This window comes from Ciconia boyciana, chromosome 8 (assembly GCF_034638445.1).
Source record: "Ciconia boyciana chromosome 8, ASM3463844v1, whole genome shotgun sequence".
Lineage (NCBI taxonomy): Eukaryota > Metazoa > Chordata > Aves > Ciconiiformes > Ciconiidae > Ciconia > Ciconia boyciana.
In genome coordinates this window covers 1352214-1421272 of record NC_132941.1, presented here as the reverse complement: position 1 = coordinate 1421272, position 69059 = coordinate 1352214, and the positions used below count along the sequence as shown (strand labels likewise).

Below are 69059 nucleotides of genomic sequence, written 5' to 3'. Positions count from 1 at the left end.
GTCCCCCCCTCTTTTTACCCCCCACCCAGGTCAGCCCCGGCCCCCCAAGGACCTGCACCCCGAGAGGGAGGGGGCGGCCGGCGGGGCAAAGTGGAAAGCGGGGTTTGGGGTTTTATTTTTCGCGGCGTTTCTTTTGGAAGCTGTGTTTATCCCCCTTGTTAAACGCCAGATGAAAAGTTTCAGGCCTAAATTAGTTTTGTCCTCTTCCCTTCGTTTATCTACATTATAATAATCCCGCGCCTGCGAATTGTGTCAATTATTCTTTCCTCTGGGCGAGCCAAGAATTCTTTGTTCCTCGCTAGTTTACAAAAGTGAAATATAGGTGAGGTTTAGGACCTTTTAATCCTCCTATGTAATTACTGTTCCCTGCAGACACCGCAGCATTTTACAATCGCTGCGTGTAGCTGCTGGGCTCAGATTAGACACACAAAGTCCCTTCACTTCATCAAAGGTTTCCTTATCTGCCCAAGACAGCGAAACAACAAACGATCCACAAATCTCGCTGGACCCGGTGTTTATTTGACCACCGCCGAAATAAATAAATTTGCTGTAGCCAAACACGCCGGGGCCGGCGGTTTCCCTGAGAACGGGGGCTCGGCAGGCGCCTGGGTGGGAATTTTCAAGAGCGTGAAGGGCCGGGGACTACAGTGGGGCTTTTGAAGTGCTTTTTCCACGTTTTATGAGCCCAAATGAGGATGAAACTAAAATGACACGAAGAAATAATCCCCCATTCAGCCCTGAAAGGATTATTCTAATTACTTTGATTATTAAAGATCAGACAGATTTTTTTTTTTTTTTTTTTTTTTTGTCTTTTTTTCCAGCCTACGAGCTGAAGTAAACCAACCTCGAAATACAAATCCTCGCTGGGAATTGAGGAACGTCTTAAGTAAACAGCGGGAACAAACGGGCTGTGTGACGGATACCCAGGGTCCGGCCGCCGGGCTGGGGGCCCCCTTTGTGCCGGCCTCAATAGGGGCTAAACGCCCCCCGAGACCCCGCTCCGGCTCCCCAGCGAGGGGCCGCGTCTCGCCCCTTTCAGATGCAAATACGAGTGGGTTTCTCCTTTATCTCGGCGGTAAGATGGTGGTGTCAAGCTGGGCCCGGATGAATAAAACGCAGAATTATGCTTTATTGAGATCTGGGGTGTTTTTTTTTCCCGGAGCCCGGCTCCCGCCCGCTGCCTGTGCCGGGGAGGGGTGGGCAGATGGTCCCTCCCGACCCCCTATTTATCACCCCGCAAAGGCTCGCTGGGCGCGATTCGTTTAAGGACTCTGTTTGTTTCTGCTGATGAGGACGGTTAATTTGCACAGCGGTCTCATTAGGCCTAAACCACCAATTAATTTCTTTTGTTCTCATTAAACGGCTGATTCCTAAACATTTCTGCAGCCACAATGGATGGCTCAAAGCCGCAGCCCCAGCATCCTCCCCGGCTGCAGCGGGTACCGCTCCGCAGCACCCACGCCACGGATGCACTTGATGCTCCCGAACCCAGCCCGCAAATCCGGGCGTTCAATGCATCCATCCTGCCGGCGGCCGCATCGCCGAGCTGGGAAATGAGCGTGCATGAGTCCTGGGGCACGGGGGACAGGCCTGCCCGGCGGGCAAGCCAAAACACAGAGCTTTTCCCGTCGTTTCAACATGTCGAAAATGAAGTTTTTTGGGTTTTTTCGCTCTGCGCTCCATTATGGTTTTATCTGATTACGGGTGCGTTCAGGCCAAGAGGAGCTTGCGGCTTGTTTTCCAGCTTGGCCACACAATTTGCAGCTGCATTGAAGAGTCCTTGACTGTCTCTTAGCGATTTAATGCCAGAAAGTGTCAGCTTTTGTCTGGTAGTGACGCTAGGGCAAGTACTTAGCCTTGCTTGACATTCCTGCAGTTCAAGCTTGCTTCGGAGAATTAAATACCCAAGGTGAGGTTACAAAACGGCTCGTCTTTTACCAAAAAATTCAAAAATAAAAATCCCGCATGGTCGAGATAGATAGATAACCATTTTGCCATGGCCTTACACCAAAACCTGCTGCAATCAAAGCACTTTCCGGACCGCTGGGCTCACTCGCTCGCTCTCAGAGCGTGGCTGGGATTTGTTTTCCTGCGCCGTGGCCGTGCGGTCAGGCACAATTGCTCCTTTAAAGCCGCTGCCGGGGGTGGGAGCGCGGGGGGGCTGCGTGTCCCCTCCCGGCAGCGGCCGCAGCGCGGTCGGTGCTGGAGCCCACGGCACGGCGCGGTGCTCAGCCGTGCGCCCACACGGATCCTTCCCTTCTTTTGCTTGGTAGCGGTGACTCTGTGCTTCCCTGCGTCAATATTTCCTTTCCTCTGCTGTGCACACTTTGTTCTTTTCCCAGCAGTTCGAAGAGCTGCTGCAGGGAGATAAAATAAAAGAGGAGCAAACGCAACCCTTCTCGGTCAACTCCTGAGCCTGACACGTCGCCCTTTGCCTTGCCTTGGGTGCAAAGACCGATTTTGTTCGTCAGTCTTGCAGTCACCTCTGCTTTTTTAGATGCTTTTTTGTTAGTTACTCAGCGGGAGTGGACAAGGGCTTGCTGTGCTCCCGCCCGCAGCTCGGCTAACATCAGGGTCACTCGGGCTGTTGCCCTTTGGAGACCTCCGTGCCGGGGAAAACATGCTGCCACGGCAGCGCCGGAGGCTGCGAGGTCCCTCTCGAAGCATCCTCGGCAGCTGGCCAGAAGCTGGGGATCCCTCACGCTAATGGGGCGCTGGGGCAGCCCAGGGATGGTCCAGGGGACACTCTGCACCCCGCCGTGACGTCCCCAGCCTGCTGCCATCTGGGGTGCAACCAGTGTGCGTCTCCATTTCGAGCTCTCCCCGCGGCTGCTGGGGTTGCAGACGGGCAGAAAGAGCCACGTGGGCTCCCGCTCGGTGCAGCAGGGGCTGTGCCGCTCCTCCATCGGCTGCTGAAGGGAAGAGGGGCCAGAAGCCGTCCCTGCTCCCTGCAAAACCTCCAGCCTGCCTGTCTGGCCGGAGCAGACACCGGCGGCGGCATCGGTGGAGAGCTGTGGGTGACTGCTGCACCCTGGGGACACCAATGCCATCGCTCAGCAGCCGGAGGAACCTCTTTGGCACGTACTCCATCGGGCTGATGGAAACAGGCATGTGTTTCTTTTTAAAAACATATTTGGGGAAGGGCAGGTGGGGAAGAAGCCTGTAGAAACAGAAAGTGAGCAGAGCCCCGATGATTCGGGTGGCGGCAGCGGGTGGGCTTGATGCAAGACAGACCCACAGCCGGGACCCCCGCCGGCGCCGTGCCAAGATGCTACGCTCTCCGGGTGCTGGGGCAGCCTCAAAAGGGATTGCCATCCAAACACATGCGCGGCCCAAACCAATTAACCTTTTTAATATAACCGTATCCTCATGTGGCTATCCATTACAGTCAATTAAGAAGAGCTGTGGCTAGGTATAATTACCACCGGGCCATAAACCGAGCTGCGAGCAGGCGGTCTCCCCGGAAGGGGACAGGGACGAGGGGTGGCTGGCGGGGACGCAGGGGAGGTTACAGCCCCGGCTTCCCACTGTGGAAGATTGCGTGACGGTTCAAAAGCAGCCAACGCTGTCAAACAACAATTGCTTATTGTGTTCGCTGGGTTTGCCCGGATCTATGCTGTCGTCGTGGCCCAACGGCATAAGCAAACATCTGCTGGGGAGCACGGTGGCCGCCCGGCAGCGTGGGGAGAGGTTTGCAGCTCCCTGGGTGGGAGCAGGAACCCTGTCCTCGTCCTGCCGGGGACCGAGCCAGGGCCGGGGACCCTGGCACGGTGATGCCGTCTCCGCACCGGGGACGATTCTCAGTGCAAAGCGCCCGATGGCTCCTGGGCACGTCCTCTCCTGCTGTTACTGATGTCAATAAAACCCTGTTGTGGAAACAGCCCCCTCCCAAGCGGCTCGCCCCGGTGCCCCCACTGCTGCCTGCAGGTTTTCTCCCAGCGAGCTGCAGAGCCTGCGCCCGGGATGACTTACACACCTTCCGAGCAATTTCCATTTGTCTCTGTTACCTGGAAGAAAGGCACAATGATCCTTGACAAGGGCCCCTTGTTGGGCCGCACCACCGCTCCTTCCTGCATTTCCTGCACCTAATGAAGACAAATGAACATTATCTTAATCTGTTCCAGCAATTCCCGGTTCCAGCCAGCACCGGGAGAACGGGCAGTCACCCCTTGCTTGCTGCGCTGGTGCGTCAGAAGCAAGCTGGATGTCCCCGCGAGGGTTCCCAGAGGAGACCTGGCTCGCTGCTGTTTGCGCCATGAATGGGGCTTTGCTTTATTGCTTATGAGCTGATATCTCTTGTTCCCCTTGCTGGCTTTGCTGTAAGGCCAGAGCTTCAGCTCAGTTCAGGCCCCTGCTGCAAATGGTGCTTTGTGGCATAGAAGAACAATTTGGTCCTTGCCAGGAGGACAGCAGTCAAAGACCGCTCCACATAACGTCAGGACAGATGGGAAAGGTACTGCGCCCAAAACTGCAAATTGTTTAAAAGAAAAATTCATGCCAGCAGATATATGGCTGAGAAGAAGACTTTTCGGAGCAGGGCATCTTGACGATGTATTCCTGGTCTGCAGGAGGAGGATGCAGAAAGGGCAGAGGTGTTCAATAGCTGTTGGTCGGGTGGCTGGGAGGAAGCCAAGGGTTGGGATCGGTGGTTGGTGATGAAAGACTTCCCGGCCCCGCAGTAACTCGCACGAACGTTAAGCAGTTGCTAAACCCGGGCGTGTGGAAATCGGCAGGTCCGGTTCAGTTGCAGCCAAGGAGCTTTAAAAACAGTTGGCCAAGGGGAACAGTTGGGCCATTAATGTTGATTTTCAATAAGTCTTTGAACACCGGGGTGGTTCCAGAGGGCTGGGAGAAAGCTAATGTTGTGCCGGTATTTTAAAAGGGCAAACAAGATGACCCAGGTAATTACAGGCCTGTCAGGCTGACATCGATCCCGGGAAAAATAATGGAACAGCTGATACGGGACTCAATTAATAGAGAGTCAGAGGAGGACAGTGCAATTAATGCCAATCAGCGTGGATTTATGGGAAACAGCCCTTGTCAAGCTCTTGCGATAGCTCCTTGATGAGATTACAAGTTTGGTGAATAATCATAAATGTCGAAGCGATGGGTTTCGTACCGTCCCCAAGTTCCTGTTTCGTACCGTTCCCAGTTTGTACTGGGAACCCGAATAACATGAAGGCACAGAGCGCACGGAGGGTGGCCGGGGGTCCCCGGAGGTGCTGGCGCTGGGGACCACTGGACGTGCCCACCAGTGACCTGGAGGAAGAACAGACGTTGTTCCCTGGGGGGTTACACCCTGGGAGGAGGACGGGGTGGGAGCTGGCTGAGTGGGGCGCGAGTGGACCGTGTCTATTTTAACCCAGCCAAAAGCCAAGCCCCTCATGTAGGAACGGGGACCGGCGGGTGGAAGAGGGACCGCTGTGGGTCAAACCACCCTAGAGCAGGTTGGACTGCTTCAAAAGCACGTCTAGGGGCACCTAAACCTTGTTGCCCAACCTAGGAGGAGACGTGGTGTTTTCAGGTTATTTAAACCTTCTTTCAACCTTGAGAATCTCAGCCAATTTTAAATTTAAAAAATTGAAAAAACCACCGTTTGTAATTGCAAAGGCTAAATTCCATTTGGGAAATGTCAGAAACAACATGTTTTAGCATCTTCAAAAGGAAAAGCCCGATTCAGGCTTTTATTTTCAGGCAAAAGCTCCCAGCAGGTTTGGTACCGAATCCCTGGGGTTGCTGATGGCCTTCCCACCCCAGACCCGTGGATGCGGCCGGACTGTTCCTGGCACGCACGATGCAGGCAGGGGTATGGGAAATGCGGACTGGGGGGGTCTTTGGGGCTGGGGACGGGCAGGGGCCGGCTCGCTCCTGGCTCTGCTGGAGGGCTGGGGCTTGCAGGAAGGGCAGAGCCGCTCTGCCAGCCCCGGCACGCGTGTCCCTGCGTGTGTGTCCCCAGATTGGTCTCTTTGTGGGGCATGGCTGCAGATGGGCTCCTGCACAACCGTAGATATTCCTGCCCCGGCTGACCAGCCCGATTAGCAATCGAGATGCTGCTGCGCCCAGCTCCCGACACGCACTTCTGGGGAACCTTTTATTTAAAGTATTAGGCGGGTTATAAAAATGTCAGTGATGATTTGCTCATGTTTTCTAAACTATCATTAAAAATTTACAGTCAGGACAAAATGCAAAAGGGGGAGGGAGGAAAAAACCCCGCATGTTTTAAGCTGAGCCTCTCCATAAATAAAAGAGATTTGCTTTTGAGGGTGGTCCGCAGAGCTGCGTGCCAAAATTGTGTGTGTTCAAAGAGTGAGGATCATGAGGTTAAGTGTTAGGAAAGGGGAGGGGAAAAGCAACTTATTTAAGAAAGCGGTGCATAAAGCAGGCAGAGGTCCTTGCATCTGCCAGGGTGTCTGGGCAGTTTCTGGGCCAGGGAGCTGCTCGGGGGGTGGGACGCTGGCTAATCCCCGCTGCCCGCCCATTAGCATGCAAAGCCGTGGTCTTGCTTTGAGGAATTTTTGAGCTGCTTTTGGGGATTACGAGGACGTCAGCCGGTGGGGGCCGCGGCATCGAGCCGCAGAGGGACACACGGCGCAGAGCACCGGGGCCATTCCCACCCCCGTCCTCCGCACCGGGATGGGGTCTTGGGACTCAGCAGGCAGCGCACAAGACCTTTCTAGAGAAAACTGTCCCTATTTCTGCTGTCAGAAGCCAGCCGGCTGTAAGGGAGCGTGGGTCCCATTTATAGACGGGGTCAGACCGCCGCTGCCTCTCCGAGGACTGGCTATCATGGGTTTGCACAGCTCTTGTGCAGCCTTGGACCAGCCCTTGCATGGGCTCCCTGCCCCGGAGAGCAGCAGGGGTGCTTTGGTGGCTCAGGAGAGCTCCTGGGCTGTGTATTAGCTGGGAGGTTTGCTTTGCCGTTCATATGGCTGCTGTTCCTTGGAAGGTATTTATCGGAACAGAGATAAATCTCCTGCAAGCTGGGCCGGGGGGGTGTAGGCACTGCGTCCGAGTGCCGGCTGGTTTCAAAGGAGCACCGGTGCTTTCGGGAGGAGCAGTGACCTCCAGCACGGCCAAACCAAAGCTCGCCGGGAACCCTGTGGCCAGCGGCACGGCCTGTGCCACATTAGAGATGTCTCCCCTTCGTTCTTGCAATGTTACTAGGAAAAAAAACTAAAAAGGAGCCCAAAACCACCCAAGAGCCCCAAGTTTGCCCTGACAGAGAAGTGGGGGCTCACCCGCTGTGCTGAGGTTATCTTGGGGGGGCCGGCTGGGCTGGGTGGGAGCTCCCCGGCCGGGACAGCAGCATGGGGGAGCCTGCGAGGGAGCACGCAGCAGGGACTGCCCCAGATGTTGCTTCCACAGATGTTTTCAGCTCTCGGATACTGCGCAGAGCAAAGCGGCTGTGGGTGGGATTGAGTCAGCCCCAACCAGGGCTTTGATGCCTGCGAACCCGCAGCGCTGCCTGGCCCCGCAGCGGCGTCCCCGGGCAGGGTGCCCGCTGTGCGTGCACAGCCCGGGCAGCACCGCTGCCGCCCCCGGCCCCGGGCCCCCCACCCAGCCCCCCGCAGCAGCCGTGGGACGGCCACCCGCCACGGCACGAGCCACCCCGGGAGCCGGAGCCGCTGGCCGGCCCCGTGCGGCCGGCCGGGCTGTGATGCTGCAGCTTGACCTTGCTAGTTTAGATCTCTATCTTTCTTTGAAACTGGGTGTTTTCAGAAACATACTGACTTTTACAATTTTGCTTCCTACAGAAGAGCAAGCTGAAGGCAGCCAGTGGCTTCACGGTTTGTCCAGCGGTGATCAGGAGGGCACAACTGACGCCAGTGTGCCGTGCCGTGCCGTGCCGTGCCGTGCCGTGCCTGCTGGCTTTGCAAGGGCCAGGCAGGAGCTCCCAGACCCGCTCTCGGTGCCTCTGGTAGAGCACCATCCCGCTCGCACGCTCCCCTCTCCTTGTGAAGAAGATGGACTCATCCCTGCTTTGAAATTGTGCACCTTTGCATTCATTTCTAATATCCAAACTCTCAGGGAAGCGTTACGTGTGTGGATCGAGCAGCATCGGTGGCAGACTGCCCCGGCCCCCCTCCACCCCGCTTGGCAGGAGGGCTGAGGGCTTAAAGCTGTTGTTTCACAAAAATGAGTGGCTGAGCAAAGGGGAGAGACCCATCGCGTGTGCCGGCTGCCGGACCAGCGACCTCGCGGGGAGGACAGTGCCATGGGGAGCAGCTCTGGCCAGTCCCGTTGTGCCCGTGCCCGGCTCCCCATGGTGCCCGAGACCGAGTGACCCACCACCGCGGGCGGCTGGGACACCAAGATGTGTCCCCGGCACGCTGGGATCAGAGTAACGAGCGTTCATAAATACCGCATCTCTCAGCATGTTGTGGGCTCGCTGGCTCCCCCAGATAGGCTGTACCAGGGGATAATATATTTATCTGCAAGTAAGGTATAAGGCCACAAGTCCAAAGCTACAAATCCTCACAAGTGAGTATTAATGGATTATGCCTCTGCAATCCATTGCATGTTCTAGTTATACAACAAAAATTGGGATAATAAAACAGCTCTTAGTGTCAAAATGTAATTAAACTGCTTCAATACGCCTTGAGAACAGCACAGCTGCTTTGTGCTGCCATAAAGCATTTTCAAACTGCTGGGCCATTTGCTTGGGTGCCTAAATGAGAGCTCCCAGATTCAGCCGTGGCTCCCGCACCGCAGCGTCCGCAGAGAGGTGAACCTCTCCTCCAATAAATCAGCCCTGACATGCCTGCCTGTGTCAACGTGGGTCCCAACGTCCCGCTGATGGGTGCCCTCCCCTGCACCGTGCCGGCGTGCTGCCGCAGAGAGCAGAGCCCGAGCCCCGCTGCCACGTCCTGCCAGCAGCAAAGCTTTGGTGGCTGCCGTGGGGCAGGTGGGGTGTGTGCTGGAGGGGGATCCCCCGCGCCCCGAAATGTGCACGGGAGGGACTGCTGCCATTTATCCCTCTGCTGCTGGTGCCGGTCGGAAGGTGAATGCCGAGTGAACAAGACCTGTCAATAGACTCGTTTAGTACTTCTGGGGGATGAATGAACCATCAATTAACCTCCCAGCAGAAGCTATCAAACCTGCACGCATGAGATACCAGTTCTCAGTCCGTCACCGCGTTTATTCTCATCAGCCTTGCTAGCGTCCCAGGTATGGCCGGGGCCCACGGTGCAGCTCCCATGGGTAGCACGAGGTGCTGCCCACGCTGCCGCACGCCCCTGGGGTCCCACGGTGTCCCCATCCCCAGTCCCATCACGGTCACTCATGGGAACAGCCCTGCCGAGCAAAAGGAGCCTGCTCTGCAGGCGAGGGCGGGTATTCCAGCAAGCGTGGAAGTCATGCTTGTGTCGCAGAGCCATGCCAGACATTGCGCATGATGGATGGTTCTGCCCGTGGGGGCTGGAGGAGAAGGGGTAGGGCACATCCAGCTACCAAAAATCCCCCTGGTTCCCTGAAGACCTCTCCCTGGCAGGCACACGCTGACCCTGTGGGTCCCCGAGGCTGCCCCGCACCAGGCACCGACGCTGCGGGGTCCGGCCCCGCTGCCAAACCTGCTCTGGGGTCTGTATTTGTTTTCAGTCTCGAACTCTGTAACGCACAAACCCCCATCCCCAGTGCCCCAGCCGCCGCGTGCGGGATGCCCGGGCTGAACCCCCCGCTGGTCCTGCATCCTGCTGAGACCCCTGCCCAGGAAAAAGGGCTTCTCCCCATGGCACAGCCCATCCAGGGCTCAGGAGTGACCGGGCTGTGGGGGGACAGCCCAGTCCGGGGGGGACAGCCCTGTCCCAGGGGCTGCCGAGGAGCGTGCGTGCGTGTGTGTGTGCGTGTGTGCGCACACGTGCGCCCGTGCACGCAGTTCCCTTTATCATCTCACCCATCTTCTCCCCAGGGGTGCTGGGGGTTTTGACTTTTATGTCTAACAATAAAAAAAACTTTCATTGTAGCAAAACATCGGCTGGTCAAAATTAGGCTAGTTAATTCCAGAGAATTGTTTCATCTCAGCTCAACAGTAATAATGAATCTTTTTTACAAGATGAATTGGTGAACAGCCAACTTCCTCCGGGGCAATTCCTGTGTAGTGTTGATCCCGCTGGAATTTACCTTGGGAAAAAAAAAAGGAACAAAAAAAAAAAAGAAAAAAGAAAAAAGAAAAGGTTTAAAACTATCAAATGCTACTATTCATAACAACATGTTATTTAGCTCAGCCATTTACTGACAGCGTACAGATGGAGCCAAGTCTTACACAAAAAATGCTCACACAACACTTTTCTCCTAAGCCAGCCACAGCCTAAAAGAAATATTAGGTGCACACAAGCACGTTATTATCCTCGCAGAAGCCAAGAAGCACGATGGGCGCTCCCCGAATGCTGAGCTGCCTCTAAAAATTAATACAATCTTGGCCTCTACCTCAAAAATAAAAAGGGTACCCCTCGAAGGCCACGTTTTCAGCGGGCTTGGTGCTCGCACGTCTCCCTGCGGAGCTGTGCCCCTTGGTCACGGCTTGAGACCCCCAAATCTGCAGGCTTGGTCCCTGGGGGCACAGGGCTGGGCTTGTCCGAGTGGCTGAGCGCTTGGAAGGTGTTTATCAGAAAAGAGATAAATCTCATTAACCACTGCTGCAGCAGTGCTTTAATGAGATTTTTTGAGACTTTTCATGCTTTAATAAAACTTTTCATGCATTTCTGGGCCAGGAGAGCATGCAGCGGCCGCCTCCCTCAAGGTGTTTGCAGCAGAGGTGGTGGCACGTCGGCTGGCACCGTGTCCCCTTTCCTTTCCTCCTGGCTTGCTTTGCAGGGGACAGGCACGGTACGTGCCAGCACCTGCAGCAAACGGCCGTGACTGAGGCTGGCAGCTCGCCTCCGCCGGTCTGCACCGCGCTGCCGACAGGCCAGTGGGTCCGGAGGCGGTTTGGGGAGGCTGCAGACGGAGCGGCTGGGCGATCAGAAGAGCAGAGCTTCCTCCTTGGGTGCTGGCACCAGCACCTCACCGGCGCCCGTGCACCCTCGGCGGGGCCGGAATGGAGCAGAGCATCTCACCCCAGCCCGCTGTCGCATCCCAGCCCACGGGAACACTGGCTGGGAAGTCATATCCCTTTCCGAGAGCAGCAAGAGACCCTTGAAGGTACGGCGAGTCTCCAGGTCGAAGCTGGCCCTTCAGGTGCTGCGTAAGCACCAGCACGGAGGAGTCTGGCTGGTTGCGGCGGGGTTTAGCCGTATCAGGGGCTTTGCAAATGTCCCGGGTCAGCGTTGAGATGTCACCATCAGAAACAGCCCCACGGGCTGGGCTTGGGCTGTCCCCAGGCTGGGGCCCTGACGCGTCCTCGAGCCGCTGTCCCCCAGCCCCGCGCCGGGAGCAGCCTCTCGGCCGGCAGCGAAGGCGAGGGCGGCTGCGAGCACTGTGCACAGGCCAAACGATGGGCATGGGCAGAGCAGGGCCAGGCCCCTTTCCGTGTCCCCCGTGTCACCCGCAGAAGGGACAGGCTGGCAGCCACAAGCTGCCCGGTGCAGCGAGCGGCGGCTGGCGGGGGCGAGCCCCCTCCAGGAGAGGCTCTCGGCAATCCCTCCTGCCGTGTGTCAACCCGTGCTAATGATTTTTTCAGTGGGCAAAAGCTCTGCAGGGTTTTTTTGCTGTTGTGCTGTTTTGTTTTTTTGTGTTGGGTTTGCTTTTTTTTTTTTTTTCAAGAGGGATTAAGCCAAATTAGTTTTTATCTGTTTCTGCAGTTTTCCGCTGGGATTCAGTGAAGCACCAGTGCCTGAGAACAGAAAAACGATAAACATCTAAACGCAGACACTCTGAGTACTGTTTTATCTCTGCCATTTGAAGTGATGACACCCTTCAACCAGATAAACAAAGCAACGAGGAGGGGCATGTTGTTAGATGGAGTGTGTAACGAACAGAATACTCCCTGCCACATTACAGACAATGGTAATGCACAATCATTCATTATAACTCAATTACAGTAATTAAAACTGGTGGGATGCAGAGGCAGAACAGACGAAGGGAGTAGTGCCAACAGAATTTACACTCCGTGTCATCAGCTAGCGATAACAACAGCTGATGGTGTCCCAGAGCCTCCTCCCGCCATCTGCTCGGAGAGCCGCTGCCGAGGGATGGCATTAGGTGCCGCAGCAACCGAGCGGCTCCTGGATGAAAAGGGGGTAGGAAAGGGCTCTCGGCCTCCCCGGCACGGCACCCGGCCCAGGCGCTGCCGTGGGTGCCGTGCTGCGGGGAGGTGCCGCCCCTTGCACCCCGAAGGGTGAGCCGCCCCGCCGAACCGGGCACAGAGCCCGGGAAAATGAAGGGGGAAGGGGGCACCCCGTTATCCCTGCTCCCCGCGCTGCGAACTGCACGGCTGCCTGCCTGGGAGCACAGCCCGCAGCCGGCTGCTTCGCTCCCGGGGCGGGCACGGCATGGCACGGCATGGCACGGCACGGCACGGCGTGGCACGGCACGGCACGGCTCTGCTACGCCTGCAGCATTGCCCGCTGCTGCAGCTTAGGGACCAGAGACATAATGTGGGAAAAGCTGCTTGGCCAGGTCGGCTCCTGGGGCCAGGCGTTCCCAGGGGGCCACCGTCCTCCTTCTCCTCGGGGCTGGGGACACACGTGCACCCACCGACCGCACAGGAGCCCCGAGGCAGCTCTGCCAAAGCCCTCATACGGGGGGTGCGTCGGGGCGACCAGCACCGCAGCAGCCTGAGCAGCCACCCTGCACCCCATCAGTTCAGCCAGTCATTCCACGGCAAGCTCACAACCTCTGCCGGGCCCTACACGCTGTAATTCGATAATTACGGGTTACTCAAAGAGCAATTTGGGCTGACTGCTGCCCCAGAGAGCCGGGCTGGGAAGGGGGAGCAGCGCCCAGCCGCCGGAGGGGTGACCTGCACCCAGCTGCCGCACCCTCCCGCACAACCTCTCTCCTCACCTGCAAGGGCTCCAGGACGGGCGCTGCTGCGGGAAACCAGCTGGGAGCAATGCTGGGGTGCACGCGAAAGGGTGATGGCTACAGGGTGCGCCCAAAAGGGTAACGACTCATTTTGAGCATCGCGAGAGTTGATGCTCAGCAACTGCCGGGATCAAATATCTCGCACGCCTCCGTGGGAGCCCTTCCTTGCAGGAGCGCGATGCTCGTGGAAGGAAATCGCTAATGAAAAGTGGGTAATGCAACCCAAAAGGTGCCGTTTGCCGGGTGTGCCGGGCCACGGCCCACCTGCAGCGCGGCGCAGCCTCGGGATGGGCGAACACCGGCACGGGGGAATCCTGGTGCCCCGCTCCCACCCGATTCACCAGCTGATGTGCGAGGTCTCCGCCTTCACGCCCCGGTGTGTCACAGCAGCATCGGCCGAGTCTGAACTAAAAGCATGTAAAAAAAAAAAAAAAAGAAAAGCCCTTATGAATATATAATAATAAAAAATTAGTGCGTGGGGCTTGGAATACTTTAATTATAAAGTACGGGCGTTCAGCGCCGGGCTGATAGCGTAAGTGGGAATCGGAGAGACTGCGCACGGCTTTAACACCTCCTCCGTCAGCACTTTCGGAAAGGTTGTAGTCAAACCAAATTAACTGCAAAGGGCAACAGTTTGCTGGGAACTGTTGAAAGCAGAAGCCGCAGCGGATCAGGTGCCCAAAGAGGCAGCACCAGGGGATGCCGGGGGGGATGCCGGGCCCCACCGAACCCTTCCGCTCCCCTGCGCCGGGCTCTCCGAAATCTTACAACAAAGGATTTCTTGCAATTTTTATCTTTTAATGGTCCCCTGTGTAAGCCCCTCATTCCATCCAGCTTAAAATCAGATTTAAATGCACTCATAACCATTTACCGCTATACATTATCGGGAAACCAAGCAGTTAGAGTGCTGCTCCTGCTTTTTATTTCTCCCTCGCAGCAGGCTCTGTCATGTTCAATACATCACGGGGAAGCCCCCGTAGGACGGTACATATGTCCTAGTTCAAGGAAAGTGCTTTGTCTCTGTCAGGGGCACCCAGGCTGAGAGCGCAGGAACGCGGGCGCTCGCATCCCATGGTTTCGGAGCCGCCCGACCCCGTCCCTGAGCCACGGCGAGCATCCACGAGGGCTGGCACCCCGCCTCGACATCCCCCCGGGGCGCGGGGTCCCCTGCTCCCAGCCGTCTCTGCATCCCCAGGTCCTCGCTGCAGGCTTGCAGCAGCAGGAACAAAGCAGCTGGGGGATGCCTTTGGGAAGAAAAAAGAAACGATGGGGTCCGGGGTGCCCGCGGGCTCGCTCCGAGATGGGGGGACGTCCAAGGAGGAAGGCGCACGGCCCTTGGCAACGCACCCCGGGCGGGAGGGCACGGCCAGGCCCACGGCAGCACGGTGGGAAGGGGCAAAGCCAAGGGCTGCCGGCGGCTGCTCCCGTCAGTTCTTCCTTCCCCTCGGCTCTTCCTCCAGCCGAGCCCTGCCGCCATTCCCATCGGTAAGGGGGTCCCCGGGCGAGGGGTGTCCTGTGCCCCCCGGCCCCGCCGCACAGGAACAACAGCCCCTCGCTTTCTTTGCTTGCTTTTATTAACAACTCAGTGCAGGTTTTCAGAGATCAAATGGTTTATAGACACTTTGCTTTCATTTGAGCTTCATTACATTTACTTTTTATTCTTTTTTCCTTTTTTTTCTTTTTTTTTTCTCCCTTTTTTACAAAAACCAGTTGTAGTTATTAACAGCTGTACATATTCTGCTACATACTTTGGTGTAAAGTTGAGAAGTCTGACTCGGCAACCCTCTGCCAGCTCCGGTACATGCAGTTCCTTTATTTATTTTCCTTTTTCTTGGAGGAAAACGAAGCACCCACTTGCAACCCAGTGAGGACGCAAGCTGGTGGTGGCCTTACCGGGGGGGGGGGGGGGGGGAGTTTGCCACGGGGGCAGTTCAAAGCCCCCCAGCCCTTTCCAACACCCCCATCCATGCAAAGAGGGGGGATGCTCCAAGCGCCGCGGGGCCAGATGCTGCGCCCAGGTCTGGGGGTGCAGGGGGACGGGTAAAGTTGCCCCCGCACAGATCTGTGCCAGCCCCGGGGACCAAACCCGAACCCCAAAACACGCACGGGGCATCGCTGAGCCCCTCAGTGGGCACCAGCACGGGTCCGTTAGGCACCAGGGGCATTTTCAGAGTCATTTTTCTGAAGCCAAACCGCCCTTAGAACCACTTTCCCTAAGTGCAGTTTTAAAGAGCTTGCTTTTCCCTTCGTTGGGTAATTAGCGCACCAGATCGATCCCATCTCCTCCCCGGCCGAGGCGGTACGCAGCGAGCACTAACGAGCCGCACAGGGCTGACACCGTGTGCCTGGGACATGCCCCTGGTTTTTTCCTTTTGAACAGAAAAGGGGAAAAAAAAAAAATAAATCTCAAACCCCTCTTATTTTGACAGGGAAATAAAAATTTCCCACGTGTCCTTCCAACCCCATCTCGTCTCTCCCCGCCCCAGAGCGGCCGCTCGGAGGGATGCGATGCCAACCACGCGCCCCAGCACAGCCGGGTACCCATCGCCTCCGCTTCATCCTCCTCTCCCCTCTCTGTACTATCCACGTATGTAAACCAGGCAGTTCTCACCTGAACCCTAAGCATTATTTTTTTGACCAGATTAAAATCAAAAATTAAAAAATAATCCATAAAAATGTAGTATAAAAATTCTCTTCCATATGCTACAATACAGGGTGAGCGCTTCTGCTACACAAATACTTTTATTTCCCATTATGTCTTTTTTTTTTTTTTTTTAAACCCTTTAGTACAAAATGCTGAAACGCAGGCCTGTGCGGGGAGGGGGTTTGCTTCATCGGAACCTATATACCAGAAGACACAAGACCATATAGCCCACAGGACCCTACCAAAGCCAGCCCCTTCCCCCCACCACACACAAACCCTACTTGTTAGTAAACTTTGCTTTTAAAAAAACTGTATTTTAAAGGTTATCAATTCTAATTCTTTACTTTCATTTGAATACAAAACACATAAGTTGCTATTATCTTTCGTGGCTCCCTGAGCTGAATTTACTATGCTTTCTTTGAAATCACTCCTCATTGCTTCTGTCCGAAGACCAAGAAGGGCTTGCGCAGACGATCCCGCAGCGTGGGCTTCCCCTTTTCTTCAAACATACGAGCACAAAAAAAAAAAAAATCCATATATAAAAAAAGGTGATTGTGTTGCTGATGTCCCGTCAGTAGCTGAGGATCCGACCGAGTCCCCCGCGGTCCCAGCAGCGTCCCACCATCACTAACACACCGAACAACGCACGGGTACGACAGTAGGAACAACTTTCACCAGTGGACATCTTTGCTCAGCCTGGTTACGCGCTGCACGGCAAAGTCGCGTCCCAGCGGACGCTTTAGGGGGGGTAAGGAAAAAAAAAAAAATTGCCACCACCAAAACCATCAGTGGAATACAATTACAGCAGACGAAAAATACACAACTAGTGTACCGGGAGGGGTCCCCCACCCTTCCAATGCTATTTACTAGTCCGTTATTTACATTTTTCACAAGTCTTATGCAGGATGCACAAAAAAAAAGTCACAATAAAAAACAAGTCCTTTATAGTGCCACCAAAGCGCAGACGGAAAGAACCAGAAAACCAAAAAAAAAAAAATCTTTTTGAAAAATAAAACCCAAAACCCTAAAACCAAACAAAAATTCGTTTAGGGCTTCAATGTGTGCCATATTTGCAGACCTCCAAATAAATCCGTGTGTATTGTACGCTGGGCCCTTGAGGCAGAGCCCCACCGGAGCGTGCCGGTCCGTGGCCGAGCCCCGGGGGCCGCCCCGCGGCAGCCCCCCCGAGCCCCCGGCCGCTCCCCGCCGGCCGCCCGAGTCCTGCCACCGCCGGTGCCGGGAGTTGCCAGCCCTGCTATAAAATCCGCCGTTAGTAGATGACCTCGTAGACTGTGGCCTTCTTGTCACCAGAGCCCGTGACGATGTACTTGTCATCCGCTGAAATGTCACAACTTAAGACGGACGAGGATTCCTTGGACTGCGAAAAGGAAGGGGGGGGGGGGGGGGGGGGAAGAAAACCCATCAGTTTGGTTTCCTGAGGAGGCTGGCGCAGCCGTGTTTCACTGAGCAGCATCCATGGCATCACCACAGCATCCATGCCGGTGGCATCACCGCATCCCACACGCTGATCCGACCACCCCAAAAGAACTTCCCTCCTTCCCAGGGCGGGCAGCCCCTGGGGAGGATGATGCCGGGGAGGATGATGCCGGGGAGGATGATGCCGGGGAGGATGATGCCGGGGAGGGGGGGTCCAGGCACTGCCCACCCCCATGCCCTGCCCGAGAAGCAGCCTCCTACCTGGAAGATGCTCGCTCCGTAGGGCGTCCTCCAGGCGTTGAGCAGGTTGTCTTTTCCAGTACTCACAAACCATTTCCCTGCACCCAGGAAACACGGGGTCAGCAGCCGAAAGCTGCCGCTGCTGACCCCCCGCCCCATGGCTGGCAACACCGAAGCCGCCGGCCGGACCCTGCGACCGGCCTCTCCCTGCCCCCGGAGGCTTCTGCCTGTTTACCCTCAGACATTGGAAACTTTGGAGAAACTGGAAAATCTGGAGATTTTCCCCGAGATTTCCCCCCAGCCCCTCTCCTGACAGGACGCATCCCAGCACTCGCCCACGGGCAGGCGTTGGTTCGCCTCCCGCGATGCGACGTGGCAGTTTGCAACCACGACTGGGGAGAGCGGCAGGAGCATTTACGGGGAAAATCCACATCTCCACCATCCGTGGGACGGATCCTGCTGGAAGCCTCCATGCCCACCCCCCCCACCATGCCGTGCATCAGCCCTTCTTGATGCGGTCCTCGCGCACGCGTCCCCGCCATCACCGAAGGAGCCAGGAGAGCCGAGCTTAGGGCCGGAGCCGCTTACCGCAGTAGGCAAATTTGAGGGAGAGGACGCAGCTCTCGTGGAGGTGCAGCTGGTACTTGTCGGGTTTCGTGTGGTGCAGCACTTCCACGTTGCTGCTCTCCATGCCCACCGCGAGCCACTCGCCCGTCGGGCAGTACCCCAGCGAGAAGATCTGCAGGGGTACAGAGGGGTGCTCAGGGGGGGGTTGCACCCGCCGGCTCTGCCTGCAGCCCCCTGCCCGAGCAGGCACCAGCCGCTTCTGTGGCCCCAGCGATTCCCCATCGGGGAGAGATGCCGAGCTGGGGGCGATCCCAATAACGTGATGGCTTTGCTCACAGCGCTGGCAGCGAGGCCAGCAATTCAGAAGGGAAACAGCCCGACAGGCGGGGAAGGACGCAGCCTGGTGCTCTGAAATCACCCGATGTTCCCAGCCGCTGAAATGCAGGCACAGCAAAGCCAGGAGCCGGCGGACGGCCTCTGTCCCTGCAGCACAGCCCTGGCTGAGGCACCCCGGCTGAAACGCAGCCTCGTCCAGGGACAGCTCTTCTGTCTTTGGACAGAAAGTACTTTCCTGGCATCCTCCAGAAGAGGAAAACCCGGTGTGGAAGGCAGCGAGACTACATGAGCCCCAAGCCACGGCTACTCGTGGGCTGGAAGCTATGATGGCACGGCTTCTGGATCCCCGGCTCTGCGATGCCCAGCATTAACGCAGCGGAAAGTCCCGACCACCAGTGCCGTGGGGTCAGCAGCTGGGACGCGGCAGAGACCTCGGCCACGCTGCCACCTTCCCTGGACCCTGATCGCGCAGCTCCCGTTTCACCAGCCATATGGCATCGGTGGAGGCTGCCGGCCGGCCAGCCCTGCAGAGGTGCAGCGGGATTCGGAGAGGCACGTGCACGCGTTCGGAGCAGCCGCACGAGACCTGCGAACGCCGGGGCGGCTCCAGCCCCATGGAGACCGCTGCGCTTGCCGAGAGGACGCAAGGTCCCAGCTTTGCCCCTTTGGACAAGAGCTCTGGGAGGGTCTGCAGAGGTGGAAGGTGCCCGAGCCCTGCAGCCATCCCACTCGCGGGGCACCCAGAGCCAGCCTGTAACGCCCACGGGCATCCCTCGGCAAGCACTGCTTTCTTAATGGCAGCCTAGTCTTGCAGTGGATGAAAAAGCGATGAAAGAGAAGCTGAAACAAGAGCCGGGGGAGCCCCGCAGCTCTTACCGCCTTGAACACTCTTGGGTTACACCTAAAGCAGCGGGGACAGCCGTGCAGAGAGCTAAGAGGGGTCTGCGCAGGCCATTCTCCCAGCAGGAAAAGCCCCCTCCCACAGCCACGCACCAGCCAGCTGCCGAGTGGGCTGCCCTGGGTTCCGCGGAGGGAGAAACCCCTGCGTGGGGTCTCCAGGAGGACCTGCACAAGGCCAGGACGTTCCCCCTCCCAGGGCCAAGGGCACCCCGTGCTTACCTGGGAGGTAAAGTCGTGCTGCTGGAGCTGCCTCCCTTCCCGCAGGTCCCAGGAACGTACTGTGTTGTCCAGACCCCCCGTCCACAACTTCGTACCGTCATGCGAGATATCTATGCAGCTGGCACCATCTGTGTGGCCTTGGAATTGCCTTTAAACCACAAAAAATAACGGAAATCTTCAAAGGGAACAACTAGCAAAAAAGCATGTAGGTTGCTTCAAGGGAGCTGGCGTTCAGGCTGCATTGACAAGGCTTCCCTGCACCAAGCACGCCTGGAAACCCATCCAGGGAGCACGCTCCGGCAAGGCGCGCCAGCCCGGCCGAGCCTGCTGGGCTCCCTTACAGACAAAGCATCGCGAGATAGCGTTCTTGCTGCCATCCCCAAGGTCCTCAACACCAAAACGTGGCCAGAAGGACCCCAGTTATGGAGAAGAGCAACCCCCGGCGCTCCCAGCCCTCCTGCCACAGGCGGGTGCCGAGGCTGGCTCACCTGACGAGCGTCTGGTTGTGCAGGTCCCAGACGGCGATGTTGCCGTCGCTGCAGCAGGAGAAGCAGACTTTGGCGTCGGGGCTGATGGCCAGGGCGTAGCAGGCGGGGGCGGAGGAGGTCAGCTCGGCCTTGATGCGGGGTGTGGGGGAAGCCAGGTCCCAGATGGTGAGCGTGCTCGCCTCCCCTCCCACGATCAGCGTGCGGCCGTCGGGGAGGAGTTTGCAGGAGCGGATGTAGTTATCTCTGTTCTGGAGGGGGAAGAGACGTTAGCAGAAGAGCGATGAACCATTCACCGCGTTCGAGGTGGGGGAAAGCAGGGGGAGCGCGCGCTTGGGGACCAGGAGCGACCCACCGCGGCTTGCTCGCTTGCGCGCGCATCAGGGACGCTCCGGCACGAGGCAGCGCTGCCCCGAGCCCCCTTACCAGGCAGTCCAGCTGGGAGATGGGGCTCTTGCTGCCCGGCTGGCTGATGTCCCAGATCTTCACGCACCCCTTGCCCCCGGTGTAGACGTGCCTGGTGGGGTTGCTGATGGTGACGGCGCACACCACCTCCCCGTGGCTCAGCGTGTTGATCTGCCGGGCGTGCCGCGGGATGCCGGGACCCGCCAGGGCATCGTGGGGAAAGGGGACCGGCTGCATCTGCCCGTCGGCGCTCACGTGGAAGGAGTAGGCTCTGCCAGAGGAGGGCAAACAGGGGGGTCAGCCCCGGAGGCAGAGGTTTGCTGCAAAGCCAGTGTAAGGGAGGGTCAGGTGGCATCGCAACCCGGCTGCCGGGTCGTGCCTTGCTGGGGCCGAGGCCACCGCGGCTCCCGGGGGGCTCGGCCGGACCCAGCCCCGGGCGAAGCCCCACGCTCACCTCCCTCCCGGGCACACTCATCCCCACCCAGTGCACAGAAAGACCAAGAGGGGCTTACGGCTTCCCTCCGGGGATGGACGCCAGGCTCGAGGGCAGGCCGGGGGCTCTCATGGGCGGGTGCGGGTCGAAACCAACCTGCCAAGAGACGCACACGTGGGTAAGGCCAGGCACGAGCCGGGCACGCGAGCAAACAGCTTCCCATCCGCGAGCCCGGGCAGGTATGGGGACACTCGGCAGCTCCCTCTTTTCCCTTGCTGCTCAATAGCTTGTCGTTATTTTTTCCTTGACAGAAAGGGGAAGGACTGGGGAATCAGCCAAAGGTTTCTGGTCTGCAAGGACCAGCACGGGACATGCTCACCCTCCCCACGCCGTTCCCAAGCCCCCAGGGACAGGAGCAGCCAAGCCTTGCCCAGCACCCCGGCTGCAGAAACCCCCATCTCTGCATTAACGGTAGCATTTTGCTTCTTGTTTCGCCTGTATTTTGCTTTAAAGCATACGATTGAGTGTTTAGCAAGAGTAAGGGGAAGGGGGCTGCACAGCAGGTATTTCCCATGCGTGGGGGGGAAGGATAAACCCCAACATAGGGGCACACACATATCGCCCCACGGGGAGGCATCTCCACGCCCAGCACCCTTCGATGGTGGCCGATTCAAAACGCAGCCGGTGAGGAGCCCCAGTTTCACAGCTGACACAGGGAAGCCCCCACCCTGCACCCCCCCCAACCCTGCCCGCACCCACCACCCCGCCGGGAGCGAGAAAAGGAGCTAAAAGTGCTACGTACAGCTCCAAAGCTCACCATTGGCGACCGGCCATAGGCGGCGGCGGCGGCGGCAGCGGCGCTCATCTGCGGGGGGATGTTGTGCAGCCCCGCGTAGGCGCCGGGGCTGGTGAGCGAGCCGTTCATCTCGTGGTGCCCCATCATGGCGAAGGGAGCCGCGTAGGAGCCCGCGATGGAGATGGGCGTCCGCAGGGCCGAGGCTGCGGGAAGGTTGGGGGGACGGTCAGGGGACGGAGCCTGCCAGCATCCAGCCCCACCTGCCCCAGAGCGGGAAATGCAACGGCTGGACCTCCCTCCTCACCCCATCTCCGGCACGGGGACCACCTGAGCTGCTGGCATCCCTGTCCCGAGCTGGATTAGGTCCCCAATAAGCCCGACCACCCCCCGCAAGCTGCTGTGCCCCCAGTGGAGGCCATGGGCTGAAGCCGTGCTGGGGACAGCAGCAGAGAGGGGGCACTGGGGGACCGCGGGGCACCCAGGGGACCGGTACCCACCCAGGGGGTCCATGCCGGTCGGCTTGCCGGGCATCGGCCGCAGCCCCGGGGTGCTGCTCGTCCCCGGGGTCGGAGCGTCATTCCTCGGCGTCGGAGTGTTTGACTTGAGCCCGGGCGTCGACGATTTGTCATTCTGGATGGAGAAGGGATAAAAAGAAAAAAAGAGGATGAGGTCCAACCACCGGTGTCCGCAGCCCCTGCTCGGCAAGCCCCCAGACCCAACGAGCCCCCACGGCTGGCGGGGCCTGACCCCCCGGCAGAACGAAGGACGTACGTGGCCCAGGTCTTTAGTCTTGGAGGAGGGAGTGCTGCTGGAGGAGGCGACCGAGGCCGGGCTGTTCGGCGCGTCCCCCTTCTTCAGCCCACGGGCTTTGTCTATGCCGTTCTCCGGGGGGGAGTGGGCTGGGCTGACCCGGGGGGTGGCGGGGTCCTGCGAGACAGGAGAAAGCATTGGCACCCCCAGCAGCGGGGAGCGCTCCCTCCGGCTCCTCTTCCAGGCAGGAACGGGGCCGGTGCCAGGCGGCCCCTAAGGCATCTCCTCTCACCCCCCCAAGTCCCCACAGTGCCGCAGGGAGATGGGCCGACCCACCGAAATGCCCCCACGGCTCACCTCGTTGGAGACGTCGACCACCAGGTCGTCACTCTTGTCACCATCGCTGTCCTGAAACGCAGAGCGAGTTACATCCCGCAGAGAGCTGCCAAACCCTGGGGCGGGGGGCAGCCCCCCAGGGAGCCGAACCCCCCCCAGCAGCAGGACACAGGTCACCCACACCACGTTTGGGAAGTTTTACCCAAACCCCGCTTTCTCCCACCCAAAGTCCTGCCCGAACGCGTGCCGCACGCCCCGTCCTCGTGCCGCCACGTCCCCCGGCAGCCGGACCCGTCCCTGCCACTCACATATCGGCTCATGCTGTCCTTCTCCTCTGCTTTCCGCTTCTTGGAGTCGATGCTGTAGTCTGTGGAGCTCCGGTGCTTCTCGCTGGCTCTCAGGCTTTCCGAGGGTGAAACAGAATTATTCTGCAATAACAGACAAAACTTTTAAGTTGGAAACAGAAGGAAAAGGGAATTCATGAGTAGCAGCTCAAAAGGTGCCGCAAACAGCTCTCCAGCCAGCACCGAGCCTGAAATCCAGCCCTGCCCTAGACTGTGAAAGCCCAACGGTGGGGTGAGCCCAACGGTGGGGTGAGCCCCACGGCCCCACCACGCTAGGGAGCCGAGGACAGGGTCCAGCCTGGGCCGGAGGATGGCCACCACCGCGCTGAGCATTGCTTTGAGCCCCGGGGAGCCCCACACGGCTGCTCCGCTCCAGCAAGGCTGCTCGTGGGCACCCGAGCCTGTTTACTGCAAAAGCACAGCAGAAAAAAAAAAAAGGGAGGAGCTGGTTGTCGTTTAAAAAGGCAAACCCTGGGAGGAAGGGGCGCGCGATTACAGCAGCTCCCAGCAGCCGCTGGGATCCACCGGCAAGTGCTGGGCAACGCAGAGAGGGGAAAAGCTGCGCTCCCCTAAACCAGCCCCATCTCCGCCACCCTCTGTCCCCCACGGGAGCACCGGCCCCATCTCCACCAGCCTCTGTCCCCCACGGGAGCACCGGCCCCATCTCCACCACCCTCTGTCCCCCACGGGAGCACTGGCCCCATCTCCACCACCCTCTGTCGCCCACGGGAGCACCAGAGCTTTGCCCCGGCCCCGGGCAGGGGAAGGGCTTTGCACGAGGGCTGGGACCCACGAGAGCCCACGGGTGCTTCCTCCAGCATCAGCAGAGCCGGGGCCTCATCCCCGGTGTTCATAGGGGAGCAAAGGGACCGCTTCATCCCAGCCCCAGCTAAGCCGCGCCAGCAGCTGAGCTCTGCCGAGCCAAAGGGCATCCAAAAAACGTTTGGAAAAATCCACGTCCCCAGGAGCGGCAGAGCCAAGCGCCCCGCGGCGCAGCTCTGCCTTGGGGGGGTTTTCTGTGCCCGCTTCCAGCAGCGAAGCCCAGGAGACGCCAGCGCTCCCGGGAAAGCACGCCGGGATCGGGCCGGGAGCAAAAATGGCAGCACAAAACCACCTCGAACACGCCGGAGAAAGCCCGGCCCCGCATCGCCCTGCGGCACGGCCCCGGCCCCGTGCAGATGCCCTTCAATTAGTTTCTCGGAGTGGCAAGAGAAATTACCATCATTTCGTGTCTCGTAGCAGAGCCTGCCGCCCCTGCTAAGCAGAAATGTTCCTAAGCTCCTCTGCCTGCCTTTCTTTCCCAGCTGAAAGGGAGAACTAAAGCAGTTCATGTTTCTCCTCGGTACCCAATAAGCAGCTTTGGATAACACCGGGGTCTTTCTTCTCAGGCAGTCATGCTGAAAAACCTCGCAGCTACCAGAGAATCATGTCAAGCATTTAGAGGCATCGATCCATTCAGCCCGCCGCTGGCCTGCCGCCAAGAAACTAAATATTTTTTATTGCGCAGGCAAGGCTAGGAAAATATGAATGACTAACTCTGATTATCGTGCGCATTAAACCTCCACGGGGAATACCCCGTATTTTATTTTATAGATCGGGAACCTTCCCGTCTCCGACGGCCCCCTCCCCACCGAAGGCGCAGGTTAATGATGCCCAATTCCCCTCTCCCCCCTTAAATAGCACTTTTCTTCCCATCCGCCCCCGGCTCTCAAAAGGCCCATTTGTGGGCTCAGGGATGGCAGGAAATCGCTGCAAAGCCGCGGCTCAGCCGGGCTTTGTCCTGCCAGCTTTTCCCCGAGACACCGGCATTGTGCGGCCCAGGGGCGGGGGGCACAGGCTCGGACCCCCACGGGGAGGGCAGCCCCCCACCAGGCTCTGCCCACCAAAAAACCCATATTCGCCGCGTTCTCCATCCACGCTCAGCCCCCGCACCCAGCCAAACCGAGAACCAAACCGCTGCTGCTAACACCGAGACGCGAGGGACGCAAATAAAAAGCAGCCGTGCTGGAGGTGACGGTTGCCCTCCACCACGGTTATTTAGCTGGTTAGTTAACTGCTTGACCTTCCAAGTCCTACTTAACACAGCGTAATAGCCAAACCCATCCCGACAGCTTAGATGACCCAAGATAATAGAAGAGTGATCAGGAATAAAATAGCTTTCCTAATCGCCGAAGGAGTTTTAGTGGCGCAGGACTTGACTGTGCTCATTCACAGGGCTTAGTCAATTGAAACCGAATCTCGAAGCTCTGCAGCAATCAAAAAGATTTAAACCAAATCGCATAACCGGCCCGGAGGCGGCGGCTCCGCTCGCCCCAGCACAGCCGACAGCCCAGCAGCTCGTCCAGCCAGGGTAGGGGGGGGTTTCTTTTTTTGTTTTTGTTTTTAACAAATAGGACCTGTGCAAAAGACATCCCCAGAGCTCACATCCACAAGCCTGTTTTTTAAAACAATAGATAAAACAAAAACATGCAGCCAGCAGAAACTAGGGGGGGGGAAGGAGGTTAATGGGACTTACTGCACTTGAGTCTCGCTCTTTGAGAAGAAGACGGTGTCAGAGGCGAGGTCACAGCCAAAATAAAGAGAAGACAGAAAAATAAAGCAAGTTAGAATAAGTCTTAAAACAGAACAAAAAAAAATATATATCTAGAAGCTCCTCATCGCACAGCCTCCTGCCTTAACTCAAAACCTATCTGGCTCGCTTCAGCTTTGCTTTAAAATTCATATCCCCCGTCCATCCAGCTCCCGCTGCCTCCGCCTCCCCCTTTCTTTCTGACAACGTGATTTATTTGGCAAAACACACAGAGGCAAGGGGAAATACCCTGACACGCAAAAGGAATGGCATCAGCCTAAGGCTCCTGTACCCAAAGTCACAAAGCCAGGAGAAGGTCCCAACCGCCCGTCTCTGCAGCCACATCAGCGGGATGTGGTTTAGCCATTAATTTGTACATAAACAGCCCCATTTTCCCTGGGATCTCCTGGTAGTTTGAATCCAGGCAGAAAAATGAATGTAATTGGATAATTGCTACCAATAGTTTTTTCTCACTGGCTTTCACGGGGAGGAAAACCACCCCAAATCCACCGGCAGAAGAGCCCAACGGCTTCAGGAGGCTGTCGGGTAACTGCCCTGCAAATGGGCGTATGACGGGGAAGATCTCAGATCTTCGTGTGTTAACGGGCAGGGGGATTTGCGAGGAAAATCTTCAACGCTGTTGGTTTGCAACCAAACTCATGCATCGTTTTTTCTTCTCAAAAGATTGTCTTATTGCTAATAATAAGAAAAAACAAGTTTGCTATTGAATATCGCTGGTTTCCAGACCATCGACAGTCTCTGACAGTGATGGAGAGGAGGAAGGCTGCTTCACCATCAAGGCACGGCTGAACAGGGACGCAGGATTTGCAGCAAGACCCCATCAAAGCCCGCAAGGACTCAAACCTGCGGGCGAGCTCGGGGGGGGCACGCGAGCAAATCAGCCCGACAGAGGTCAAGCTGCCAGCGCCGTTTCTTGGGGCAATTTGCATTCCCTGCCCTGCATGAGCAAAGAAAGGAGCAGTCTGGAGGCTCCTTTCCCCTCCTCCCCTGCCACCTCAAACCCCACCATCCCCGAGCTGCTCCCAAGGAGCATCTTGACCTCAGCGAAGAAAAGCAGGGAAAGCTTTGGGATCCCCTGGAAATTGCCACTGGGAATTGCCGCAACAGCGGCGGCACCTCCCTCGGCCACCCAGGCTGAGCTGAGGGGCTCGAGCATCGTTTAGGGAAAGCCGCAACCCTAAAAGCAGAAGCCCAACCCCGAAGCCCACTCCCCGAGGGATGGGGCGGTGGGAGCAGAGCCACGCCTGGACCAGGGCATTTCTAGCACCGCGGGATGCAGGGACGAGCAGCCCCCAGGGACCGCATCGCCCCAGCCCTTCGCTCTCACCTCTGTGGTCCAGGTCGTGATGGTTTTTCTCATCCTTGACGGCGAGGTGTGCCTGGCTCCCCAGGGCGCCGAGAGCCAGCAGTCCCGAGCTGCTGCCGGTGACCGGCGGGATGCCCGGCGGCTGGAGACCCGAGGGGTGCGGCGGCAGCTGGACCGGGGGCCCGTGGGCGGCGTGGGAGAGGTGCTGGGCCTGGAGCTGCTGCTGCTGCAATGAAACCACCAGTGAGCCGGGGAGGGGGCAGCGGGAGCGGGGGGCGTAGGGGGGGGTGGATTTCGGGGCATCGAGCGGCGGCGTGGTGGCAGGAGCGGTGCCGGGAAGGGGCATGCCCAGCGTCACGCTGGCAGGGCAGCGAGGTGACGCCCCGGGGAGCTGCCCCGCTCGGCTGCCTGGAAGGAGAAGCCCCGTTAGCAGGAGGGACGGAGGTGCCCCGTGCACGGCCCCGGGGCTGATCCCCGCTGCAGCCGCCCACGACACGGCCGGAGAGCATGCATGGCACACGCACCCTGGGCCAGACTGCAGGAGTCATCTTTAATGCAAGGCAATTCACATCATCGCTGCGACTTGGCTGGTTTTGCTTTTCAGTAGGTATTAAGCAGAAAAAATAAATAAAGAAATACCACCCAGGACGCAGAAAGCGGCTCTGGCTGGAGTGCCAGCTGCGAAACCAGATCAGAGAAAGCAAACTCAAGCATCCGGGATCCTCGCAGGCCCCCTCAGAAAGGAAAAGTTTTGCTTATTTGCTCAGGACCAAGTTTAAAGCACCTGATGGTGAGAAGAAAACTGCCCGCACGGTGCCTATGCCCCATCCTGCCGCTCCTGTCCCCCTCTGATGGCGGCTGGACATCCTCTGCACCGGGGATGGGGCTGGTGCACCCTCTCCCCCAGCCGCGGGGCCGGGCACCAGCCCCCGCAGCCCCCGGCACGCACGCAGGTGGCTGCAGCCCGGCTGGGACGGTGCACGGCCCCCCCGGCTGCTCCCTGCCGCCCCGGGGCGCTTTGGGGAGCCGTGAGCCCGTCGCAGCAGGCACGCATCCAGCCGTGGGAACTGCCTGCTCGTTTTTAGCTGGGAAAAAAACGAACTACAGCTTTAGGGGAGAGGAAGGGAAAACCAAACGCATCCCCTGCGCTTCCATTTCATACACAAACTTGAAGAAAACAAGCTCAAGTCCGAGTTGCTATCGGTCAACAGTCTGTCCTCGGTGGTGTCACTCCCAAGAGCCCCAGGCCACCACTCCCACGGCTCCTCCACCCCAAGGAGGGCAGCGGTCCAGCCAGGAGGGTCTGGGAGCTGGCACTTGTGTTTCCGACCCTCCTGCCTGCACCCACGGCCACCTCGAGCAGCACCCAATTAGCTGCCAGTGAGAGGTGCATTTGGGCAACTGGCCTCCAGCAGGAATCAGGGGCTGGGGGGGACACCCAAGCCTCGGAGCCCCCCACACCTCCCCCGGGTCCCCGCGACCAGCTCGGATCAGGTTTTCTCCCTCCCTGGTGCCGCCAAGCACGGCAGAAGTGGTCAGCAGACCGGGCAGCTTTCTAGCAAGGCGGGCTGCGTGGGAAGGATCCTGCGGCACGGTGAGCGGATGGACCACCGACCCACACCCTGGCGAGGGGGGGCTGATCCTGCAAGGTTCAAAGGGGCTCAGTCCCAGCCCTGCACCACGACAGCCAAGGAGCGAGGGGCTCCTGCCGTGCCGGCACGGCGCGGCTCAGCTCAAACCACAGCAGGAATACACCAAAAATACCTCCCAGGTATGGGGGACCCTAAATTTCCAACACTTGCATCAAGGAAATTTCCAGCACATCTTCCCCAGAGCTGCAAGGGGATGCACCCAGGTGCCCCCAAACCGGCTCATGCTCTGCAGCACTGGGGTGACACCCCAAGTACAGCCCGACAGGGGTGGCGAGGGGGGTGACACCCCAAGTACAGCCCGACAGGGGTGGCGAGGGGGATGACACCCCAAGTACAGCCCGACAGGGCAGCACCAGTCACCGCGACGCAGCCCGCAGCTCACAAAACACACTGGGAAAGCGGGTGAAGTGGGTTTAGCCTGAGGGGTCCCGCACTCAGCTTTGCACAGGGCACAGCTCGACCCAGTCGTGCACGGGAGGTGCACTTCAAAAGTTCTCCTCCTGCCATCCAGCGAGGCTCGGTGCCCCCCAGCCTGCAGCCTCGTGCGTGCCCGTGGTGCACGGACCCACAGCCCCAGCACGGCCAGGGGCAGGGGCACCCTGCAGAGCCCTCGGTGCGTACCCCACACCCTGCGCACCCCTCGGTGCACCCTGCAAACACCCCGCCAGCCCCCGCAGCCCGGCTGCAGGAGCCAGGATGCAGCTTTTCGGAAAAAAACCCCGCACTGAGGCCACGTCTTCAGGGGAAGCACCAGTTCCACCCACCTCCCGACTAAAGGACCTATTTTAGGGGGTAGCAGGAAGGGGTGACTTGCTGTCACATGCTGATGGGCACAGCGGGACCGAGCCGCTTCTTGCTGCCCGGAGCAGAGCTGGGTGCAAGGAAAACGGGTGGGCGACCCACAGCAGGTGGGTGCCCTACACCTGCCAGGCTCTGGTTTCTAAGCCTTGTGCGAGGGGAGAGGGAAATCCCCAGCCAGGATGCAACCCCGAGTCAGATGTGAAAGGCAGTAGCTGCAGTTTCAGGCAGAGGAGATGCATTATCTTAAAAAGCAGCTTCTTCCGGGCAGCGCAGAGGTCTCAGCTGTGGCAGAAGCCAAATCGAGAAGGCAATTAGGCCTCCGCAGTGCTGTTATAGGAAAAGCATAAATCACTGTGTCCTCAAAAAGCAGGAGCTTTTGGCTTCCGCTGGGCTGCTCCAGCCACAGGGCAGAGAGGGGGGAGCATCCTCAGGGCCTCCATTGGAAGAGGGGTCCCCACAGCAGCGGTGCAAGGAGAGCTTGGTGGCAGGGCGAGGGGCGCACGGGGGGTCCCCAGCCCCAGGGGCTCTGCCCCGCTGGTGCCAGCACCGTGCCGGTGTATCCCTCCACAGCAGGGAGCACAGTCCCTGCCTCCTCGCCACACACACGTACAGAGATCAATCCCTCCAACGCCAAAGCGAGAGGAACAGAGCCTCGGCTCTTGCTGAAATCAATGAGGCTCTTTACAGTCCCAGCCTCACATGATTTCCACCCATTTAAGTCAGAGGCAGGGCTGGCCATTATATCACAGCATCACCCTGGAGAATGGCCGCTGATGGTTTTCCAGCGTGGTATACTCCTCTCTCGCAAGCTTTCCAGCAGTGTCCATCCCTGGAGGCCGCGATGCACAGAGATCCGATGCCTTATCCTCGGCAATCTCCGACTTCCACGGTGGGCAGAAATATCAGCGTGGCATAACGCTCCTCCCGGGAGCTTTCTACCCCGGGGTGACAACCCCCCGCAGCAGCAGGAGCCCCAGCAAAGAGGGGGGACGGTCTCACGGGCACCCTGGGTCCACGCAGCAACACTCCAGCCCCGCGATGTCGGTGGAGTCCCAGCCTTGGCACGGCCCCAGGAGACAACGTAGCTCCACCGCGAGCAAATGCGGCGGCACCCAGTTGGGGCAGAGCAGGGAAGGCAGGAAGAATCACCACCCTGAGCCTCACCCTCCAGCGGAGCAGAAAACTGCTGGTTTCTTCCGTTTTTTTTTAAGCTGCCAGCAAATACATCCATCCAACGGCTCAGTGAGCTGCGTGGGACTGGCCCCGCGGGGTCTGAGCCACCCTGCAGCAGCCCCACTCCAGCGCAGGGGAGTGGAAACGAATGTGAAGACAGAACATCCCGCTGCAGCCTGAGATAAGGCGTAAAGGTGTTTTTCTCCCCTTTGGCAGGCAGGAACTGGTGAGCAGAATCCATTTGGAAAGTCTCCTCGCCAGGCAGCTCTGGTTTGAAGCCTCGTCCCTCTGTCCGGCGTCGGGGCTGGGCTGCCCGCAGCTCCATGGGGTAGTGAAGACGGCATCTCGGGGCTGCAGACCTCCATCCCGGCACCGCTGGAAGGAGCCATGCCCTGGCCGGGTCACTCCCGTGGCAAGAAGATGATGAGCCGACGAGCCCAGCGCACGTCCCCGCACGGATGCTGGAGGATCCCCAGGCTCCGCCTGCAGCTCCCCGCAGCCGCCTCTGCCATCCTTCCCGGCTGCATCGCTCCGCCGTGTTTGCACGTGTCAGCCCAAGGAGCGGCCGATGGACGTCCCTCGGGAATCGTGTCCTGGAGACTCCACGGAGGGGGATAAAACCCGCCTGGGGCTCCACGACGCAGAGGGATGCAGCGGAGCTCAGCGATGCTGCTTGCTCGGCGTCTTCTCTGTTGAAAAGCCCAACCTTCCCTCCCCTGCCCCTTATCTCCTTCCCTGAAAAAGGTTGTTTTTAAAAAACACATCATGTGGGGGCTTGTTACAAACAGCCCAGGGAAGGACAGGCTGCAGGAGCTCTTCGGCCACCTTCGCCACCCAAAAAACACCTCTGCACCCACACCTCAGCCGGTGGCAGGGACGAGACAGGGTGCTCACCTCCGAGCAGGATCCCAGCCCTGCCCGACAAGGCCATTCACACGGTGCGGTACGCGCGAGGGCTTGGGGCAGCCTTCCGGGGCCAGGACCCTCCTGACACCTCTCCAACGTACCCTCGTTGAAGGGCAAGCTCAGACCCACTCAGGATGCTGCAGTGGGGCTTCCCATCTGCTGGCAGGACCCCAAACTGGACGGACGTCCCTGCAGGGCCCAGGGACATCAGCCTGCAGCAAGGGGCTGGGGACGAAGGCACTGCAAACCCAGCCCCGGGTGACGATGGGGACACCAGCATCGCCCAGCCCCCCGGCACGGCCAGGCGAGAGGAGCTGGTTGGAGATGTGCAGACACAGAGATGTTTTCCTCCTGGGGTCCCTCAGCATGTGCCAGACAAATATGGTTAAGATATGAAGGAGGTTACAATTTATGAGAAAGGCTGGCAAGGAATATCTCGTATGTAGAGTGTTTTTAATTGGATTATGTACATCATGCTTCATGCCTTTGTTAACTGATTTAATGGTTCACCACTTAAGTTCACCACTTGCGTTAAATTTAGTAAAGTAGTCTAATCATTTCCAGAGCTATAACCAAATCAAGGGCTCAATTTCACAGAAGCCTGAAGCAGAGGAACTGTGAGACAATGGCCTAGATGCATAAAATTAACAGTTCTTGACCTCAAAAGGGGCAAAAAAAAAAAAAAAGGTTTTAATGATTTGGTGCGGGTTTTTTGTGTGTGTCGATTTTGTTTGCAGCACCTGCACCAAGACGCTGGTGCAGTTTATAAATAGAGTCGCCTTCTCCTGCTGCAAGGCATGGCCGGGGACAGCAGAGCCACCCGTCCCCGTGGGACACAGGGGGTGGGTCCGCGCTGCCCTCTTCCACTCGAGAAGAACAAACACAACACAAGCGATCTGCCCCACACGAGCAACCCTACAATAACAAACCCCCGTGCGCACACAAAGGGGAGAAATTCTGTTTGCTGGAAAAAAAAAGAAAACCCAAAGCCCTCTCGGTTTCACGTCTCGGGGGGCACCGGAGCAGGCGCAGCAGCCGCCGAGCAGCACGGACCCGCGACCCAAAACAGCTCCGCGTCTGCCCGGAGCGTGCGGCACATCTCGGAGACGAGCTCTGCCCTCCTCTTCAAGCCACCCGAGCGCGTGGCATCGCTCGCCACCCTCCCGCCAGCAGCCACCCCGCGTCCCTCCCTCGGCAAGGCGCAGCGGGAGGAGATGCTCCCCGCTGCCCGTCCTGCCCCAGCACTCGCCCGGCTCGGCTCCGTGCTCTCCCGGCTGCCCGTAACTCCTGCCGCCTGAAAGTTTGTCAGGCAAAGCGATTAAATGGCCGGCTGCTTAATCACAGGACGACACTCGCTCTGATCCGAGGGAGCAATTACCTTGAAAATGGGGGTCACGGGCCCTGCTCATTTACCTTAATTGAATTCCAATATCTGCCTCTAGCTGCCTGGGCTCCCGGCTGCGGCTTAAAGCAGCTCAGAGCCGAGCATCTCCCTCGCTGTCTCTGCCCCGGATGCACCAGTTCCCCCAGCCCGCTGGGAAGGTGCGAGGTGCAGGCAGCAGCAGGCAGGAGGCCAGGCAGCTGCATGGTGCTGCCTGCCACCCCAGCGCGGACCCGACAAGACGTACTCCCGTGCCCAGACTGCTTCCCAAGTGCCACCGCCGCACAAGCCCCACCACGAGGGATCCGGCTACGGCCGAGGCTTTCCTCAGCCCCAAGGGCTGCAGGAGCCCGGAGCGCATTCCTACGCTTAATGCTACCCATAAAAATGGATATAAAAGCAAGTTAAATGCAGAGAATCACAAAGATCCTTGTAGCTTAAGAAAGAAGTGCAAATCAAAAAGAGTAAAAATCAGTATTTTTTGGAAAACAAACACCAAAACCCAGAGGAGCTCTGGAGCCACCTCCCCAGGACACTGGTTGGGGACGCTGATGTCCCAGGGTTAAGGGAGCTCCAACAGAGAACAGGTTTCCTGCAGGACAGACTGTTATATCAATTAAAGAGACAATAAAAATTGTTAGTCTTAAAAACCGCCTGAGATGAGAGAGAGAGAGAGAGAGAGAGCGAGAGCCCGGTAAGACGGGAGCAGGTAAGTCAATGCATGGAACAACAACTCCGTCAAGTTTACAGCACATTTCACATCAACAGCACACGCAGAGACATGCCTGGGCTCAGGGGGTCTGGGAGGGCTGCCAGGGACCCGGCCCCGCTCCACTCCCCAAACGCTCCCCAGTCTCACGGAGAACATCAAATTTGGCTGGCGGAGGCCCCCGGTGCTGCGTTAGCACCCGTGGAGGGGGACCGGGCTGCCCGAGCGGTGGCTGCCACCCCCCGTCTTGCTCGATGCCAGATTGGGGGAGTTTTGGTGGTTCGGGAGGGCCGGGGTGCTGCGAGCTGCCCTTCTTTAACCCCGCCTGAGCGCAGGATTGCCTCTGGTTATGGTAAATGATAGGAATAAAAGGGGTATACACACGGTGAGAGGCAGATTGGGAAGTCCACGTACCCCGATGATAGCATTCAACTCCGTCATTGTCACTTGCTTGGCACGCTCAACAGCCTGTGCGACTTGCTGTTGGTGCTGCGGGGACAGAGGTGCGGGGACAGGTCAGAGCCGGGCACGGGGCAGCGAGTCGAGGCGAGACCCCCCCCACCCCGCCGGCAGCCCCACGCAGGAGCTGGTCACCCCGGTTTTTTGTTTATATTTTGCTGACGAGCGCAGCATCCCCAGTGCAGCTCCCTGCTCCAGGGACCCCGCGCTGCAGGAGGAGCGGGAGCAGCCCCTCGCAGCCTTTTTTGCCCCATGGGCTTGGCGCAGACCCCCACGGCCGAGCAAAGCCCCTCGTGGGGCCTGGCTCTCCCCCACCCCGAGGGTCTTGCAACGAGCACGTGGGATGAGCCCCGTTTCTCATGGGGCATCCCAGAGCAGCCCCACACCCCCAAACCACAAGCTTGGTGGGAGCAGGTCCGTGCCCCTTCACGGGACCCCCCTGAGGGGCACAGCGCTGCCTTCCTGGGGAAACCCCCCCAGGAGAAACAGCATCCACCACCTGGGGTGTGAGAACGTCCTTACCTCTTGTGACAGAAAAGGCATGATCTGGGCTAAAATCGTGTTCAGTCTCTTAGCAATTTCTGTCTGAAAAAAGGGAAGAAGAAAAAGCGACAGTAAGTACCGAGCAGCCTCCCGCAGACTGCACGAGGCTTCCCAGCAGCAGCACCGTGCATCCCCTCCCTGTCCCCTTCCCTGCATTTCTTCAAACCTGGATTTCCCTGCTTTCAAGAAAATTTGTAGCCGGGCGCTAGCACAGCTCCTCGTCCTTAGAGCAGTCACTGCTCTCCAAAGAGGCTGGATTACATAAAATCAGTTTTGCACGCCCAGCCGGGATCGTGCGTGGGGACAGACCCTCGCCATCGCTTTCTGATCCCGGTGCTTATTTGGCAGGCGTTGAGTTTCTTCAGAAGAAACCTCCGCAAGCACACACCGCTCCGTGCGGCGGGTGTTTAGTCAACAGAGAGGGCTGGTGGGTGCTTGCTCTGATCTCAGCGCCGTCGAGGTCCTTCCCCACCCCAAACTGAAGCTGTTGGGGTTCCTTTTGCCATCCTCGCATCACACTCGGGAAACTTAACCCGTAACCATTTACACCCGTCAGCTCGACGGCGTTATTTGGGAGTTTAACAACAAACCTATGCTGTCAAACTGTGGTTTCTGCAACATCTCCATGAACTGGGAATAACGTTTTCCTCGAGCGATAACCCCAGCACGCGTTTGGGGCAAGCCCGCAGCCCGGTGCCGGGAGGTGCCATCCTGCCCTGCACCGTGCACCCCGCAGATGCTCCCGCTCGGCACGCTGAGCTGCCCGGCTCCCAAGAGTTAACGCCGGCTGCTCCACCGGCCGAGGCAGCTGTTAAAACAGCTTTTGGTCCAACTCAAACACGGCCCGAGCAGCCGCGAGGATTCAGCGCCGCAACAATGGCCGGAGCTGAGCCCTGGCGCAGAATCAAACGCCCAGAAATTCCTTCCGACAGCCCTGAGCAGCTCGTTATCAATAACACAAGTGATTAACCGGGTCTTGCTCCAGCCTCCCTATCGGCAAGGTGGCTCTTCCCTGAGATGGCCAGCAGCCACCCCCGCTTGGAGAGCCCCCGTGTGCTCCCCAAATCACCGCCCCCACCTCCAGCACCCCGAGGCTTCGCCCTCCTGATCCCCACCCCTCAGCCCCAGGCATCCCAGGATGCGCCCTACGGCAGCTCTGATTTTTAATCCTAGCCCCAGGGCGTTGCCAACCCAGAGAGGGGCTCTTAGTTCCACCTGCTCTCAAATACTGCAAGAAAAAAAAATCCAAATATCACAGTTTGGAGGAAAAAAAAAAAACCCCAACAGACACTCAACCATTGCTTTGAGGAGCTGGTAGCGACTGGGGCACGCTGGCATTACTACAAGACTAACCTAAGAAGCACAACCAACATGCCCCAGGATGAGCATAAGCAAGGAGATGCCAGGAGCACCCCGATCTCCCCCAGCCTAGACTCGTCCCCCCGGAGGGAAGCACCCCGCAGAGACCCCACGGCCACCGGAGCTCGGGGACTCGCTGCAAGGGGTCCCCACGGACCACCCGCTCGCTGCTCCCACAGCACCTTCACGCGGGCATTGCCAGTTTTGGCTTCAAAGCGACGGGGATATTTCTGGCCTTCGTCTTTTCCGAAAGTGCACCGGCGATTGGGTTACACCTGATGCTTTTATTAGCCCGTCCAGAGGTCAGGGGAACGTGCTGGCGCGCCGTGTCAAGGCAGAGGCATCTGGAAGCGACTACGGTTTGGACTCAGGTACTTTGGCTACAGCTACACGAGTGCTGCAGCCGCCGGGATTATCATGGACCCGAAAGCGAGGATGCGAGGCTCATCAGGCAGCTGGGGGAGGCACGATACTCCCAGAAGGACGGACTCTGGCCAGCGCAAGTTTTTAAACACCCAACACACGTGCACTGCCCACCCACCGCTCCCTGCCCACAAAATTGGGCTGCAAGCTAAAACTGCAAAACCCGAGCCCAGGCGCAGCGCCGTGTCCGAAGGAGCGCGGTGCAGGAGCATGGGCCGGCGCCGTGCGTGCCGCCAGCTGCCCCGGCAAAGGAGTGCCGCTTCAAAGTGGCACCAGTGCCACCGCTAACCACCCCGGTGCTCAGGTCACGTGTTGCTCAGCGATAGGTAAACCTCTTTAAAGGCCTTTTTGGCACTGACGCATCGATTAGATTATATATAAACTGCAGCTCCATTAAATATTTATTCCTTCAGATGAAGCCTATTGGATTCTGGATGCAACAAGCACTCGGCGCATTGCTCCTCCAGCACGGTTGCTTCTCCTGCGAGCTCTTTCATGCCAGCCCCCAGCAAATTCTAGAACAAATTCGATCCTCACTGAGGCAAGAGCAGCGGTGCCAGCACGAGCAGTCCCTCCGGCTGCGTGTCGCAAAGGTCGTTTAGGTGTAAAGGACAAAAATGCAGCATCCAAACAGGCCGCCTCCGCAGAGGAGGGAGGGAAGGTGCTGAGTTTTCCCTGGGCACCGTCGAGCACTAACACGGTCCAGACAAACAAGATGCACGACGACCCATCGCCTCCACATTTAAATCCAATTCTGCCCAAACTTCCAACAAAGATTTGAAGGAAAACTTCGCGCTCTGCAAAGAGAGAGACTTCCCACGTGGGATTCAGCGAGCAAGAAGATATTAGATGTCCAAAATATTATGTTTACAACTGTGAGGTTTCCTGTTAACATGAGATTCAATAATCTTTAAATATTTGTTCACTTTAACTTCTCCCATTCCCCAGCATATTAAACTCTAGTTGTCCCCATTAAAAGTTTAATCGGGAGCAAAAGGGGATCCTCCAGCGCACCGGGAACAGGAGAGGGTTTCATGCCCGACACCTTCCCCATAACAGGGCTCATTCATCACCTTGCCCCAGAGCAGCGGAGCCCCCCGAGCCGCTCCTGCCAAGAAAAACCTCCATTCGCCCCCCCCCCCGCCACAGGTTGCCATGGCAATCCCAGCCTCCGCATCCCCTCCCAACGCCCTGCATCCTCACCGGACCACGGCACGCATCGCCGAGACGGGGGCTGCAAGCCAGCGTGGTGGGTAAAAGCCCAGGGGCTGCACAGGGCACCCCAGGAGAGAGCCCCACTCGCGCTGCCCAGCACCGGCACCCGTGGGAGGAGTGCCTCCCGGGATGCTCAGCCCAGGCAGCAGGATGCTGCCGGCCACCGTTAAAAAGGGCGAGGAGTCAGGAGAACCTGAAATCCCGACTAATCCCCCACCACCCCCCATCCCTGCCAGGAATCTGACCCGCTGCTAGACAAGAAACACTTCTGGGGTGGTGGTTTGCGAGCGGGGAGGGGGGGAAATGGGAGAAAACATTTGCACCGGTTATAAATCAAGAGACTGACTGCTTGGCCACAGGCTGCAAGTCCTGTCACCCGCTCTTAAAATGGCCAGAGCCGCTACCAGCACCCAAAGCACTTAAGGGCATGAAGAGCCACTGCTGGAGTCGAGTCAAGAGCCGGGCAGGGGCTCCGGCTGCAGCAGCGTGCGGCGGCATGGTGTTAAATAGCTGCGGGGCTGGCTCTCCCCAGCAGCCCCGGCCCCCCGTCCGCTCGTCTTTACACCTGGACATGGCAGAGGGAAGTTTAAAAATAACTCTGCCGGCCGTCAGTCGCAGGAAACGCAGAGCAGAGTGGAAAGGAGCAACCTTAAAAATCGCCCGAAGCGCGCGAGTGCAAGCAGAGCCCCAGGCTTGAAGCAGGGTAAGGGGGTGCGGGGGGGAGGCTGCACCCTGGCACGACACCCCGCAGGCATTGCTCTGGGCAACAGAGATGGTCGCTGTGCCAAAATATATCAGCCTTGGCCTCAGCTGAGCAAGCAAATGGGAGCTGCAGGGCTGCCCCAGCTCCATGGCTGCCCCGGGGGTCGCAGCCCCGGGCTGATCCCAGCACCCTCGGGCACAGGACCGGACACAAACCCCTCCCGGGTTCCCAGTGCTCGGGAGCCTTTGGGACCAGCGCTCAGCCACGCTCTGGGGACGGAGGTGCTTGCAGAAACCGACCCCGCAGCCGCCGCTCCGTGGGGAGCACCCCCAGCCTTCCCAAACACCCCGCACAAAGCACACGCACCCCGACCTGCACCCTGCGCAGGACAGATCCTCCATGAACCTACACGGCTTTGAAAGGAGCCACACCAGCGCACCAGACCAGGCCATCTTGGATGCAGTCTCAGAAGAGACTTTGGGCCACACCAAACTCCAACCTGCCCTTGCTTATCGATTTAAACGGCGGGATGCAGGCTGGAGACAAGGGGCTGAACACACGGCATCTCTCAGCTGACCCTTCCTCCTCTTGGAAACACAGCAAAACATTATACAGACTGTCCAATGCAAGCCTAAACCCTAAAATCCTTTAGCCTAAGCCTAAAGCCACTGCAAGCTCTGGGCGATGGGGCTGGTAGGGTGCCCAAAGTGACGGTCCACGGGACGCAGGAACGCGGCATCAGCATCGTCCCACGCTTCGCACGGGACTCCCGGGGAGAAACACCCGCCTGCCAGCCCCCAGCTCTCTCCTTGGCTCCAAAACCACAGGTCACTCCACACGCACCCGGACGGTGCTTCCGAGACGGGTCCGCACCACCGCAACCCTCCCTTGGCCACCCCAGGTCTCCCCCTGCGCTGCACGTACCCCCCCAAACCTCAGCCCTGGAAGAGGGTGGCAGGGGCGGTGGGAGAAAGGCAAGGAGTAAATCACACCACCGGTGAAGCACCAGAAGCATTTGTTGAAACCAGGATATTGTCTCTTTAAGCACATGAAAATAAGGCCCTTGAGCAGTGTGGTTCTCACTCCGGCGCACAATTATGGGTACTTTCAGCTGTCTACCACTATTTCAAGTGCTCTCTCCAACCAGGCTGTCAATGGCATGTTGAAAGCTATTTGTGGCTGCTATCGTTATTAGCAAAGTGGAGAGCTTCGCTGATGAGAATTAAATTCAGGGAGGGGGTGTGGAGGGGCGGGCCACAACCCCTCATTACAGAATTACCACCAGCACCCGGGCTGCAGGGGGGCAAAGCTCACCCAGGACCCCCGAAACCCACCCGGGACCCCCAAAACCCACCCGGGACCCCCGGTGCCTCCCGCAAAGCCAAGGGAAGGGAGAGCTGGCTGACAGCTCTTCCCTTCTACCTTAGGAGACCTGAGAGTATCACACTAACAAATTACTTGGCTTCTGAAGTATTTAGCAAATTATTACCTGGCACTCCTTGCTAACGAGCATGACAGAAAGTATATTGTGTTCTTGGAATATTCTAGAAAAAAAAAAAAGCACGCCTCTCTTCCCCTGGAAGTGTCAGGAGGGTTTAGGTTTGTTCCAAGCATTAAGTGTTTAAGCACGAAAACAAGAAGTGCTTATGCGGAGAGTTCTCAGCCATAAAAAAAAAAGTCAGCGCAAAGGTTCTCCCCTCCGAGGTGTCCCGTTTCCCCACGCACAAGTAGTTTTTCTTTTGGAATCGTTATTCCCTCCGACTGCATTCGGCAATTATCTACAGAGACCTGAACACAAACAATGCCAAAACAAGAGGGGAACGAAAGTTGCTTTTGTAAAAATCAATTAACCTTAAAAAGAGAGTTTCGCTCAGGTTTAAAAAGAAAACTCCCGACCCAGCCTCAGGTTTAAGAAAGCTGAGCCCGGGTAAGAGAGCGCTTCATTCAGCGGGAAGACTGATGTAAGGAGCAATTCACTGCGTTCTATGCAACAAAGTGGGTAGTCACTTCCTAAATATTTCCTTGCATATGGAGTTGTTTATGAAACTACATTTTTTTTCTTAACAAGAAACGAAACGAGAAGAAAGGGGGGGGGGGGGAAACCACACAGGGCCACATATGCACACACTTAATATTCAGCATAGGAGAGATAATCTGTTATATAAGCCCACAGACAGACAATCCCCTTTTGCTTAAAGATGAAGTATCCATCAATGTTTGTCTCAAGCAGATGTAATCACAAGCAGTCAAGTCTGGAGGGCAGGACACTGCATGAATAATTCAAGCACTTCAGTCTACTTGATTGTGTGCAGATAAACACAAGTCAACCGCTAAACAGGTCAGCTGATAAACTTGTTTGTTCAGGACCAGCCACCCTCAGCCAGATGCAGGCAGGACCACGCTGCCATCACCGGTGGGATGCCTTTCGGGGGGATGCTGCAGCCCAAAAGAGGGGGAAAGCCTCCCCGGGCACCCGCGCGGGGCCCAGCTCTCCATCCCATCCCATCCCTCCGCTCCCGTTTTCGCCTGGAAGCGCGCTGGGAGCGGCTCGGGCTGCTTTGTTTTCCTCCGTGCACATTGCTGTCAATTAAAGAACACGACAGCTTCACCTCCCCAAACTTCCCCCATCAGCCCAGCACTAGGCACGCAGCATATGTCACCAGGAACAACTACAGCAGGCGGGGGATGCTCTGCGCAGGCTGGAATCATCCGGCGAAGATTTATCCGCCGAGTTGCAAGGCAGCGAAGCTCCCAGCGAGGCACACCGACCACGCAGGGCCTCCCCGGGCTGCAAACGCCGCGGCATGGGAACCGTCACCCTGCAAAATCCGGGTCAGGGAGGGCAGCGGCGGCTCTGCCTGCACCAGCCCCACGGAAAACTGCCCCTGGGTGTTTTGAGGCTCCCGAGTTACCCTCCGAAACCATCCCAGACGCTTTGCCTCGCCAAACGCCACGGGGAAGACACGCTACGTGGTCACACCGCAAGACGGAGCGGATGGCAGAGTGCTCCATCCACACGCCAACGAAGCCGGAGCCCGTGACAGGCTCTCGCCCCCGAGTCCTGACACTCATCCTGCGGTGCAAACCCTCTCAAATCAGTTTTCGGTTACGACCATGCACTGGTGGAAAACACGCTGCACATCTCGGGAAAGAGGAATTGCTTCCAAAGCTTCGATCAAGAGAAAAAGCTCAATATCCTGCTGTATTATTTCAGCATCTCCCAGCGTTTGCACGGAGCGAAGCTGTTCCATCACCGAGCGCCCAGGTGGGTAAGAGGCATTCCCCTCTCCCGAAAGCAGCCTGCACGGACGCTTGCGTTACTCCAATCCCTCGAGCATTTCCAAAGAGGCCGCAGGGTCCGCGTCCCTCGGGACACGTGCAAAACAGGGACGGGGTCCTCGCAGGAGGCCACCAGAGGCCTCAGCAGAAATTCTGCATTCAGGAGCACTCCTGGCTGCACCAAGGCAAAGCCGTGCCCGAGGTCTCCCCGAGCTGCACGGGGGACCGGGGGCCACGGGGGACCGGGCTCCTGCGCAGCCCCCCCGGTCTCCCCCCAAGCAGCGCTGCCTCACAAGGACGCTTTTGTCCAGGCAGAAGCAACGAAGAGAAAGAAGTCAGGATTATCTGCATGGAAGAAGATATTTTTAAAAAAACTGAAGACTAAGCAGTAATTATTTTCGTTACCCTGTGACTACGTACCAGAAAGCTAAAGGGAAGTGTGCGCGAGGAAGAGAGGCAGATTCACAGACACGCTGCTTGGAATTTCATCAGTCGGCTAACGACACTTTCTTACTTCGGGCTGCGATGCTGCTATTAAGCAAAACCACTTTGGAGTTGAATGGGGCTGATTTGCGAATTGCAAAGTTGATGTCAACTTCTATCTGCCTTAAGTTCTTAATTATAAGAACTGCTTCTAAAACCAGTAAGCAGCAGCAGCACAAATAATCAGGTCTAATCTCAATAATAACTTTATTCCTTTAAGTTTTACCATCATGTGCCCAGCCTTTAGGCTCTTTAACTATAATCTTATCAAGGTAGCACACCACATTCTGCTATGGCCTTCTATATTTTTCCTTCAGGCAAGTTACATATTAGAGGAGATCAAAAAAAAAAAAGAAAGAGTACCAAGCATTGCTTCATTTTCCAGATGCAAAGACAAATCCGTGACATTGAGCAACACACCAGAAGATATCGGTATCCCTGAAGATAATTCCCTTCTAAGTCTCACACTACAGCACGGCAAGTATCAGGGGTACGACCTTAGAAACAGTCGCGTTGTACCAACAACAAAACCAGAGGAAAACGCCGGAGATAACAGTATTTTCCGAGTGCTGGGAACGCGCTATTCCAGGTACCGACCTCCCGGCGTGGAAGGCAAGGCTATTTTCACCTCTTCTCATAAACACTCTTTGCAAAACTTAAGTTTCTCCTGAATATAAGCAAAAGCCCCACCGGGCTGCCATCAACCTGCAGTTCCCAATATAACTGCTGGGCCACGAGATCTCACCTGGAGTCACATCCCCGACTTCAGCACTTATTCCCCATTTAGTGCAATCAGGGCCTATTTTATCTCAGGTTGAGAAAAGGGCAACAGGAGATCAATCAATCACCATTTCCCCCCCTTTAAATTACTCACCTGTTTGTGCATTTCAATATTCAAACCATACGACATTTCATAGTACTGGGGAATAAAAAAAAAAAAAAAGAGAGCCAAGAAGAATTTGAATTAATTTAACATAAGGTATTTGCATAAGGTCATTACCAGAAAGCATCCCGGTCAAAACTATGCTTAAATCATTCGCAGTCAAGGAAATTATACCTTATAATAAGCAGATGTTTATAGGGTTTAACTGGCATGCATTTAACAAGAGGACACTCCTTTTTACTCCTGTTTTCTCCTCCTAAGCTACTTAGAAAAACAAAGAGGCGCAGAGCTGTGTGACAAGCGTCTGCACAGCCCTGGCAGAACAGGTACAGCCCGTAGTCTGGCCAAAAACCCGGTTTCTCACTGGGGGGGTGGATTTATTCCCCCCCCCTGGGTCTAGCAGTGCTGCTGGGAGCCCTGGGAGCACCCCGGCCCCTTCCTCCCCGCCGGGAACAGGGGTGCTGGGTCCTGCTTGAACCCATTCCAATCACAAGCCATCCCACCCCGGGGCCCCGCCACCCAACTTTTGCAAAAAGAGAGCAACAAAAGAGCCCATTTGCCCCCCCCGGGGGGGGGGGATGCCCTGGGAAGGCACCGGGGTGGCCTCACCCCGCTCCCCCGAGCGGCAAGGGGGGACAGCCCGGACACCCACCCGCGGGGGACACCCCCCGGTGCCGGGGGCTGCTGCTCCTCCTCTCCTGCCCCCCCTCCCCGGGGCTGCAGGGCCGGCAGAAAGGGGTTAACAGGAAACTTGTGCTGGCGCTTCCAGCCGCCTCGGTCTCTGCTGCGCCCTGGCACCAGCCGAGTGCGGCGGGCGAGGGCAGGGCGGGCAGCGCAGGCAGGGAAGGCAGCGCAGGCAGGGCAGGCAGCAGGCCCCCTCCCTGCCCCGCACCGCGGCGGGGTGCCGGGGTCCCTGGGCAGGCAGCTGCCCGTTCCGGAGGGGAGGGGGGTAGGGGGGTCCCCCCCTTTCCCAGCGCACGGTCGGGCTAGCAGCTAATGACATTTACAGCCTGATCCGAAATCTGATTAAAGTCTCTTACCATAACGTAATGGCGCTGCATTTCTGTCTTCTCGTTCGCCAGCTTATCATACTCCACTTTCAGGCTGGGGGGGAGGGGGGGCAGAGCAGAGGGGTGAGACCCCGCGGGCGGGGAGGGCGGGGGAGGGCAGGGCAGGGGAGGGGAGCGGCGCTGCCCGCACCGCGCCCCGGCCCCCCCGGGCTCACCTGTGGTACTGGGCTTGCAGGAACTGGAACTCGTCCTTGATCCGGTCGCAGGACTCGGCCACGGTGAATTTGAAGCCCGGCTGGCCCGGCTGGTGCGGAGCCTGCGGGGAGCAGCGGGGAGAGGCGCTCAGCACCGGGGGGGGAAGGGAGGGGGATTGGGGGGGGTGGGGAGCGGGACTCACCGGGTGCCGGCCCTGGGGGTACATGGCAGGGCTGGGGCGCGGTCACTGGAGCCAGCCGCGCCGTGCCTCGTTACGGCGATCGCGACGTGCGCTGCTGCCCGCCGGCCACGGAGCGCTCCCGGAGAGGCCGAGAACTGGAACAAAGAGACGAGAGGAAAGTCCGTGCGGGGGCGGAGGAGGGAGGGCGGCGGGGGGGGGGGAGAGAGGGGGGAGCGGGCCCGGCCGGGCCGGCTCGCTGCGCGGCCCCCTCCCCCGCGCAAAGCACCGCACCCCGGGAGGCGTTGCGCGCCCGCGGAGCCCAGCCCAGCCCGGCCGAGCCGCCCGCAACCGCCGGGGCCAGGTGCCGCCTCGCTCCGCGGTCCTCCGCTTCCTTACGGCCCCCCCCCTTCCGGCACCCGCTCTCGGAAAAAAAAAAACAAAAAAAAAAACAAAAAAAAGGAGAAAAAAAAAATCAGCAGAAAAATGAAAAAGAAAAAAAAGCAACAACAACAACACAACCCAACCAAAAGAGCCCGGCGGAAGCAGCTCCCGCGGTATTCCTGCTGCGAGAAGAAGGGGGAAGCAAAGCCAGGAACTAACGCCGGAGCACGACGGCCATGGAGGAGAGGAGGAGGGGGGAAGAAGGCCGTACACATCCGACTTCCCGGGCGCCGCGGACATGCGAAGTGCGAGCGGTGTCTCCGCCGCGGCTCCCCCGCCCGGGGGCGGCCGTTCAGCTCCGTCCAGCCGGCATCGCCGTAACTCCACAAGCCATGCTGCCGCTGCTCCGGGGAGGGGGGAACCGGGAGGTGTGTGCGGGAGGGGGGGTCCCGGGCGCCGGGGCGGAGCCCGAGGCCGCCGGTGCCGCTGCCGAGCGGGGCCCGCCGCGCCCGGCCCCCGCGATGCCGCCGCGGAGTGAGGCCGCGCCGGAGCACGCGGTCCGCGCCGCCGCCGCCAGAGCGCTCGGGCGAAGCGGGGCGGCGGGGAGGGGGAACAAAACCCGGGCGGCCTCTCCGGCGCCGACCAATGGCGAGGCGGCGGGCCCACGTGGGGCGGGCGAAGGCGGACGCTGACTGGGCGCCGCCGGCGGCGACGTCACAATGCCAGCTTGTGTCTGAAACGATGGAGCGGTAGAGCGGCGGCGGGGCTGGCCTCCGCGACACGCCCCCCCGCAAAGCCCCGCCCCCGGGCACGCCCACTCCCGCACGCCCCGCCCACCCGCCCCGCCGCGGCCGCTCGGTTCCCCCCGCCGCGGGAAGGGCGGGAGGCCGCGGCCCGCGGCTCCGGGCGGTCATTCCCGGTTCCTCCCGCAGCCGGCGAAGGACGGCTCTGAGCTGTCGTTAGATCGGCGAAGCGGCCCAATTAGGTGCTATAAACCAGCCAGAACCGCTTTGTCACGTCAACGTTTTCACGTCACGCAGCCGCGATACCGATAAAACGGTGGGTACGGCCGGCAGGCTGAGCCCGCCCGCCCCGGGAGGAGCGCGGAGGACGGCTGCCCTTCCTCCGCCGTCCCTCCCCCGCGCCTTTGATGTGCGGAGGCCGCGGCCCTGCCCGGTGCTGGCGGGAGGGGGGCACCGGCCCTTCCTGCCCCCCGCCGGCGCCTCCTCCCGAGTCCGAGCGGCTGTGACGAGGGACGCGGGTGATGTCATTAACGTGACACGCTCCCGCCGCTCTGCCCGGCCGTCTTTGCGGGGGACGCACACACACGGGACACCCGCCGTGGGGAGGTTTAACCCCGCGGGGAGAGAAGCCCCCCCCCCCCGCCCCCGCTCGGCGGAGCCCCGCGCGTGGGAAGGAGGCGTGAGGGGCCGCGCCGCGGCCGCCACCCCACGGCACAAAATGGCCGCCTCGCCCTCACGTCACACGGAGCCTCCCCGCCCCACGTGGGGGCCCTCCAGCAAACCCCACCCCCCGGCCAATCAAAAACAAGCCGACCCGATGGTTACTCCAATTCTATTGGTCGAAGCGCGCCGGGCCGGCGCGGCGGGGGGGGGCTGTGTCAATCAAAGCCACGCGGGGCCGGAGCGCTGACAAATGCCGCTGCTGTGCAGCCCCCCGCTTGCAAATCCCGCCCGGCATGGCGGCTTAATTAGCTCGGAATGGCTTTTCCTCCCAGCTCAAACAATCTGTCACTGCCGCGCGGCGGAGGCAGCCGTGCATAAAAAAGTAAGCAGAGGCTAAATATCAATTTGATTTTGTGTATCAAAGGAATATTTTAAAGGGGGGGGGAGTTCTTCCCTAGTAATGAAACGGAGCCGTTTATATTAAAAAAAAAAGGGGGGGGGAAACACACAACAACACCCCCCCCCACAAAAGCTGCCCCCAGCCGGTCGCGCTGGCACGCAGGTCGTGTGTGTGTGTGTGTGTGTGTGTGTGTCGCGGGTGGGGGTTGTGGCGGAGCGGACCCCCCCGGTGTGGGATGTTTGGGGGGGGGGGGGGGTGCCCCGGCCCGCCCCCCCCCCTCCCCCGCCGCTAATTGGGTGCGTTCCGGGTGTTGACGTGACAAGAAGTGTCAGGGCCGGGCGCTGCCCATTGGCCGCCGCGGCCGGCCACGCCCTGTCCCCACGTGGGGACCGGCCGAGGCGGTGGGTGCGACGCGAAACCCGGCGCGGAATCCAACGCGCGGAGCCGGAGCCACCGCGCTCCCCGTCCCCCCGCCCTCTCCTCGCCCTCTCCTCGCCCTCTCGGCCTCCTACTCCACCCCCGCCCCCCAATTTTCTATTTTTGCCGCCCTTTTGCTTTGCTTTGCTTTCCCTCTGTAGAGGCAGCAGCTCTCTGCAAAGGCCCCGCACCGACCGGGGTGCACGTTGGGGTGCAAAGCCTCCCGGGGACTGCACCCCAGGGGAACGGCTGCCTGCGTCGGGCAAGCAGACACTGGGAGAGCGCCCGTGCAAGCCAGCGTGGGAGAATGTGGGCCCACAGTGCTTTGAGCCACACGTGGGGGGGCTCCCGAGACCGCCTGCACCCGGAGGAACAGCAAAAATTAATGGCAGCTAGTAACCCTGGCAATATTAGCGGTGAAACCGGCACTAAGCGCTCTCTCTGGCAGTTTGTTCTGCCGAGTACATCCGAAGCAACATCTATTTGGTGGAGAAATGTGACCGGTGCTCCCGGTGTCACACGCTCCCGGTGCTCCTGGTGTCACACGCTCCCTTCGGTCCCAGCAGGATTGCAAAGCAAAGGCAGCAGCACCTGAAAATCCTCCTGTCCACGAGGCCTTTGGGGATGGGACACACGCTGCCCTTCCTCACCACACTGCCCTTCCTCACCACGCTGCCCTTCCTCACCACGCTGCCCCTCCTCGCCGCCCCGGCACGGCGGCAGGCTGCCGGAGCTGCCGAGGCTTCCCGCAGGCTGATGGAAGGATGGAGTGATCTGTGATAATTCTCCAAATCGCTGCGCTTTGGCCTCAGCGCTTGCTCTTGGGTTTGCAGATATTCGTTAATTTTTCATGGCTGGGGAAGGTTAATTTGTCTTTCCCCCGGCGGGTTCATGCTACCCCTGTAGCTGCAGCGGCGTGGGTCCGGGTTTGGTGCTGCTGGGTGCTGAGCCCCTGCAAGCCCGCGCCTTCTGCTGCGGGCTCACATCCCTCCTTGATCCCCCCTCTGCCCCGAACTGAGCCGGGAAAGAAAAGTGCCAAAAATGGGGTGATTCCTGCGGTGGGGCTGAGCCAGACCCTCGGCCCGAGGGGGCTTTCTGGGGCCTAATTCAGTGGACACAGGGACATGGCAAGAGGAAGTGAAAGCAGCGGTTTTGCACTGAAAATTCATTTCATTGCTCAAAATAGAACACATTAGATGGGCTGCTTCCCTCCCTCAGTGGTACTTATGGAGAAATTCTGATTTTTATTTAATGGTTTCCCCGAAAAGGTTGTAATTTTCTTCACATTCCCATCTAGCCATAGCTCCAGCGCTGTTGTGGTGAACTCAAACGACTGAGAATGCCTCTCGTTAATTGATATTCCTCACGCTAGGACTGTACTGAAATAGCAGATGTTTTATTTTAGCTTATTAAAACTCACCTGGTTGAAAAAAAAAAAAAAAAGAAAGAACTATTAGGGGTGAAAGGAAACGTTCTGGTTCATATTGATTTAAAATCTACTTAAATTGATATTTGCACATCCCAATTATAAACCGTGATCTTTTCCCATAAGTTATTTTTCTTTTTCTGAGGTTTTTTTCTTAACGATCTTAGAAAAAGCCTCCGTGGGAGAAGGCACCGTCTCCTCCCCGCGTGCTGCGCGTGATGCCTTTGTCACCGCAGACCGGGGACGTCGCATCCCTCCTCCGTGGGCAAGGCGGGGCAGGAGGGAGGCAAGGAAGGAGGCACCTTGCGTGCTGCTGCCCAAGCTGGGGCAACCAACACCACCAGGTGAGGATGAGGATGAGGACGAGGGCTCTGGGGTTGCTCGGCGAAGGCCAGCGGCCCCCTGCAGCCCCGTGCACATTGTTTGGGCGCCTGCAAAGGGCAGGTCCCCGTGAGGACGTGGCGGTGGAGCCATGGGGTGAGCAGAGCGCAGGGGGCGTTGGGGTCCTTCGGGGCGACGCGGTGATCCCTCCCTTAGGAGGTCACCGGTCCCGAGAGTGGGTTTGGCCAAGGTGTGCCCGTCCCCTGGGCTGCGGTGCCAGGGTGCCCGGGCGTGCTGCGGGCTTGCAGCCGTGGCACCCTGCGAGGTCTCACGGCCAGGGGAAAGGAAACAGGAGATGTCCTCATCCACCCTGTCTGGGGAGAAACCTCGGGCTGCGCTTCTGGGCACGGGGTGTTGTGACACCCTCCCGTCCCCACCGCGGTGCTGCCCTTTGGGGAAACCGTCTGAGCAGCCCTTCCCCTTCCCAAACGGCCTCTGCGGGGGAAGAGCCACTGCACCCCACCCTCCCACGGTCGAGGCTCCTGCATCAGCCACCCCCGGCTGGCCCCAGCGGCCCCAGGTCCCGGTCCCCGGCCCCTCGGTGGGTGCACACAGCCCCTTTGCAGCCCCGCTCCCAGGGGCCGGCCGGCCTGGGGCCGTGGTACGGCTGTAGGGAACAGGGGAGAAAGAAACCTGCAGGATAAGGTTTATTGCAGCTGGCTGGGTCCGAACATCTGCACAGCCACAGTCACCCTGCTCACCGTCCCGGCAGGGAAACGGGTCCAAAACGCCGGTGACAGGAAATGCATTTTTTTCCCCCCCGTACTTTTTTTCTCCCCTTCATACGCTGTGTGTCCCGTGGATCCTGGAAAAGAGGCTGGCTATGGCTTTAGCACCGCTTCGTCAGGCCACGTGGATTTGCTGTTAGGGTGCAGAGAAGGCGGCGGGGGAAAGAGGAGAAACCTGTGCACACATGCACACGCACAGACGTGCACGCAGGCGCACACAGACGTGCACACGGATGCACACACGCGTGCACACAGATGCACACACGCGTGCACACGGATGCACACCCGCCCTCTGTTCCCACCTCATCCCCTGCCCGCCGTGACCGGCTGAACTCACCCACCGCGCCAGCGGTGCTCCCGGTGCGTGGCAGCGTGACGGCAGCCGCCCCGAGAGGTGGCTTTATCGTTGACAAGCCGGTCCCGGCCCCAGTCAATAGCGTGTGTTTACATTTCAGGTGACACTATCTGCCCTCCGCACAGGGCAGGACCCTGCCTGCCAAATTTCCTTTAGCTTTCAAGTTTATCTAAACAAGGATTTCAGAGCTGGGAAGGCAGTGAAACGCATACTAATGACCGACCAGGGAGAGCCAGGAGAGCTATCAGCAAGTTTATTTTGCTTTGTGGGGAAGCTCGGTTTTATCTGCTCTTGGCAGTAAGGTTTTACAGTCCCCCCCGTCCCCCCCCAGGCAAGAAAGGGATCAATCCTGCAACTGCTTCCGGCACCAGCATCCCCCACGGGGCTGGGGACAGCAAAAGCCTCTTCTGGTTTTGGGTGTTCCAGCTAGCGATGCTCTGGGCACCCGAAGCCAGCCCGAGCCGATACCTGCACAACGGACCGTGCTCTGGCTTTGAGCTTTCCCAGTTTCTCCTTTTTTCCTCTTCAGAGCAAATCTTGGGGCTCCGGGTGGAAAAACGCACCCGCGCAAACCTGTAGAAAGGCAGAGGAGCGCGGGTCCCTCCTGCAGGAAGGGGCCTGAATTCCTGATATACGGGTCAGAGCCTCGACCCGAGGCTGCGAACGCAGCACTGCTCCTCAACCACCTCAGCAGAACTTCTGAGCTATGACTTTTCTCTCTGCTCCGCAGCAATTAAAAACAAAAAGAAAGCACCGTGCCGGGGTGCTTTGGGCCGGCGGCAGGAGCAGGGAGCGGTGGCGATCGCCGTTGCCCTCCGTGGCCACGCGCGCCCGCTCCGCACATCCACAGCCAGCACCACCGAGAAGCTGCCGGGAGGTTTCCGAGCCTCGACAGCCCGGCACGGCACGCAGGCGGACGGGGAAGAGCGTCGGTCGGTTGCTGGTGTTGCCACAACAGGCCCCGATTACCCCGTCCTTTCACAAGCAAAACTCCCATTGACCTCACCCTCATCCACGGGATTTGCTTGAGCAATCCCTGCGCCGCCCAGCCCAGCACCTCCGGGCTGCAGCAGCCGGGGCCGGGGGCTGCCCAGGAGGCAGCGAACCTGCTCGGGACCTGCTGCAAACTCCTCCCAGCACCGAACAACGGCCTGAGCCTCACAAGCAAAATTTTTTTTCCCTGTCCCCCTATACTTGGGATGGGAGGTGTGAGGAGGCGGGTAAAGGGTACAGCCAGGGGCAGCAGCAACATTGGTTTTTCACGAGCACGTGCTATGGACCTTCCTCGAGGTCCGAGGCATGTTTCCTGCAGAAGACCTCATAACCTCTGGGCTCTCACCAGAGCCGGGGGACCCAGGCCCAGGTCCCCGTGGCAGGGAGCATTTCTGCAGACAATGGCGAACGGTGCCGGAGGGAGGGAGGGAGGGAGAGCCCCAGGACCCTCCCGGCAGCAGGGGCAGCTCAGAAGAGCCGGACCCAGGCTGGGAGCCGGCGTCCCGCCTGCCAGGAAAGCCTCGGCCCATCCGCTTATTTGCAAAGTTTTGGCCAAGAGGTTGGGACCAGCCCGAGGAGCTGGTGAAGGGATGGGGCCCAGGACTTGCTAACAGGACCCGGCTGCAGCTCAGGTCCAAACCCAGCAGCTCCGGCACTGCCGGCTCCGTCAAACAACTCGCCGGTGTCCAAACCCAGATGAGGAAAACAGGGCATCGGAGAGCTCTTTGCAGGCAGGGAAGCAGCGTTCCCTGCCCCTGCCTGCCTCCCTGACCCCTGCCCGCATCCCGCCCCAGCACTGCCCCAGCTCCCCGGCACGCAGGGACCCCTTGGCTGAGCACAGCCAGGGGCCGGAGCTGTGCTTCAGCAGAGGATGGGTGCAGAGCCCCTGCACCCGGAGCAGCGCTGGCCTTGCACGCTCAACCAGCACTGCGTGCGCCGGGGCTCCGACACCGCATCGGCTCCTGGGATAGCAACACCCCGCACTTATTCGTATTTAATGCCAGGCTGCACCCCAGATGGAGGAGGGAGAGGAGAGCCTGGCCGCTCTCGGCGGGGAGGGCAGGTTCGGCTCTGCCCGTGGAGCCTCCCCAGTCCCCAGAGCCGGGGCCAGCCCCTCGCCAGCCTCCCCGGTCCCCGCAGCCGGGGCCAGCTCACTCGCGGGTGCTCGCAGATGCTTACGGATGCTCGCGGATGCTCGCTGCCTCCGGAGCCTGGACCGCGGGCACTCTGCTCCCCACGCTCACCTGCCCTCCCTTCCCGGGGCGAGCAGCTCAGCCCAGGCTTTTGCTGTATACTGTCTAATTATAGATATTATATTGCAAATGGCTTTTGGGCCTGCTAATGGTATTACTGGTGTTATTCTTCTACTTGTTAATTATAACCAATTTGTTTGGGATGCCTTCCCAGTTTTCGTCTGTAATTGCTCTCCCCATTCCCTGATGACTGTGACTCAGCAGAAACTCTGCAGTTTCGCTCAGGGATGATATTACTCTTTGTCTCTCCTGCCAAGCGCGGCTGCAGACGGCTGCCTGCGCAGCACGGCTACTGCTCCCACCCCGCCGGTGGCCACGCTCCAGCCCGGAGCAAGTGGCTCGGGGACCGGGAGGGATGCGGGACTGTGGCGGCACGGGGCTGGCATCCACACCGGGTGGGAAGCGGGGCGATGGCAGCCTCGCTGCGAAGCTCCGCGTCCTCGGATGCGGCCTCACCTGCCATAGCTGTTGGGCTCAGGCCTGGGGATGTTCACCAGCAACTTGCTGAATCAGGGCTGCGGCCCATAAACCATTATAGGACTCTGCCTGTGAAAACCCAGCAAGGCTCGGTGTGACTAAAGGCTTAGCCAAGGAAAGAGGAAAATATTAAACGGATTGTTTTCTTTTTATTATTGCTAAATTCTAAAGAAGCTTGCTCTTCTCCTCTCCCCAGCATTAACTGCAGATAAGTTATTTGGAAAGCGAGTATTTCACCAGAACAGCCATTCAAGTAGCCTAATACACACATTAGAGTCTATTTGCACTTAAAAGAAGTGGGAGGTATTAAATCAGCCTCTGGCCAGATAGTCATTGTATAAACAAGAGCTGTTAACTCCTACTTGATAGCAGTGATAGCAAGGGAAAGGAAAACAGCCCTGCAGTGTCATGACCAACCTGACACAACATGTTTTAGGTCTGGGGAAAAAAAAAACCAAACCGAAAACCAAAGCCCTGCGAGTTCATGAGTGCTGGGGCTGCGGGAGCGTGGCTGCCAGCGATGGCCTGGCCGGGCTCTGCCCGTCCTGCACCCCTCCAGCCCCTGCCCCCTGCCCTGCAGCCCCTTCCCGCACGTCCCCGTCCTGGGAGCTGCTCTCCCACCTGGGGCTCCGGCACCAGCATCACCCGGCACCAGCAAGGCGAGCAGCATGGCACCTTTGCTGGCACCAGCAAGGCGAGCAGCGTGGCACCTTTGCCTGCTCACGGACCTGCTCGGGCCACCGGCAGCAAGGGACAGGGGGGTTATTTGCAGCCGAAGCGCTCGCCGCTGGTGGGGGTCCGTCCTCCTGGGTCCCCCCTCCAGCAGCGCAGGGCTCCGCATGGAGCCGGGGCGATGGAGATCTGCACGGCTCCGCTCGCTCCCGAGCAAAGCCGGGTATTAATGAAATTTATGAGTCAGAGCGAGCAAAAGAAACTGTTTTCAGCTGACTTCACTCACCACTTCCTCTCCTCGCGTTCGTCTCTCCCAGCAGCCCACTTATCTTCCCCCTGGAGCCATGCCCACCTCCCCTGCCCGATACGCCTCTATCGCTAACAGGCCGGAGCATTCAGCACCAGGATTGCTTCTGAGTTTGCTCACTCACTCACTCAAGCACTCTCAAGTTGTTCTCTGTGGCTAATCAAATGTCAAAACAAGCTACCCCTGCGATTTTGAGAGCTTTTAAACAGGAAGACATTCACCACTGATACACGAGAGCCGCGCACATTTGTCTGGGGCTCAGCCTCGAACGGGTTTCAGCGATAGCTGGGGACTGGTTTCAGTTGCAGCAAGTATCTGCTGGGTGGGAGCTATTTTGTGGTCTCTCTTTGGAGGAATAATGACTGTACGAGCCCGTGGCAGCGGTCCCACCGCTCGCCCAAAGCCAGCACTGCTGTCTCTCGTGGAGACGGGGCTCTTTCCCTCCCGCTGGTGGGCAGGAGATGGCTGCCAGCACCCCGCCATCCCAGCGCGCCCCGCTCCTCAGCTAATTAAACCATGGTTTATAGCCCGACTCTAAATCGTGTGCTTGTGCTAGAGCAGTGAGCTTTCAGCATTCGAGAAGTGATAACTTCTGAGCTGTCCAGAAGCCCAGGAGTCCCCAGGAAAGGTGCTGGGGGCCTTTCGGTTCCCATGCAGCCCGCAGCGAGGTGCAGCGTCCGCAGAGCCCCCCGGCCCACCACGGGCTGGGCTGAGCCGACGGCTGCAGAAGAGCGGGGCCCTGTGTCAAGGACAACTTTGATTTCAGAGCCGTGCAGCTCTGAAATCAAAGCTTTCCTTTATGCAGGTACCTGCTCTTCCGCAGCCAACGCTGGCCAAGACCCGGCGTGTGGCTCTCCGAAGGGCCCCACACAGCCTGGGTACCCCCCGTCTCCCACCCTGGAGCATCTCCTGCTCAGAGGAAGGGGTCAGAGCCCCCGGCCCCGGGGCGGGGGGCTGCCAGCAGGGCCCCCCCATCCCCGGCACAGCCCTGCTCAGCGGGGGGATCCCGTCTCCCCGTACCACCCGCGTGGGATGCCGGGCGCGGCGGGGGGTTGGTTTGGGATGCCCCGATGTGCTGGCGGGGCTCCAGCATTGTGCAGCCGGGCTGCCTTGTGCTCTCCAGCCCCAGGAAGGAGCCGGCGGGGAGCCGGGGGTTCCACAAAGGGCTCGTTTTGCCCTGGCGAGGCGCAGCGTTGGGCTCTCAGCAAAGGGACCGAGAATTACGTAGGACGTGAGAAATTTCATCAAAGCAAGACGCAAATGGAAGAGGTGGAAGATGAAGAGGCCACCCATCACCCCCAGTAAAACATGGCATTGCTCTGCAGAGGGCTTGTCCCAAAAGCTTCCTGGGCTGAGGGATGCTCCCTTCGCCGGGAGCCCATTAGCTCCGCTGCGGGCAGCCAGCAGGTTCCCTCTTGCAGGATTAGCCTTTATTTAGAGGCTGCCCTAGGTGCTGCCCAGGCCTCCTCTCCTCCAGCCGGCAGGAGCGGGGCGGCTGCACCCACCCCGGGGGCTGTGCCCCATCCCTGGCTGAGGGCACCCGGCTCCAAGCAGCTCCGGAGCAGCGGCACTCATGCCCGGCCTTCAAAGCCGTCACTTATCCCGGCTGAACGCTGAGCACAAGCTGTTCGCAGGAGCTGCCAGGTTTGCACGACGCTCGCCCTGTGTTTTCCGCTTTCCTCCCAGCACATCTCCAACGTCTTTTAAAAAAAAAAAAAAAATACCCACAGTTTCCTGAAGGCTCCACAACAGAGAGAGATGCTTCTGTTGCTCAATCTGTTGCTCGTCTGGAAATGAAGCATCTCCCTCCTCGGAAGCATTTAATCAAACACGAAGAGCGTACGCACGCACGTCAATCCGAGCGGCAAGCCCTGATGCTGCCGTCAGCCAGAAACACAGCGGTCCACGCAGAGTCGGCCAAGCCGCTCGCTGCCATGTGCCGTGGCCAGGGACAACGAAGCCTCCCAGGACCCGTGGGGCCAAAGGCGGGACCTGGGGATGGGGACAGCGTGCTGGGGCTGGCACCGCTGGAGGATGGAGGGGACCAAGCCTGGTGCTTGCCGCCGAGCCCGGCTAGAGCATCAGCCTCGCCGCCTCCCACCCTCCCTGCCTCGACTAACTCCCAAGCTTTAGCTTTCCTGCTTTGCTAGGGGTCTTTCTTAAACCTTCCCCACCAAGCACAGGCTGGGGGGGCCGGGGCCGCGGCCGTGCCACCCCGCAGAGCCCGTCCTCGTGCCGGCTGCGGGGTTAGGAGGGGGCGATGCCCGCTGCCATCATTGGAAGGGAGCTGGGAGCAGACAGGCACAGACTTTGTCCCAGCCCGAGACAAGGAGAATGTTGTGGGTTTGCTTTTAGACAAATGAATGGATTTTACTGTTTGACCAACACTCATGAGAATGCCAGTCAGTGCGAATTTGGCAGGAGGTCTGACACTTGTCAGCTTTGGTTTATAACCGGAGAAAAGCAGCCAGCTCTCCGGAGGAGAATGACGTGCGCGCGTTGCTGTGCGGGTTTGTTCTCGGAAGAATGTGTGGCAACAGAAGATCAAGCAAATACTTGGGACCGCTACATCACGGAGGACTTTGTCAGCTAGCCGGAAAGTTTTAGAAGGGCTTCACACTCTTTATAGACAGCCAGGCCACTGCCTGGAGCTGGGGCGAAAATACAACAGCGTGGGGTTTGTGAATAACAGAAGCATTACTGTGGCATCCCGAAGGAGCGCAGCCTCGCCAGCACGCCCTCGGAAAGGCGCTTGGGGAGCGGGGTCAGCAAGCAGCCGTGTCGGCCCCACGCAGGCGAGCTGCCCGGCTGCGGAGGAGCGGGAGCCGGCGGTGTTTTCCTTGGGGGGGGCTTTGCCGCAGGCACCTGCCTGCTGCCGGGCCCACGGGAGAGGGGCAGCGCCGGTGCTCAGCGTGGGGCACGGCCCCGGTCCGGCTCTCCCCCCCACGGAGGCAGCCCAGGGGAGCTTCAGTTCCTGGGGGAAAAGCCTCGGGAATGACTGCTGGGGTGCAGCCCTGCACTGACACCAGCCTGCACCCCAAAAAAGAGCTCAGCCTCGGTTGCAAGAGTCGAGGTGGGCAGGAGCCCATTTGCCCCTTCCCTTGCCCGAGCGGGGCGGCTCGGCAGAGACCTGGGGGGCGGCGGGGGGAAGCCGGTGTCCTCCCAGCCCGGCTCCGGGCTGAGCTCAGATGGGATTTCCAGCCCGGCCAGCATCAGTGTGGTGTTTCGAGCCGGGGCAGGATGCCTTCCCACAGCCAGGGACAGCATCTCTTGTTATTCAAAGCCATTGTCTCGGCCACATTTCCCATGTAAAAGCCAGAAGCTGGTGCAAGACACATGTGCAATTTACTTTGTTTTGTTTTTCTAAAGGCTCTCCAGCCTGCAAAAGGGAATGAGGGTTTCTCTGCCTCGAACAGCTCACCAGAACAGCTTATTCTGCAACATCTCTTCCAGGAAGTTTCTCCGTGTTGACAAAGCCTTCGGACGGGGAAGGTCAAATGTCTGTTGGGATCGTTCCCTCTTCCTCGGTTCTCTCGCTTGCCCAGGGATACGGGGATGCTCGAGGGTCTCCAGCACAGGAGATGGGCAGTCCCTCCGGCACCCACCGTGCACCCGTATCGGAAGAAACTCAGAGCTGCCACGTCCAGGGCTCCCGAGGTGATGCTGCCCCGTGAACCGAGAGCCCAGCCTGTAAAACGGCCCTGACCAAACAGACCAGACCAACTCCAAATGAATCATTCCAGGCAGTGGAGCAAATCATCCACCTCTCCAAAAGGGCAGCAATTGCCTTTCCCTGGGTTGCTTCGGAGCAGGTCTTTAGGAGACAGGACTTTCTAGTGAGCATTAGAGCGCATTACGTCTTGCCGTGGTGGGAAGGGTGTGTTGCATTCATGGCTGCAGGGCAGGTGCTTGCTTTTCTCCCGGCAAGAGATTTTTCCCCAAGGCACAGCAAAGCTCCGACTTCGACCTGTGGTAACGCAGCTCCTTCTGCTTTGTGCTGACAGCTCAGACTGATGCTGCAGCCCGGCTTTGCTGTGGTCTAGGTGGCCCTTGAGTACGGGTTTGGTAGGCTCCACCTAGCACCTAATGAGTGTTTGCCTGCTTCGCTGTGCAATTTGGCACCATGGGCAGCCTTTGCTCAGGAGCTGCCCCAGTCTGGGAAAGATAAGGGTGTTGCAGGCCAGCTCCGAGGTGGGATGACAGAGCTGTTTGCTCCTCTGATCTGCCCAGCTCTGCTATTACTCCCCGAGCAACCATTAATAACCCGAGTCATTAAGGGGTGCTTTTCCATTCAGAGACTTAACAGCTCTCTAAAGTCAAACGAGCGAGGCGGGAGGTTACGTGCTTCACCCCAGTTTCGCAACAAGTCCACGGCCGAGCCAGGAACCAAACCCACACCTAATCACCGGGCCACAGCTCAGCCGGTGCTCAGGCTCAGACCCTGGCCCGGGGCCAGGCTGGGACTCCTCTGCGAGACCACAGCAGCACGGTGCTCACGGCTGCGGCACGCTCGTCGCCGAGCCGGCGGGGTGCTTCCCTGCACAGGGACCACCTCCTCAGAGGTCTCGCTCTCCTTTGGACGTCTTTGGTCTGGGCGTTGTGGTCTGCCTGGCTTCATGCAGTGGATGCATGGAGGAGGAGGAGGAGGAGGGTCAAGCTCTGTCTGCCCGGTGCTGATCCAAACTCCCGGCTCACTCCGCTCCAAAGTCTTGTTTGGCCCTCAGTACTGCAGCATCCCCAGACATCTGCTCAGGCTCCGACGGGAAAGGAGGTCCCCAGTTGCTCACACATACCCCCTGTCCCCTTCCCCAGCACAACCTGGTCCATCTGCAGCCCCCATCAAGTTGTGGACCCCCAGGACAAAGCCGGACCCGACGGCTGCACGCCTCGGCCCTCCCTTGCCCGGGCAGCTGCGAGGCAGACGTGGTCCAGGACGCTCCCACGGCGTCTGCATTACAAGCAAACCTCCGAGGTGAAGGGATCGCCGTGATGAGGAACGTCAGCCTGGCACCTAGGAGCTGGTTGTCGAGTAGGAGGGCAACGTGGTTCTCGGGTACCGAGCAAACTTCTCCCGGGTTTGCCTGCACGAGCCCACCGACCGCCTGGGGTGAAGGAGGAAGGGGGGAACCCACGAGCTCGGGGGGGGTCATGATTTTTCGGGCGTGGGGTGAGAGCCCCATGCCACGCGAGGTTGCAGCCCCACGTCCCGGCAGCCCAGCAGCCCGGGGAGGCTGGCGGTGGTTTGTCCTCCAGCAAGGGAGGCCCGATCGTCCCCCCGCTCCCAACCCGTGTCGGAGCTGGCCGCTCCGAGGGCTGCGTCGGTCGCAGCAACCTCCTGCTGCAAGGGCTCATCGGCGCTTAAAATAGCTCTATATCATTAGTTACATCTAATTGAAAGTGTTTTGAATGCAACCTCCGCAACACACAAACCAAATGGGAAATGACATACCATCAAATTAATGCCCCCAAACCATGATAAATGACTGGTTAGATGATTAATGTTTCTATTTCTTGGTTTAAGAGAGAACAATGCCGCCTGGCTCAGCATTTATCTGCGTTGCCTGCTAAAAGGTCACCAGGCATCCTCAAAATAAATAGGACTATCGCCCCGCTCTTACACCTTCAGATGCACCGCGGCTCTCTCCTCTCTACGCACGCTGCAGCCCGCGCGCTCGGGGATGGAGCAGGGCGAGCTTTGACCACGGCCACGCCAAGCGAGCGGCGACGAGCGGCTGCCCCAGCCGGAGCCGGCGAGCGGCAACGACCCTTCTGGGGTCCCTTTCGGCTCCCTCGTTACTGACATCCCAGGCTGCCTGGGGAAATCATTCCCTGATGATGCATCTGAGGGAGCCGGTCGTCAGAGCGATGGTTTATTGCGTTGGGGTTTTGACATCTGAGAGGATTCATTGCTACGCTGGCTATTTTATTAAATCATTAAAAGACACTTCTTTAATAGTTCCAGAAATATCAACTTTTCATGTGGCTGGGGCGGCTTGCTGCTCTGCACCTGGAAACGGCACAAATTCTCTTTCAGGTTCAAAGCAGTCTGGCTTCTGATACACCGCGTGTAATTAGAGATAATTGAAGCGAGCTCATTCAAAGGAGCCCGAGGACCGGCGGAGTGGAGGAGCTGGCTGCACTGTCGCCCGGCACCAGCCGCACGGCGCGGTCCGACCCACCGTGCCGGGGCCGTGCCGAGCCCTGCCGGCCCCTCGACACCGGCACCGGCTGAACCCAAGCGTGTGGGGCTGACGCCGCAGGTCTCGGCAATGCCGCGGTGATTTACGGTGAAACCCCGCAGAGGGGCAGCAAGCCGGGGAGAGGACGGGTGCACCGCAGCCCCGAGATCCCGCAGCTTGTCCCGACAAGACGCTGTTTGTGTGCAGAGATTAAAGTCTCCTGTTCAGTAGCAGGAAAATGCAAATACTGTTTAAACAAGCTGTTAATTGTTAAACCACATTATTTAGGGGTAATAATCACTGGAACACCTTGTACTGCTAAAATGAGGCCAAGAGCTCTCTGGTCATGGGCTCCGCAAGAGGAGGATGTGTCTTGTTTACGGGCTGTGTCTGATGAAAATGAGCAGGCAGAGACGTGGGAATGGGGGGAAAAAAGGAAATTACTGAAGTGGGAAAGGAGAGGGCCCAGGGGAACAGCCCTGGTGGCTGTGCCTCAGGTCCCATGGGGATCCCATGGAAAGGGAGACCGGATGGAGAGGGAGATGGTGGAGATGGAGAGGGCAGCCCTGCAGATGGCAAAGGGGGTCCTGCAGATGGCAAAGGGGATCCTGCTGATGGCAAAGGCTGATCCCGCTGCCTTGGCCGCACGCTGGGAGTTGCCCCGGCTGGTGGCATCGAGGCTGCGGCAGGCACCGGCTCCTCTTCGTGAGGCCAGGGGTCTTCTCAGCTGGTTGTCACCATGGGAGCAAGCACCTTGCCCTTGCTTTGCACCGAGACCCCTCTGCTCCTGCCGTGTTTTCCATTTGTTTGCCACGGACCCAGGCCTGGAGGCAGTTGTCACCAGGAGGGTTTGCCTGCGGGGTGGGTGCTGTTGGGAGCCCGGGCGTGCTGGTCTCCATCAGAGCCCTGGTGACCACATCAAGGCTGGCACAATCCTCGGCAGCTCAAAGCCCTGGGAAATGCCGGTGTGAAGGCTGGGGAGCAAAGCCGGCTCTCCCTGGCGCAAGGAGGGGAGATGTTCAGACTCCCAGCAGAACGGCTTGCAACTCCTCCCAGTGCGTCCATGGGTTCAGCCACAAGCGGAGGCTTCGGGCATCCCCATGCAGCTGCTGCCAGTCCCACCTCATCCTGCCAGGCCATCGCTGAGGGGTCTCTGGCCAAGAGCAGACCCCACCTGAGCTGGGCGACCGAGCAATGCCTTGGGGACCATCCCCAGGGACCAGCACCCAGCGCCCACCCTCTTCACTGCAGATGGAGAGTGGGTCACGCTCGCGGGGTGCACCCAGCCGTTTGGCTGTCGGTGCTCCGGGACACGTGCACGGGGCTTCGAGATCCACCACGGCAGAGCCGAGCCGTGCCAGGCCCGTATCTCCCCACCTCCCTGCTGGGAGGAGGTTTTGGCAGGAGCTGCTCCCTCCCCATGCCGCCCGCCACGCCAGCTCAGCCCCTGAGCTGCAGAGGGTGTTTCCTACCCGGCCGCGGGAAGAGGAGGGAGCGGTTGCCCGACCCAGCTGAAAAGGGACCCCCAGCTCCTTCACACCGGGGCAGAAACGGTGCAAAACACCCCAAAGGGCACCCACGACCCTCGCACCCCGCGCCGTGGGGCAGCCCTGCGCCCCGGCACCGCAGCACCCATTGGCACCCACAGGTCCCCACGTGAGGAAACCGTTCCAGCGCACCGGGATTTTTTTTGCCCTGGGTTTGGGGAAGACAGAGAAACCTCCAGGCAGAAAGCAGATCGCTCCAGCGCTGGGTTTCGACAACCAGGAACTCGTGTATATTTTGGACTTCAATCCAACGCGGCTGGGGCCATGTGCAAGATGTAATTTAAGGTCCAGGTCGGGGTCCAAATGTTCTCCAAGTGCAGAGGTTTTGGCACTGAGGTTTTGGTTTGGTCCCAGCTTTCATGGCAAATTGAATAATCATATGAGGGAGAGGAAAGGAGAAAGAGCAAGAGAAAAAAAAACAACAAAACTATCAACAGTTCTTCCAAAAGTGGAAAGAACCAAAACACATTTTGGCTTCATCAGCTCTGAAACGGAGTTATTTCCCTCTAGATCTGGAACAGCCTTTCGAACAACGTTTTTCAATTTAGCTTTTTATTAAAATAAAGCCGTGCCCCGGCAAATCTGCGCAGAGCTGCCGCCTGCGACCGCGGAGGTTCCCCACGCACCGCCACGACCGTACCCGGCTTTATAGCTCCTACTTGTGCTGCTGGCATCCAAACAAACATTTCCTTCACCGTTTCAGAGGCCTCTGGGAGTGGCTGGCTAGGAAGTACGGAGAGAGATCTCTGCGCACATATTTAATCACCTACTGTTGTGCTAACTTTCTGGCCTTGTATATCTTTTAATTATTCCCATGTTTATAGTTTTCTGCGGCTTAAAGGATTTTTTACCCTTAAATGCATGTTTTCCTGACAATTAGTCCTGCTGGCTGTAAAAGCACAGATGAAGAGCTGGAGACAGAGACGAGCCCAGCCCCGAAACCCAAACCTCCCTCCTCGCTGCGGTGCCGGCGGCCAGCCCCGGCTCAGCCCTGTCCTGGCTCAGCACCGGCACCAGCCCCGGCTCAGCCCCATCCTGGCTCGGCACCGGGACCAGCCCCGGCTCAGCACCAAACCCCTCCCCGTGCGTGCCCTGGACTGGGAGCCCCCAGCCAAGCGACCGCGGGTCCGGCCAGCCCGGCCGGTGGTCCGGCAGCGTGGCGCAGCCGGAGGCCGGGAGCTGCCAGGGTTTGCTGTGGAGCGAAGGATGGGCTGCTGGGAGCCACGGGGCAGCCACGGGGTGCGGGTCCCTTGGGCTCATGCAAGCCCAGAGCCTCCCGTGCGAGCTCAGCTCTGACGCTCGCATGCGAGCGAGCAAATTAAAACCATGGCTGGGCGTGCTCCCCCCCTGCCAGCTCCCCATGCCGCCAGCCGAGGCTCACACGGACCTGCTTGGCGGTGGCCGTGTTCTCGCCCTCTCCGGGGGACCCAGCCTGTCCCCCGTGGCCCGTCCCAGGGCCGGTGCAGCAGCCAGGCGCTGCTTTCTGGGGACGCCCGGTGGGGCCGTGCGTGCTCGCCGCGCTCTCCGCCGCAGCAGCCGGGCGGGGGGCCCGCTTTGCTTGGCCGCATTGTTGCCTAGAACAGAGAAGGAAACCACAGCGCTGCCGCCGCCCCTCGCACGGCCTTGCTGGCGTGCGATGTCCGCCGCAGCAGGGTGCCGGTGCCCGGAGGGACCCCTGAGCCCAGCCGAGTTTCCCCCAGCCACGCAGGAGGGGTCTGGCGAGGCTCGTGCACGCAAGCAATGCTAACCATCCTCAGCCTCCTGCTGCCCAGCCCCGCTTTGGAGCAGGGTACGTCCCAGCGCTCCTGCAACCGAGGCCTCAAAGCATCCCAAGCTTGGCTGGCAACGCCGGGGAGTTTGCTCAAGCACAGCTCGGCCGGGAGCACGCACCCCACGCACCAGCCAGCAGCAAGCTGGGCTGGGGAGGGCGGCCCTGGGCACGTCCCACGGCTCACGCGTGGGTTTTATTTTCCTCGCAGCCCCGCGAGGCGGTGGCAGGAGGGGAACCCCAGGCCTGCCCCCCAGCCAGCCCCACCGTTTCTCACTCTGACTCATCCCGCGTCCTGCACCGTGCCCGGCTGCGCGGCTGGAAACTCCCGTGGCACACGTGCACGGGCACGGCACGGAAAGGTCCTTCGGCGGGGGCAGAGGTGCGGGCAGCCTGCCAGCCCCGACCCCGCTGCACCCTGGCCGTGGGTCCCGGCCCCACCGAGCAGTTATCCTCTGCACTTTTGCACCTGAGGAAACCCCAAAAATAACCCCCAGTTCGGCTGAGTCAGTGGGGATTTACACATGTGCAAACAACCCGGGACCTGGCTGCCGGCCAGAGCGAGGGCATGGGGAAGGTGACCCGCAGGGTGCCGGGCACCGGGTAGCAGGGACACGCGGCAGGCTGCAGACCCCACAAGCATCCAGCCCCTGCCCCGAAGCCACAGGGCCCAGGCTTGGGAGCTTTGCCTGGGACGCTCATCGCCTCCGCCGGTGCACCGGGCTCCCGGGGAGCCTTTGGCTCTGCACCAGCCCCTGTGTACCACGGCCCTGATACCCACCGAAGGCAACAGGGAGGTTTAATCTCGCGATTCCTGGGGTACGGTGCACGCAACCCTGCCCGGTGCTCTGAGGCAGAGCCCATCTGCCTTCGTGCCGCAGCCCAGGGATTCCCAGGGGGTTGCAATAACCTCTCCGCCAAATTTCACTCCAGGCTAAAACACAGCAAGAAGGACCTCTTGGGCAGCAGGGACGTTGTGACGGGCTCTCCGACCATCACCCGCCGGCCAGAGGTCCTCCTCTCACCGGGGGGACACGCATCCGAAGAGGGACCCCCTGGGAAAGAGGCAGGCTTGCCCGTCACCGCCGGTGCTCATCCTCTGGCTGCAGGCTGGTCTCCCTCACCAGCACACGCCTGAAGACGCCCGGGGCCAGAGACACCCCGGTTTTAAACACCCCACTTGTAAAGCTGCACCCATGCAAAAAGTGGCTTCAGGGTGCCATGGGGCCAGGTACCGGCTCCCGCGGTGCCCCCTCCATCCCCGCCCCGCGTCTGGCCCCTCATTAACCCGCACTTCCCTGAAATTAGATGGGAGGTTTCTGTTAATCAGCTACAAACTATTAAGTCATTGGCCAAACTACTCTCCTGCTACTTTTGCAAGGAATTAGGCCTCTATAAAATCAAACAGCATGAATCTTAAAGATTTACACGGTGCTTTTTTAACAGTTTTCAGTATATTTCAATAGTTAATAAAACTAAATGCTGCTTTGTGTAAAAGGTAATAGATTACAATCTAGAGTATTTTACTAGCACTCAGTGTGTTCATCTAACACCTAATACGTTAAAGTTGGAATCTATGAAAAGCACTTTGTGGAGATTAAAAGCAGATTTATCACAGATGTGCCTCAACATTATGCTTGGCTTGAACCATTAGACTCCTGGAGTTTAAAGGTTAGACTTTAATGACTTCAAGGAAGTCGGTTACTTTTTAAAGCTTTAAATAAGCAGCTAAGATACTAATGCCATTTACAAAACAGGGAAGACTGGTTAAGAGCTGTTCAGAGGATGCAGGAGTTACCACTTCAATGTCTGCTCTTTAAATCGCTTTGAAGCAGATACATCTCAGCACAGTAGTTTAACCCTAATGCAAATTAATAATATGTTATTTACTAGATGAAAGTGTTTCCTTGAAAACTTTGGTGGCGGAGCTTTGCTTCCACGCCTGCGCTCCCCAGATCTCCGAAGGATGGGAGCGATTAGCTGTAAATTGCGCTGCCTGATCGCTGCTCTTTGCAGAGGGCAGGAGGAAGGAAGGGCAGCCCAGAGCCCGGCTGCGGTTCGTGGCCGGCCGGTGGCCGCCTTCTATATTCACGCAGAGAAAATGCTACGCACGGAGGAGCATCGGCTTCAGCCTCTGCGCGCTCCCGCGGCGTTCACGTCCCTTTGCAGAGGAGGGCCAAACCTCAGCCCTGATGCAGCAGTTGCCGGCGGAGAGGCGTTTGCTGCCTCTCCGACTGCATACGAAGCTGCTGTGGCTGCTAATTACGGCTCTGCTGCCTGCTCATGGCGCAGGTCCCCGCAGGCAGGTCTCCGGCATGGCCGGCGGCTTTCCATGCCCCCGTCCCTGCCCTCGGAGACGGGATGGCAGAGCCGGGGCTGAGAGCACGGCCACGGCACGGCGGTAACCTCCACGCGCAGCCCGGGTGGCACCTGCCCCAGGGACACTCTCCTGCTCCTGTCCCCAAAGGTTCTTCCAAGAGGCACCGTTGACAGCTCCTGGGGAGCTGGAGGGTCCTGGCAGGTTCCTCTTTCTGCATCCACGGGCTCATGACCTACAGATGCCCTGGATGTGCCTGTTCCTCGACGGGGGAATCCAATCAGGCTAAAATACATTTTGCAGAGCCGGGGTGATTAACACCGAAGACGCTGTGGGTCCAGTCCCTGCGTGGGGTAACTCAGCCTGGACGCCACGAGCAGAGGGATGGAGCAGCACTGGGCACGTCGCTGATGGCCTGGGAGAGGGACCCTCGCCACCGCCCTCATTTCTGGTACTTTAGGTCTTGTACGTTTTTCTGCCCTAAGGACAGCCACCGCCGCGGCGTTACAGTGCTGGCAGCGTGTCATTTGCATTGGGGACATATTTTCCAGCGGCGGATCAATGAACCCTTGTCCTTGTGCTCCACAAAATGACTCAACTTGTCCTTTGACTTGTCCTTTGACTCAGGCGATGCTGGTGAGCGCTTCCCCCCAGTTTTCGTGTGTTCCCGGTTCCTTGCGCGGTGTGGGCGATCGGGACGAGGCCCCGGCTCGCAGCGCCCGCTCCCCCCCGCCCCGCTTGTGCTTTTCCCCGGCCGCTGCTTGCCTGCACAGGTGTCCTGCTGAAATCCTTCACCAAGGTTTTCCCGGCCAAATCTCTGGAATCATAAGATGACTGCAGAAAATTATCCTGATAATGCCTTAAAAAACAAGTATTGATCTTCATAAATACTTTACATATATACAATATAAAATAAATACTTTGCAACAAGGTATATATCAACATTTCTTCTCTCCTGAGGGCAATGACTCTAATTAAACACTTACAGATATGATTAAAATTTAACACCAGTGATGCTAACTAAACGTTCAAGGACAGACTTAACATATTTAGGAAAGTACCTATACGTACGGTGATCGGTGGGTAAATGACATTATATATCTAGCTTGAAGCGCTCTCATTGCCCGCTCTGCGCTCGGACAAAGGGGGTGCGACCGGCTCCCTCCAAGGCTCACGGCTGCGTGGTTACACGCGCAGGGCTTCAGACCTTCTGCGTGTCTTTTTTCACAATGTTTCATGACATTTGAATTAGCACAAATTTCTATCGATGCTTAAACAAATAAATAATTATGCTGCCATCCAATTTTCCTTTTTTTTTTTTTAATTAAAAAAAAAAAACCAAACCACACCCCCTTCCTATGATTTAATTTGGATTTCAGTGGTTCGGCTGTGGTTCCTGATGGCAATGGTGTTTGGTATCAAGCTGGGCAGGGGCTGAGCGCTCGGTGCCGATGCCTGCTTGCCGTGCCGTGCGGTGCCGTGCCGTGCCGTGCGGGCTGGGCAGGCAGTGCTGGGAGGAAGCGGGTTTGGAGCAATGAGCTCAGTACGCAGGGAAGAGGGTGAGCAGCTCGGCGGGCAACGTAGGTCAAGGAGAAAGCGTACGGGCTTGGACCGTGTCAGGGTGAATTTTGTCTCATGCCACTGGGTTGTTCGGGGTTTTTCTTTCGCATCTTTTAGTCTAAAAAGATAAAAATAATTTAATAGTTAATAATTTACAAGGTAGTAACAAGGGCAGTCTCTCTCAGGTGGGATCAGGGCGCCTGGGTGCCCATTCCCAGACACTATAAGAGGTCCCATATTGCTGGGACATCAGGCACAAACCAAGAGCAGAGCACCCAAATTCAGCAGCGAGCAGATTTTTCACGATCGAAACCCCAAAACGAACCAGAAGCCTATTCTTCAAATGGCTGTTGACACATTATTTTTTAACAATTGCAGTAATTTGTCTGGTATGCTTGTCCTTTTTCATCTTCCTCGTTTTCAAAGCGATATTACAGAAATATAGGGAGAAAAATTATCTTTCTGGTATGCTGGTTGCAGCCTGGCCAGCGCTCAGCCCTGCTCGGCGGGGAGGTTAGTGGGTGCTCTGCAAGTGCAAACAGCCTGACTCGCTGTTGCAGCCCTTATTAAACTTTCTGCTCTTTGATGGAGATCTTTGAAGTCACCCCAAATTGCTGCAATTAGCAAGAAATAACATGCAATGTACAAACTTCATATTTGAAACTCTTCCCAGGCAGAATTAACCGGTTGCTAAAGGTTTTCCATTTTGCAACGGCTTTGCCTGGATTGCAATTGCAAAATGATTATCTGCTGTAACACCATGATTTCAGAAAATGAAGGAAACCATACAATTTCTCCAGAAACTGTATAAAAAATAGCACCCTCTAAAAAGGAGCTATTCCAAACGTGAACAGATTATGAGATTGCTGTATGCATACCTGTTATTAATTCAAGGTCTTGAGCCGTAAGAGGCTTCCTATCTCCTCCGAGGTGCTGCTTCTCCGTAGCTGCCGGTGGCATTGCAGGCCATCAGAAAGGCTCGCGCCCGATGGGGAGGTTCCCAGCAAGAAGCAGAAATGGGACTTCTTAAAAAATCGACCTGGGCAGCCTCTGCCTGTGCGGAGCCGTTAAACAGCACCTCGAGTGCATCCGCAGCTTGTGTGGGTCCTCTGTGGTTTCCATTTCAGTGGTGCGGGTCTGGGGTGATGCCGGTGTATGGGGGTGATGCTGGGGTTTGGGGGTGATGCTGGGGTTTGGGGGTGATGCCGGTGTTTGAGGGCGATGCTGGTGTTTGGGGGTGATGCTGGTGTTTGGGGGTGATGCTGGGGTTTGGGGGTGATGCCAGTGTTTGAGGGCGATGCTGGTGTTTGGGGGTGATGCCGGTGTTTGGGGATGATGCTGGTGTATGGGGGTGATGCTGGTATTTGGGGGTTATGCTGGTTTTTGGGGGTGATGCTGGTATTTGGGAGTGATGCCAGTGTTTGGGGGTGATGCTGGTGTTTGGGAGTGATGCCGGTGTTTGGGGGTGACACTGTTGTGGGGATAGCATGCTGGTCATGTCGGACTGTCCGTGGGGTGAAGCGCGATCCATCCCGGTTGGTAAAGGCTGTGTGAGCACTTGGGATGGGAGCGTAGGACCAGGATGTGGCCCCACCGGCCAGGAGCAGCCTGCTGGCACGCAGCCCAGAAGCCGTGCACGCCAGCAAAGGCGCAGCCCCGACTCCACCATGAGAGCCTCGCTTTTGGGAAGCCGAAGCCAAACCCGGGATCATGCTGCTGCCCCACGGAGCTGCCTGGCGTGCGGGACCAGGGGCAGCCAGCACCCAGACCCCCTCCTGCCCCATGCTCGGCCCCGGGGAGCCATCTCCGCGGGCTCAGACAAGGCCCCTTATTCCTCTGTTCCCGCAGGACTGGGCTCCCTCCGGCCGGGACGTGGTGCTGGGCAGGGAAGGACCGGGCTGGGAGCCCATCCCCTGCGCCCAGCGCTCGCCGGCAGCACCCTGCTGCGGTGGGAACCAGCCCTTTCGCTCGGGTATGCAGATGGAAATTTGCATCGGTCCATCATTAGGCGGTAGCTCTCATTTAAGGCAATAAAGGTGCTTAATTTCATAGGGAAAACTTAATGGAGCACTTAGTTCCCATGCACTGCTTCCCTGACATTTTATAGTCTTTGAAAGTATAACTTAATAACGGCCAGAAGCCTGAATCCCCAGGTTCTCCTGACCCCCTCAGGAAACAAAATAAAGCCGTTTGGAAAAAAAGAGCAGGTGTTGTGGAAAAGTCAGAAGATGCAAATTCTTCCTTCTCATTAATTATTGTATTTATTCCACGATTCCACCTGTTCATATGATGTCTCTCCCTCACGGAGACTTCTCACAGCAGATTAAAGTGCACTTTTATCATTATTCTGAAAAGCATTTCATAAGGGAACATTAGTTCTCCTACA

At 58.6% G+C, this 69059-nt stretch overlaps 1 protein-coding gene and 1 long non-coding RNA gene across 10 annotated transcripts; both read right to left on the bottom strand.

The window, feature by feature from the left end:
- Positions 1 to 14519: 14519 nt before the first annotated feature.
- On the bottom strand, positions 14520 to 45077 carry TLE3 (TLE family member 3, transcriptional corepressor). Of its 9 annotated transcripts, none has more exons than XM_072869390.1 (21): positions 44759 to 45077; positions 44128 to 44261; positions 43946 to 44046; positions 43761 to 43824; positions 42712 to 42756; positions 34355 to 34417; positions 33758 to 33862; positions 26773 to 26977; positions 25371 to 25387; positions 22820 to 22939; positions 22533 to 22583; positions 22197 to 22352; positions 21923 to 22055; positions 21432 to 21628; positions 20709 to 20785; positions 20218 to 20467; positions 19795 to 20042; positions 19307 to 19454; positions 17873 to 18023; positions 17306 to 17382; positions 14520 to 16985 (listed from the first exon to the last, which is right to left on the bottom strand). In XM_072869390.1, the coding sequence occupies exons 2-21, from the start codon at positions 44149 to 44151 to the stop codon at positions 16878 to 16880; spliced, it is 2340 nt and encodes a 779-aa protein (XP_072725491.1). In that variant the 5' UTR covers positions 44152 to 44261; positions 44759 to 45077; the 3' UTR covers positions 14520 to 16877. The 9 variants fall into 9 exon arrangements, with proteins under 9 accessions (XP_072725491.1, XP_072725493.1, XP_072725492.1 ...); XM_072869392.1 differs by having other exon boundaries at positions 21447 to 21628; XM_072869391.1 differs by having other exon boundaries at positions 26773 to 26974.
- Positions 45078 to 47913: 2836 nt separating this feature from the next.
- On the bottom strand, positions 47914 to 49637 carry LOC140656074 (uncharacterized). The gene is made up of 3 exons (XR_012043961.1): positions 49583 to 49637; positions 49284 to 49378; positions 47914 to 48130 (listed from the first exon to the last, which is right to left on the bottom strand). It is a non-coding gene; the product is annotated as an uncharacterized lncRNA (long non-coding RNA).
- Between the last annotated feature and the right edge of the window lie 19422 nt (positions 49638 to 69059).

What these genes read in the sequence shown, in the direction of transcription:
- TLE3 (XM_072869389.1), bottom strand. Translation starts at nt 44,151, where the DNA reads ATGTACCCCCAGGGCCGGCACCCG. An exon ending in TCCATCCCCGGAGGGAAGCC is followed by an intron (nt 20,468 to 20,708) that starts GTAAGCCCCTCT and finishes CTCCTCTGGCAG; the next exon opens with AGCCTACTCCTTCCACGTGA. An exon ending in TCTCCCAGCTGGACTGCCTG is followed by an intron (nt 20,043 to 20,217) that starts GTAAGGGGGCTC and finishes TTCCCCCTCCAG; the next exon opens with AACAGAGATAACTACATCCG.